Below are 72,089 nucleotides of genomic sequence, written 5' to 3'. Positions count from 1 at the left end.
GGGTTGATTTTCAGACTGGAGGCCTGTGACCAGTGTTGTACCACAAGGATTGGTGCTGGTTCCACTACTTTTCGTCATTTATATGAATGATTTGGATGTGAGCATAAGAGGTATATTAGTAAGTTTGTAGATACAACCAAAATTGGAGGTGTAGTGTACAGCAAGTAAGGTTACCTCAGATCACAACGGGATCTTGATCCGATGGGCCAATGGGCTAAGGAATGGCAGATGGAGTTTAATTTAGATAAATGTGAGGTGCTGCAGTTTTGGAAAAGCCAATCAGGTAAGGTCCGAGGGAGTGTTGCTGAACAAAGAAACCTTGGAGTGCATGTTCGTAGCTCCTTAACAGTAGAGTCGCAGGTAGACAGAACAGTGAGGAAGGCGTTTTGTATGCCTTCCTTTATCGGTCAGAGCATAGAGTACAGAAATTGAGAGGTTATGTTGCAGCTGTACAGAACACTGGTTAGGCCACTTTTGGAATATTGTGTGCAATTCTGGTCTCCTTCCTAACAGGAGGATGCTGTGAAACTTAAAAGGGTTAAGGAAACATTTACAAGGATGTTTCCGGGTTTGGAGGATTTTAGCTATCTGGAGAGGCAGAATACACTGGGGCTGTTTTCCTGAAGCATTAGAGGCTTGGGTGGGTGACCTTCCAGATGTTTAGTCTATCCATAATCCTCATGATTTTATAAACATACAAGGTCTTCTCCCTGGTTTGTAGTGTCCAGAACTAGAGGGCATAGGTTTAGAGTGAGAGGGGAAACACTGTAAAAGGGACCTCAGGGGCAAATGTTTCATGCAGAGGGTGGTGCATAGAAGGAATGAGTGTCAGAGTAAGTGATTAAGGATGGTACAATTACAGCATTTAAAAGGCATCTGGATGGGTATATGAATAAGAAGGTTTTAGAGGGATATTGGCCAAGTCCTGGCAAATGGGACGAGATTTGGGTAGGATAACTGGTCGGCATGGATGGATTGGACTGAAGCGTCTGTTTCTGTGCTGCATGTCTCTACGATTTTACTTCATGACTCTGAAATTGTTCGTGAAAACCACCTCCATGATCTTCCCGGTTTTAACACTACAATACACAGGAGCAGAATGAGGCCATTTGGCCCATTGAGCCTGCTCCACCAGTCGATCATGGCCGATATGTTTCTCAACCCCATTCTGTTGCCTTCTCCTCGGAACCCTTGATCCCCTTATTTATTAAAGACCTATCTATCCCTGTCTTAAATGCCCTCAATGACTTGGCCTCCACAGCCCTCTGCAGCAATGAGTCCACAGATTCACCACGCTCTGGCTGCAGAAATTCCTCCTCCTCTCAGTTCTGAAGAGCATTCTTTCATCCTGAGCCTGTGTCCTCTGGTCCTTGTCTCTCCTACTGGTGGAAACATCTTCCCCCACACCCATTGTATCTAGTCAGAGTCACACAGTAAGGAAAAAGATCCTTCAGTCCAACCAGTGTATGTCGACCATAATCCCAAACTAAACTAGTCCCACCTACCTGTGCTTGTCCCAATATCCCGCGAAACATTTCTTATTCATGTACTTATCCAAATGTTTAAATGCTGTGACTAAATGCATCTTCCACTTCGTCTGGAAATTCATTCCACACATGAATCATTCTGTGTAAAAATGTTGCCCCTTATTTTGTTTTTAAATCTTTCTGTTCTCACCTTAAAAATATGTCTGCTAGTCTTGAAATCCCTCATTCCAGCGAAATGACTCCTGACATTCATCTTCTCTGTATCCATCAGGATTTTATAAATCTCTATGAAGAGTCATGTGAACCTGAGATGTTAGCTTGCTGTCTCTATGTGGACGCTTTCTGACCAGCTGTGATCTCCAGCATTTGTTGTTTTCAGGACGGATTCCAGCATCTGTAGCAATGCCCTCCTAAATGTTGGCTACGTCTTTCCAGATCCTTCGAGACTCGACCTTACTCAACAATCCACTGTGCGATACAGTCAATAAAGTTCCACATTGCATCTCTTTCAGCATACATGGGCAGCACATGGCTCACTGGTTAGCACTGCTGCCTCACAGCACCAGGGACAAGGATTTGACTCCAGCTTCAGGTGACTGTCTGTGTGGAGTTTGCACATTGTCCCCCCCTGTAGCTGTGTAGGTTTCATCCAGGTGCTCCGGTTTCCTCCCAGAGTCCAAAGATGTGCAGGTTAGGGTGAAATGGCCATGCTAAATTGCCCATAGTGTTCAGGGATGTGTGGGTTAGGTATATTAGTCGGAACTAAATGGAGAGTGAAAGGAGTAGGGCAATGGGTGTGGGTGGGTTACTCTTCGGAGTGTTGGTATGTACTTGTTGGGCCTAATGGCCTCTTTCCGCACTGTAGGGATTCTATGTGGCAATCCCCCAGCTCTTTGCATTTCCCGGAGGGGAAGTGGGGACAGGCTGAAAGCTCAGTGAGTGTGAAGCAAAAATTAAACGTAGTGCTTTGCTTGAGCTCAAGCTGAGTGACTTGGTGGTGGGACTGGAAAAGGAAGGTACGGTGTCTCAGTGGTTAGTGCTGCTGCCTCACGGCACCAGGGCCCCAGGTACAATTCCAGCCTCGGGGCCGTGGTCTGTGTGGATATTGCACATTCTCCAACTGTTGCTTGCGGCAGATTTCTTCCAGTGCACCTGTTTCTTCTCACTATCCAAAGATGTGCAGGTTTGGATGAATTAGCCATGTTAAATTGTCCATAGTGTCCAGGATGTGTAGGTTAGATGCATTAATCAGGTGTCAATGTAGAGCAATCGGAGTAGGGTAACGGTGCTTTCAATTTCATGGAATTACAAAAGAAAAGAATGTTCCACATAAAGTAGAATTGCTAGTTCTGAATTTCTACCCTGACTGACAGTGATGACTTTCATAATCTTTTTTTTCCCCAGTGCATTTGAAGATCTGCAGACTGAAGTTTCAAAATCAACAGACGAAGGGCTTATGCCCGAAACAGCTACTCTCCTGCTCCTTGGATGCTGCCTGACCTGCTGTGTATTTTCAGCACCACACATTTTGACTGACTCTCCAGAGTCTGCAGTCCTCATTTTCACGTCAATGACAGACAGTCAATCAATCCATTGGGACAGTAACAATTTTCTGTGAGAAGGAGCAAATCTCTTTGGTTTCTGTTTCAGTACATTTTCAGCATCAGTGAAGCTGGATGAGAGACGCTAATGTGGCAGCGCATTCAGTGTGTATCCTGTAACAATTATACAGCCTGGAAAGAGGGATTCACGGCAGGGAGGGGTTGTGCATGCATTTGTGTGCAACTGAAGCTTTGGCCGTGGAGAAACCAGAGGAATCTCGCCCCATGGAGAAACCGTGGAAGTGTGGTGACTGCAGGAAAGGCTTCAGTGTCCCATCTGCCCTGGAAATTCATCAGCGCAGTCACACCAGGGAGAGACCATTCTCCTGCCCAGAGTGCGGAAACAGCTTCACCCACTCTTCCCACTAACTGGCGCATCAGTATGTCCACACCGGGGAGAGGCCCTTCCCCTGCTCTGATTGTGGGAAGGCCTTCAGCAAATCCTCTGACCTACTGAAGCACCAGTGGGTCCATAAAGGCAAGAAGCCCTTCCCCAACCCCGAATGCAGAAAGGGCTTCAGCAGTTCCTCCTCCCTGCTGGTACACCAGTGGGTTCACACCGGGGAGAAGCCGTTCTCCTGCCCAGAGTGCGAGAAATGCTTTAATCGCTCCGACCACCTACTGACCCACCGGCGGGTCCACACGGGAGAGTGGCCGTTCTACTGCCCTGAGTGCAGGAAGGGCTTCAGCGACTCCTCAAACCTGCTGACCCACCGCCGGGTCCATACAGGGGAGAGGCCATTCAGCTGCCCTGAGTGTGGCAATAGGTTCACATTTTCCAGCAACTTGCGAAGGCACCAGCGGGGGCACCAATGCTCCCAACAATCGGATACCGCCAGTGACGCTACTGTGGACTAAACCTTCTGCCCTGTTCTAACATTGGGTGCAGTGGGAAAGTTGGTGGGCTTTTGAAAAGTAAATTTCTGGACTGCATACCGTCTCGCACCCCCAACTGCAACCCCACAGTGGCTCAGGGCGGCATGGTGGCTCAGTGGTTAGCACAGCTGCCTCATAGAGCCATGGACCGGGTTTGATTCTACTCTTGGTGTGACTGTCTGTGTGGAGTTTGTAAGTTCTCCTGCCGTGTCTGCATAGTTTTCCTCAAGGTGATCTGGTTTGTTCCCATAATACAAAGATGTACAAGTTAGGGTGAGTTCGCCTCGCTAAATTGTCCATAGTGTTCAGGGATGTGTAAGTGTGGTGCATTAGTCAGGGGTAAATGTAGACTGGTCAAGAGTGTGGTGCTGGAAAAGCACAGCAGGTCAGGCAGCATCTGAAGCGCAGGGGAATCGACGTTTTGGGCATAAGTCCTTCCTCAGGAATGATGCCTGAAACATTGATTCTCCTGCTCTTCGGATGCCTCCTGATCTGCTGTGCTTTTCCAGCACCACACTCTCGACTGTGATCTCCAGCATCTGCAGTCCTCACTTTCTCCGAGTAAATGTAAAGTAATCGGGTTAAGAGAATGGGTCTGGGTGGGTAACTCTACGGAGGGTTGGTGTTGCCTTGTTGGGCCAAAGGGCCTGTTTACAATCTGTAGGGATTCTGTGATTCCATAAACTTTGCTTCCAGTGGGCAACGCTACTCGGGGTCCGGGACTACACGTTCCCACTGAAACGATCCGCAGAAAGCAAAGATCACAAGAGCAGACATTAGGCCATTCAGCCCATTGAGACTGCTCTGCCATTTGTTAGAAACAAAAAAACATTGAGGTTTTTGGAATCCAAAGTAGGCAAGCAGGAGGCTGGGAGAACGCAGCAAGCCAGGTAGCATTAAGAGGTGAAGTTAGTGTTTCAGGTATTAACCCTCCTTCAGGACTGAAGAAGGGTTCTTCGCAAAACATTGACTTCTGTATCAGAAACAATTTACCAGGATGTTGCCGGGGGTTGGAGGGTTTGAGCTGCAGGGAGAGGCTATTTGGCTGGGTGAGAGATTTAAAGGGACGTAAGAGGCAATGTTTTCACGCAGAGGATAGTGCGTGTATGGAATGAGTTTCCAGAGAAAGTGGAGGCTGGTACAATTATACCACTTAGAAGGCATCTGGTTTCGGACATGAACAGGAAGGGTTTAGAAAGATAATGGGCCAAATACTAACAAATGGGACCAAATTAATTTAGGATGTCTTGTCAGCATCGATGAGTTAGACCAAAGGTTCTGTTTCTGTGCTGTATATCTCTATGTCGACCGGTCCTGATGTAAGTTTTAAAATGGGTCCAAGTAACTTTGAATAGTTCAGTCTTGTTGAACTCACCTCTTGAAAGGTTTCAAATGAATCCCTCCAAGTGATACTGTTTAAAAATGCCGAGTTGGATAAAATATCCCATTACGTTCGACACAAACCCACAGATGAAGACATCAAAAGTCACACAACAGCATCTTACAGACCAACAGGTTTATTTGAAATTACAAGCTTTAGGAGCATTGCTCCTTCTTCAATGCTGCTGCTTCATCACTTCACCGACAAAGGAGCAGTGCTCTGAAATCTCGTGAGTTCAAATAAACCTGTTGGACTCTAACCTGGTGCCGTGTGACTTCTGACCTTGTCCAGCCCAATCCAACACCAGCACTTCCAAATCAGAGTTGACTAATGAGATCAGATTTTATTCAGGGTGATTAAGTGAGATGCTCATCTGAAAACTCAAAACTGTTGGAGCGACAAAGAGACACGAATCAGTGCTACAGCATGGAAACAGGCCCATCGGCCCAAACTGGTCCATGCCGACCAAAATGTCCATAAACTGTCGCCCCATTTCCTTGCACTTGGCAATTATCCTTCTAAGCCTTACCTCTCCATGTATTTGACCAAATGTATTTTAACTGTTGTTAATGTACCTACCTCAACCACTTCCACTGGCAGCTCAGTCCATACGCAAACCACACTCTGAAAAATTACGTGGGACAAACATTTTACAATCTCTCCCCTCTCCCCATACGAATGTGTCCCCACTCACCATACAAATGTGTATTCAGTCTTGAAATTCCCCCACACTTGGGAAGAGACAACAATCCTTAACCCGATCTATAACTCTCTCGGTTTTATAAACATCGCCTCTCCTCCTCCTCTGCTCCACGGGGAAAACATCCCAGCCTTAATTCCAATTTGTTAATAATGGCGCAGTGATGAGTCCAGCTGTGTGTGTGTCAAGGATCTCTCATTTCTAAGCCAATGCAGTGCCACTTAAATGTACCTGACCTTAAAACGAATGATACCCCTTTCATGGAAAATATCTATGGTTTCTGTACAAAGTCAGTTCTCATTGGAAAACAGCCAATAGTGTCTTAAATCCCATAGGCTGCTTCTGACCAGGTTTGTATGCTCTGTTTGGAGATGTAGGAGTAAAACTTCACAATAAAAGATTAATACAGCCTTTATTCATGACTCATTATTAAACACACTTTCTCCATTTACAGCTGTAATTGAGAGGCTTCTCTGAATTAGTCGACATGTTTGTAACAAGTTGTGAAACATGAAAGCGTTCTAAAAAGACTTACAAATATACTACCAGGGTTGGTGGGTTTGAGCTGCTGCAAGAGGCTGAAATAGACTGGGGCTATTTTCCCTGGAGGGTCAGAGGCTGAGGGGTGACCTTACAGACGGTTTTGCGGTCGAAGCGTTCAAGAAAAAAAATATCTCAACTCTTTGTTGCCTTTGCCAATACCTGTTGGCCATTAGTGAAGTCACTTCGCCCAAACGAATCAGACCCTCTGCCTTTTACAACCCCTCTTGGGAAAAAAAATCAAGAACGACATAATCTTCTTAAAGGAGTAACATCATCACAACAGAGAGCACACAAGCTGAACCATTTCTATTAAAAGTTCGTACAGTTAGCGGGCCAAGATAATGACATTTCAATTTAGACAATTAATTTAAATCAGGTCCTTTGACTACCAGAACCTATTAAATCTAAACCTGACAACAGAGGACCAATCCTATTGTAAAAACTCAATATCGCATCAAGGACAGAGCCCCAGATCTAACTCCCCATTGCTAGAGCTAAGAGTCCTCAGCACTAGAGAGAGACATCAGCTCTGACAGTCATCTGTGAATGAGTCAGCATCATTTACAAAAAAAACCAGAAGGGCAGGAATTGGAGGAGACATTCCTGACAAAAGATTCAATAGAAGGATGCATAGAATATCCTGGAAGACATGTAACCTGGCTGTAATCTGAGAGACTAAATTCTATTTCTTGTTATATTAGTGGGTCTTGTATTTATTGGAACAGCAAGAATCCTGTTTTATGCCAGAATTGTCAGTAGTTCGAAGGGATTTATTTGGTTTGTTAATAGTTTAGTTCAGTTGTTCTCCATTCAAATTGGATACGTAAATTTCTTTTCCTTGATTTTAAAGTGACAGGGATTTATTTTTGTTTTTAAGACGAGAGCAGATGACACCACTTTTCAACACTAATTTTATAGATTATAGGGCAATGCACTCCTCTTTTGGTGTTTCGGTTTGAGATCTCAGAGAGGGGAGGGGATTCAGCATTCGCTTTATAACAGTATTGATGTGCCATCCTGCTGAATGCAAAGGAGTCATTATTAATCCCAGCCTCTCACTCTGGTTGTGGGTGAATCGCTTTAATTTGAATACTGACTCAGAAACTGCACAGACAACCAACTGTTGAAACAATGATTTACACTTTATTGTAGGTAGCAACCAAAAAATAGAATCCCTCAAGTAAGCAAGTTCAGCCTCTCTCTCCCCCCGAACCACACCCGCCCCCCACCCCCCCCCCCCCCCCCCCCCCAGCCCGCCATCTTGGCTATCACCCAAGTGATGGTGGAATTTAACATTGTTTCCACCAACAGTGCCCATCTCTGGAACTTTACAAGTGTTTGATGCCGTGTTGTTCTTCCAAGTACTGCTGCTAAACCATTCTGGCGTTGATTTCTGGTGGAGTACCCTCACTTTCAAATTTGTGGTGTCACGTTTCTTTAGATTCTGACACCACCTCCCCACACTTCTGGAGACCTCAGGTCTGTAGCTTACCTTCTTATCCTTGAGGGGTTTCCACCTGTTTGAAACAGCCTGTCCTGCGATTAACCCGTTTATGCCAAGGCCTTCCTTCTACAGGCAGAATTAATTGTCCTTTTGCCACACAGTTATTAAACACCATTATCTCATCTGTCCAAAGAAACAGCTCATTTATTTTGCCTCCTCCTTCCCAGCGATAGTTAATGTATGTTATTTGTTAACTCCCTTGTAGCAGTTTCTCATTGGCCCTTTCGTTTCTTGGTTCAGAAAGATTTATTGCTGCCTCATGAAGTTATCAAAGTTCCGGAGTTTACATTCCTCTCTGCCTCCTCCAGGAATAATGATTGCTCCTGAGATACTCGCAATTCCTGACATTACATGGTATCCCCAAATACAATCCATATGTCAGGAAATCACTGGTGCTGCCCTGACACGAGACAGTCACTGTTGGAACAGAAGATTATGGGGAGAAAATGCAGAAATCCGAAATGCAGAGACTTGGGAGTTCAAGTCTAGGATTTTCTCAAAGTAAACTTGCAGGTTGAGTTGCACTTTCCCCTGCAACCGCTGAATGTGTGCCACCAGCACATTTACCTGCTCCCTCCTCGCTATCCAAGGGGCCAAACTTACCTTCCAGGTGAAGCGGCACTTTACCTGCACTACCCACAACCTAGTCTACTGCATTTGCTGCTCACAATGTGGCCTCATCTACATTGGGGAAAACGAAGCATAAACTGGGTGACTGCTGCACAGAACATCTACGTTCTGCCGGCAAAAAAGTCCCTGAGCTTCCAGTTGCCTGCCAATTCCACACCCCACCCTGTTCCCTGGCAAACATCTCTGTCTCAGGTTTGCTGTATTGTCCCAGCGAAGCTCAGCACCAGCAGAACGAAGAGCACCGAATATTACACTTGGGGACCATACATCCCTCCGTTACCAATACCGAACTCAGTAATTCTAGGGCCTGAACTCCATAGTATCCCCGTCCCTTCCACACACTCCAAGCCTTGTTATCACATAGTCTGTCATTCCACACTACTTAACCACGAACAGTCTCCATTATTCACCCTCACAGTTATTCACCCTCCCACACAGATCGTTATCAACACCTTTATCTGTCCAACAGTTCTTCCTTCGCTTTGGGCTCTGTCCTGATCTCCGCCTTCCTCCCACAATATCTCCTGAATATAAACCGACATGTTCCCAATCACCATCAATTCTGTGGAAGGGTCACCGGCAACTCCTGTTTTTTGTTCCTGATATACAGCATCCGCAGTTCTTTCAGATTTTTATTGAGAGAGAGTTGGAAATTGTTTCGAGAGACAGAAGGAGAAGGGGGAGAAACAGAACAGACATGAACGTCAAATCATTGTAGTGCGATCACTTCCCTTAAGCATGAATAGAGCGCAGGGGTCATCTGTGAGCTTGTGGCGCAACGGTAGCGCGTCTGACTCCAGATCAGAAGGTTGCGTGTTCAAATCACGTCAGGCTCACTACAATCAACGTCTAACATTTCAAATGAAGAAACGAGTACGTCGGTTATATCGAAAGTTCTTTGCAGAAGCTTTCGATCACGTGTGAATCTTTACTGTCAGTTTGATTTGTGAACACTGTGTCAGGGAGGTGGTGTGCCTATTGTTTGGGGAAATGCTCAGCTCCCCGCAATGTGAGAAGTCGAACACAAACTGTCCATCACGGGATTTAAACACACAGCCGCTTCGTTCAGTTGGTGACAGCGCAGTGTGAATAACATTATACCGATATTTTTACAACATAATCTAGAGATTGCCATCCAGGTTTTAGTCACATCAAACTGCCACGTAATGCTGTTATGGCCTCAGTAAACTATAATAACGTGAAGATCGCTGGGATGATTTTCTACATCCGACTGCAATATAAACACAGATCATTGTTTCCAGTTTTGGTGGAACAAAAGACATCATATTGATGGAAAATTACAGTTAGTGCAAACACAGCTCGCCATCGATAAATATTAATCCTGTTCACTTCAATGGCCAAATTTCAATTCAGAAACCAAGTGCACTCGGCTGCTTGTAACAGAGACAACATGACAAAATGGCTCATAGGAGGAGAAATGGGACATTGAGGAGGAGTGAAATGTTTGCTTTTGGTCACCTCCACAATTGTTAGAAAAACAGGTTGAAAGGATTCTTAAAAGGTGTCTGAAGGAGTGGTGAGGCATAACACTTCAGACAGTGCAAAGGGGAAGACCACTTTCTAGTGGAAGAAAAAGACATTCCTTATTTCTGAAAGAACTGAGAAACAGAAGAGGGGATGAAATCTGACTTGGGAGCTATTTCCTATTTGTTGAGGATGTTGCTTCATCACAGTCTTGGTTTAGAGCATAAGCTCTTCATCAGGAATAAAGGGTGGCCCAAGGGGGCTGAGAGATAAATGGGAAGGAAGTGGGGCTGGAGGGAAGGCAGCTGGGAGTGCAATAGGTAGATGGAGGTAGGAATTGATGGTGATAGGTCAGAGATGAGGGTGGAGTAAATAGGTGAGAAGCAAGGTGGACAGGTATGACAGGTCAAGAGGTTGGTGTCGAATTGGAAGGTTGGATCTGGGACAAGGTGGGGGAGAGGAAATAAGGAAACTGATGAAAACTGCATTGATACCATGTGGTTGGAGGGTCCTAAAGCAGAAGTTGAGGTGTTTTTCCTACAAGTGTCGGGTAGCAAGAGGTTGGCAGTGGAGGAGGCCCAGGACTTGCATGTCCTTGGTGGAATGGGAGGGGGAGTTAAAGTGTTAAAAACAATGACTGCAGACGCTGAAAACCAAATACTGGAAGAGTGGTGCTGGAAGAGCACAGCAGTTCAGGCAGCATCCAACGAGCAGTGAAATCGACGTTTTGGGCAAAAGCCCTTCATCAGGAATAAGGCAGTGAGCCTGAAGCGTGGAGAGATAAGCTAGAGGAGGGTGGGATAAAGTGTTTAGCCACAGGGCGGTGTGTCGGTTAGAATTAGAGTCCAAGAGTTGTTCCCTGAAATATTCGGTTAGTTGGCATCCAGTTTCCCCAATGTGGTTGAGACCATATTGCGAGCAATGGACATAATCTTATTAATACATTGCATAAGTCTTAGCCTGCCAGAATTATTTTCTTTTATTAAATTAAAGAAAATTTTTATTCAATTGGATGACTGCATGAAACGGTTTGTTGGTCAGATTTGAATCATCACTCCCAAATGAGACGATGCCATGAATATCAGTGAACTGCTCTTTTTGTTAAAAACCACATGTTCTTGATTTATTTTCACAACTTACTGGTGTTCACACCTGCACATTCAATGTCAAACTCTGACATCAGAAATTAAATTACAGCATTAATTTTGACTTGAACTATTCGAACAAACAAATTAATAGCACACAGTGAATCGCAAGTCTGATTAATCTGAAATTAAATTTGACCAAAAAAATATAAAATCAAGATGGGAGATAAGAAATGGGGGAAGGGCAGAAGGCGAGAAATGCAGCATCATAGAAAGTGCTCCCCCAGAAAGTGCATTTTACCAACCACCACTGCTAAATATAAACACTCTGATATGATCCTTTGGTTTTAATGTAAACCATAGACCCATACAGTAGGTACCATTTAAATGAGTTAAAAATACAAGCATTGAGCAAATCCAGCTTCCAGCCGTACCCCGCGCTTCTTGGAGCTCGGACCTTCCTCCAGCGCTGGGGGGTTGTTGAACTCCTGGGCTCCAGCGGCCACGCCTCCACTGAAGAAACTTTGGGAAGCAGATGCAAAGGCAAGATGCAGAACAGAGAGCCTTTGTATTTGAAAGTAGCTTACAGAGACATTGAGCAATAGAATCACATGGTTTTTACCCATCGACCTCTGGGTTATCTACCCAGCACACTCACGGAGCAATTCTCTACTTCTGTGCTCCCAGCAGCTGGACCGTGGATCAGTTTAAAGTAGGTCCTATATCTCTGATTACATCAGTACATAAGGCAGTGAAGAAAGGTTTCAGCACACTGGCCTTCATCAGTTAGGGAACTGAGTACAGATGTTGGCAAGTTATGTTGTAGTTATACAGGACGTTGATGAGGCTGCACCTGGAATATTGTGATCAGTTTTGGTCCCCTTGGTGTTCCGACTTCTGACTTCTTCAACTCTGGGTTTGTGTTGAACTTGATGGGATACTTTGTCCAACTCAGCATGTTTAAACAGTATCTCTCAGAGGGATTCATCTGAAACTTTTCAGGAGGTGAGCTCAACAAGATTGAACTATTCAAAGTTACTTGGACTCTATTTTAAACTTACATCAGGACCAGTAGTCAGAGACACGTACAGCATGGAAACAGACTCTTCGGTCCAACTTGTCCATGCTGACCTGATATCCTATATTAATCTACTCCCATTTGACAGCACCTGACCCATATACTCTGGCAGCTCATTTCATATAAGTACCACTCTCTGCATGAAGAAGTTGTCCCTTTAATTTGTTTCGCCTCTTACCCTAAACTTGTGCCCTCTAGTTCTGGACTCCCCTAACCAAGGAAAGGACATTGTCTATTACACTGTCAATGCCCCTCATGATTTTATAACCGGTATTAGGTCCCTTCTCTGCCTCCGATGCTCCAGTGAAAACAACCCCACGCTATTCAGCCGCTCCCTGCAGCTGAAACCCTCCAACCCCCAGCAACATTCATGTAAATCTTTTCTCATAGATAAGTCACTCTTTCAGTCATGAAGAAGGGTTAATACCCAAAACGCTGACTACTCCACATCCTGGTGCTGCCTGGCTTGCTGTATTCTCCCAACCTCCTGCTTGCCAACTTCGGGTTGCAATATGTAGTGGCTCAGTGATTACCACTGCAGCCTCACAGCGCCAGGGACCCAGATTTGATTCCAGCCTTGGGTGGCTGTCTGTGAGGAATTTGCACTTTCCCCCAATGTCTGAGTGAGTTTTCTCTGGGTGGTCCTGTTTTCTTCCATAAATCAAAGATGTGCAGGTCATGTGGATGGGCCATGCTTAATTGCCCATAGAGTTAGGTACATTAGTCAGAGGGAAATGGGTCTGGATGGGTTACTCTTCGGGGGGTTAGTGTGGACTTGTTGGGACAAATGGCCTGTTTCCACACTGTAGCTAATCTCATCCAATACATTTGTTACTAACGAATGGCAGAGTAAGCCAAACTTCTTCTCCGATGTTCTTGCGGTCTTAGGTTTCTCTGGATCATTTCATTGGCAATGTGCAGTCCCGGGCTCAATGAGCAACAGTGTCCACTGAAGGCAAAGCTCATAGAATCATAGAACCCCCACAATGTGGAAACAGGTCCTTCAGCCAAACAGAACTGCACTGATCTTCGGAAAACTAACCCACTCAGATCCATTTTCCTATCCTCCATAACTTGCACACAGACTCCCAAGGGTGGAATTATTCCTGAGTTCCTGGTGCCATGAGGCAGCAGTGCTAACCCTGAGCCACCATGGAGTTGTGATTGTGGGGTGTCGGGAAGGCAATTGCAGTCCAGCAGAAGACTAAAACAGCCCACCGACTCTCCCACTGCACCCACTGTCAGAAATGGCAGGAGGTTCAGACCTGGGAGGTGACTGAAGGCATCATCACTGGTAGGATCTGATTGCTGGGAGCGCTGGTGCCCCCGCTGGTGCTTCCGCAAGTTGTAGGAAAACATGAACCTCTTCCCACACTCGGTCCAGCTGGAGGGCATCTCCCAGGTGTGGGCACATTGGTGCTTCAGTAGGGCAGAGGAATTGCTGAAGGCCTTCCCACACTTAGGGCAGCAGAATGGCCTCCCCTCCTCCGCCACTGTCCCCCCCCCCCCCCCCCCAACACGCCCGTGTGGTCCAGCTGGTGATTCAGCAGTGTGGATGAGCAGGTAAAGACCTTCCCACATTCGGGGCAGGAGAACAGGAGAATGGCTTCTCCCCGGTGTGGATAGACTGGTGCCTCAGCAGGGCCGAGGAATTGCTGAAGGCCTTCCTGCACATAGGGCAACTGAACGACCTCTCTACCATTTGGACACACCAATGGGCCAGTACGTCGGAGGAAAGAGCAGTGCCCCTCCTGCAGTTGGGGCAGAAGAACGGCCTCTCAGTGTGGACCCACTGGTGTCTCAACAGATGGGAAGAACTGCTGAAGGCCATCTCGCACTTGGGGCCGGAGAACAGCCTTCCCCGGTGTGGGCCAACTGGTCCGTCAGCAGGGCAGAGGAATCACTGAAGGCCTTCCCACATTCAGGGCAGTAGAGGGGCCTCTTACTCTCTGTGGACCCATTGGTGCTTCAGAACCCTTTCAAATTTCACAATATCCTTCTGATTGGAGGGACACCAGAATTGCACACAATATTCTAAAAGTGGTCTCACAAATGTCCTGTACAGCCACAACATAACTTCGCAACTCCAATTCAGGCAGCATCCAAGCAGCTTCGAAATCGACGTTTCGGGCAAAAGCCCTTTGTCAGAAATAAAGGCAGTGAGCCTGAAGCATGGACAGATAAGCTTATCTCTCCATGCTTCAGGCTCACTGCCTTTATTCCTGACGAAGGGCTTTTGCCTGAAACGTCGATTTCAAAGCTACTTGGATGCTGCCTGAACTGCTGTGATCTTCCAGCACCACTAATCCAGAATCTGGTTTCCAGCATCTGCAGTCATTGTTTTTACCTTCCTAACTCCAATACTCAGTCAGAAGATTGGGAACGCTTTCAAAACCCACAAAAAACAAACAGGAAAGAATGGAGGGACAAACCGAATTTTTGAGAGTGAGCTTGGAAGCATCACTGGGAAATCGGCGGAATGGGTTTATTGGGGACGCGTTCTCCTTAAATACACTATATACGTTTTTCTCTTGTGGTGTTCGTAGTTTCTCTGTGCTGCAGTGTGTCGTGGCTCGTTGAAATAATGTCCTGATGCAGCTTCGTTTGTGGGTGTTGGGATGATTGCTTCTGTGGTTAAGTATTTGGTTTGTGTGTGTTGTTTTTCTGTAGATGCCAGTTTGAAGTTCCACATTGACTGTTCGCTCTACTGTGACATCGAAGAATGCTGTTTATTGTTGTTCTCCTCTTTTTCAAACTAGGAGCCCCCCTCAGGCCATAATCTCACTACTTGGAACACCAATATACAGACTAGTCAAAGGCCTCCACTGAGGACTAAAACACCAAGTCGAAGATTCATGCCACTCCATTTACTCCATCCAAGAATTCCCAAACACCAAAGACACAAACATAGAAGAGGATGGAATAATGTTGTCCTTTGACATAACAGCCCTGTTCACATCCATTAACATCAACGTGGCCAAAGAAAACTGAAGACACTACTCGAAGAACTAAAGACAAAAACACAGAACCAACTTCAGCAGCAAAGATAACACTGTCAACCTCGTGGAACTGTGCCTTATCACCCACTTCATATTCAGTAACAAGCCCTACAAACAAAACAACGAAACGCCCATGAAACACTTCTGTCATCAAAAAATGAAACAAATTAGAGGAAACCTACAACACCATCAACAATCTCCTTCCTGGCATAAAATTAACAAAAGAGGAGAACAACAACAAAGTGCCATTTCTAGATGTCACAGTAGAGCGAACAGTCAATGATAAATTCAAAACAGCCTCTGCAGGAAAGCAACACACGCGAACCAAGTACTTAGCTACAGAAGTAATCATCCCTACACATAACAAACAAATCTGAACGAGGACACTGTTTCAACGAACCACAACACAGTGCAGCACCCAGTGACGACGAAGACCAATAAGGAACTCTACAGCGAATTTCAGGAGAATGGGCAGCCCACAAAACACACTGCAAATTGCTTCCCTGACCGGGAATCGAACCCGGGCCGCAGCGGTGAAAGCGCCGAATCCTAACCACTAGACCACCAGGGAGACGGCAACAAAGCTTGACAGCTCTACTGAAAATTGCTTCCCTGCCCGAAAATCGAACCCGGGTCACGTTATTTTGAAGGCTTCCACCAAAGTTGTTTCTTGTATCCATTGCTCCCGATGCGGTCTCCTCTACAGTGGGGAGACTGGAGCCCCGTCGCAGAGTCAAGTCACAGCGTTTGAGGGAGCATCTCCAGGACACCCGCAATAATCAACCCCATCGCCCTGTGGCCCAACATTTCAACCTCCCCTCCCACTCTGCCTGGGACATGCAGGACCTGGGCCTCCTCCATCGCCCCTCCCTCCCCACCCGATGTCTGGGGGAAGAACGCCCCAACTTCTGCCTCGGATACATTCAACCCCAGGACATCAATGTGGACTGCACCAGTTTCCTCATTTCCCCTGCCCCCACCTTACCTCAGTTCCAACCTTCCAGCTGAGCGCTGTCCTCAGGACCTGTCAATCTCCCTTCCCACCTATCCGCTCCACCCTCCTCTCTGACCTGTCACCGACGTCCCCAACCCCATTCACCTATTGTACTCTTTGCTACCTTTGGCCCAGCACCCCCCAATTTATCTCGCCACCCCTGGAAGCGTCCTGCCTCTATTCCTGATGAAGGGCTTTTGCCCGAAACGTCGATTTTCCTGCTCCTCGGAAGCTGTCTGACCTGTTGTGCTTTTCCAGCACCACTCTGATCTAAACTCTGGTTTCCAGCATCTGCAGTCCTCACTTTTGCCTACCCAATAAACCCAGTGTGCCGATTTCACATCAACAAACTGACACAAGTAGACACAACGTCTACAGAAAGCCACATTACTTTACATTAAAGACATCTGGGAAATGATGTCCAGACAAGTCAAACCTCTCAGCATCATGGTGGCCCACAAACCTACCAACACACTTAAACAGCGGCTAATGAACCTGAAATACCCGATACAAACAACCAGAAAACGAATGTTATTTACAAAATACCATACAAGGAAATATATACATGAACTCTGCCGCACAGTTCTCTGTGGCAAGAAATGCTGGGATGAGATAAGGAAGATTTTTTTCAGCCAAAACGAATCGGCACTGACTGGACAGCCATTTAAAATCAACGCTGTCAGCCCAGGATGGAAGACCCGAAGGGATGGACAGTTTTCTTATTTCCTGAAGATTTACAAAGCTGAGACTGGGTTTTGGTGTTTGTTCCCTCTCCACTCCCAGGAGCCGCAGTGGTTGGGGCGGTGAGTTGGGAAAAGTGAAATGTTCCCATGAGCAGCGTGTGGGGCTATTTCAGCTTCCCCTCCTCTGACAGCCTGTGACTTGACTCTGATGTTCTCAGGGACATTTACTGACGCGAGACAGTGAAAAGAGTCTCGTTCCTGCAGATCGGGAATTCAAACCTTATGCCGGCTTCAGGACAATGAGAAAGATTATTTGGGGTGTGTGAAGAAGCTGTGAGCTGCATTTCAAACAGGTGGGTGGAGTCAGATGCATCATCCATTGCGCCCCCGGCCCTGTGCGGATCTGACACCGCCATGCTGCAGAGTTCTGACGTTAACACGGACATGCGCAGCAATGGGAACATTCACAAGGTGAACAACCAAAGATAATCACCGTCACTGATTCCCTTCCACAGGCCCAACTTTGTGAAGCAGTATCTTTCACTGGCAAATAAAACACTTTTGTCCTCAGGTGCCTGCTTTATTTCGGTCGCGACTTCACGCCCCACACTGTTCTAGTCTCATTTCCAAACTCTTGACTCAAAGCCTCAATAGCAGCTCTGTGGGTATCTGCTTGTTCCACCCTGACAGGCAGTGGGCTACAGATTCCCGACCAGTCCCAATGTGATTGAAATATTTCAACCCCTCCACTGATTGCATTAAAAAAAAACCGTCGAGCAATCTCCCTTTTCTTTTGATGTCGTTTCTCAACTGTAGTCGGCAGGGATCACACCTGCGTGGGGGAACCGCAATGGATTTCATGTCCATCGCATTCACCACTCGGCCCATCAATACAGAACCACACTGACAGCTTCTTTTCCCAGGTCTGTCTGCCTGTGGAGCTGAGAAAGAGTGAATCATTGCTGAGTTTGTTTGAATCCAATCACTTCACAGATTTCGAAATATCTGCAAATGGCGAGTCTGGGTGTTTCATCCCGAAAGATGAAATGGACGTTCAGTCAAAAACAGAAATTGCAGGAGCACCTCAGCAGGTCAGGCAGCATCTGTGGAAAGAGAATCAGAGACAACATTTCAGAACTCGTTTATTTCCTCATCCAAGTACAGCCAAACCTGCTGAGTTTTTCCAGCAGTTTCTCTTTCTGTCTCGGATTCTCAGCATCCGCAGTCCTTTACGTTAGAAATTCAATAAATTCAGAAACCCCTTTGTCCTGCCTCAGTGGAGAAGATTTCCGTTTGGGAAACATTTTCCTGAAACCATGAAAAACGTGCATCTCCGCAGCCAAGAAAGCGGTAGGAGCGAGAACAAGAAACACTGCGTCCCTGGGTGGTCTCGAACCACCAACCTTTCGGTTAACAGCCGAACGCGCTGACCAATTGCGCCCCAGAGACAGGCCCTAGCGCTACCGGCAAAGTGTCTTTGAGGAACCTACTATTCAATTCATAGTTCAACCTGCCCCGCCCAAAATTACCATTGTCTTCTATCAATTTTACTTTTCCATAATAAAGCCTTGGACATTCATTATGGAGACATGGGGACAGTCTGATCCCACCATCTGCAGGCACATCCATGTCACGAGGAACGAACTCTCCGACACCGGGGCCATCGCCCTCCGAGCCTTTCAGTGTTTTGCCTCTTCCCGAATTTTCTCATTGGCCCCGAGCCGAGAATGGGTTTGAATTCCTGATGAGCAGAGAATTTTTTCAATGTCTCGGGTCAGTTGATGTCCTGAGAATATCAGAGTCAATCAGCCTCTTAAACAAGGGGACGGTGTCTGGACTATCTCTGCTCAGTCCGTCAGTTCATCCTTCATTCTCCTCTAATTCCACTTCCCAAAGAGTTTCTAAAGATTCACAAAGCTGGAGACTGGGATTTGTGTTTTACTTCCTGAACATTTTTCCACCTGCTAACTGACGATATTTTGTCAAAACCTCTTCCCCATTGTAACACATGCATCATGTCCAGGGATGAGCAATTTCCATTTTGTGGAGACATTCCCAAGTTTGAGAATGTTCTCTTTGGAGCAAAGAAGGTTAACTGGAGATTTCCAGGGGTTTTTGTCAATGATGGGAGAAGACGTGGTGTTTTCGCTGCTCGTTGGATGCTGCCTGAACTGCTGTGCTCTTCCAGCACCACTAATCCAGTATTTGGTTTTCAGCATCTGCAGTCATTGTTTTTACCTTGTTGATTTTAACTCTACTGCGAATCCTTTTGCAAGGATGCCTGCCTTGAAGAAGTTTTCTTCCTTTCTCTACAAGAATCTCAGGGAGTCCCTCTCCCACTGCAACTCCCAGGTCATTTCCTCTGCTCTGAAGCTCTTCAACCATGTTGTGAAACAAACTCGGTACCACAGGCACATTTGCCTAGTTTCAAACTTCCAGCTCAGTTACTGTCTCCTTGACTTGTCCGACCTGCCTATCTTCTTTTCCACCTATCCACTCCACCCTCTCCTCCTTGACCTATCACCTTCATCTCCTCCCCCACTCACCCATTGTACTCTATGCTACTCTCTCCTCACCCCCACCCTCCTCTAGCTTATCTCTCCATGCTTCAGGGTCGCTGCCTTTATTCCTGATGAAGGGCTTTTGCCCGAAACGTCGATTTCGCTGCTCGTTGGATGCTGCCTGAACTGCTGTGCTCTTCCAGCACCACTAATCCAGTATTTGGTTTTCAGCATCTGCAGTCATTGTTTTTACCTTAATGATCAGAAGAACCTATTGCCACTGACTCGGGTCAGTTACCAGAGGACAGGGATTGAAGTTCTTTAATGGAAAGCAGCATTTGTGTCGAACAAACACAGCGAATACTGCAGAAAGCCAACGGGTCGAGTAGCATCAGTGGAAAGGTAAACAGAGCCGACGTTTTGAGTGTGCTACGGTTTTTGTTCAGAACTCAGTGTTTTGCCTCTTCCCGAAGTTGGTCCAGGTCTGTGTCTCAATTGACAAACACATGGCAAGTGCAGTGCGGCAATGTGAAGTTATAGCCTTTGCTGTTTAAAAGAAAAGCAGTGCATTGTTGAAATGGTGACATATTGGAATGTGGAGGAAGTGAGGACTGGAGGTGAAAGTCGAAACATGTTGCACTGGAAAAGCACAACAGGTCAGGTAGCATCTGAGGAGAAGGACAGGGAACGTTTCGGGAACAAGCCCTTCATCAGGAATGATGTATGGATGTACTAAGGGGTCTCAGATTCCTTCCACACCAGTCAATGCCAGTTGTCGGGCAGATGCAGCAGGCAATGAGCGAGGCAAGTGGTATATTACGAAGAGAAATTGAGTTCAGAAGTGGGGTCATTGAACATATTTAAGGCTACGTTCATCTGAGTTTTGAACAACAAAGAAGTGGATGCTTATCGGGGGAGGTAAGAAAATGGTTTTAAGACCAGTACAGGTCATTCACAGAGACTGACAGCACTAAACAGACCCTTCATCCAACTAGTCCGTGCTGAGTATGTTCTCAAACTAAACTCGGCCCACCGACCAGTGTTTGGCCCATAAACCTTCGAAACTTTCGTATTCATGTACTTATCCAAATGTCTTTTAAACGTTGTAACTGTACATGTATAAAATCATGAGGGGCATGGATAGGATTAATAGACAAAGTCTTTTCCTGGGGTGGGTGAGTCCAGACCGAGAGGGCATGGGTTTCGTGTTAGAGGGGAAAGATACAAAAGAGACCTAAGAGGCAACTTTTTCACGCAGAGGATGGTACGTTTATTGAATGATCTGCCAGAGGAAGTGGTGAAGGCTAGTACGATTGCAACATTTAAAATGCATTTGGGTAGGTATATGAATAGGAATGGTTTGGAGGGATATGGGGCCGTGTGCTGTCAGGTGGGACTAGATTGGGTTGGGATAGTTAGTCGGCATGGACAAGTTGGACCAAACAGTCTGTTTCTGTGCTGTACATCTCTATCTCAATGTTCAACATACTCAGTGACCTGGCCTCCACAGTTTTCTGTGACAATGAATTCCATAGATTCACCACTCTCTGGCTAAAGAAATTTCTCCTAATCTCCATTCTCCCTTTATGCTAAGGCTATGCCCATGGGTATTAGTCTCTCCTCCCAATGAAAACATCTTCCCAATATCCAATCTGTCCAGGGCGTTCAATGTTCTGCACGTTTCAGTTAGATCCCCCTTGAATGTGGGCCTGTTAATCAGCATGAACCAAACCCTTCAGGATGAGGACATCCGTGATTAGATTCAACAAAGTGAGAATGGAGGGTGAGAGTGTGGGGTGGAGATTTTCAGCTTTTAGGGAAGAAGGTAGGAAAGAAAGTTTAATATAAATTATAATTGATCAGATGAGCCGATGGGCCAAGGAGTAGTGGATGGAGTTTAATTTAGACAAATATGAGCTGTTGCATTTTGATGAGGCAACTCAGGGCAGGACCAATGTGGTTAATGGTAAATTAATGGAATTCTGTGCTCAAGGAAGCAGTAGAGGCAGCTTCATTAAGACACTGTTGGATGGGTTTTTTGCGTGGAAAGGGAATTAAGGGAAGTTGGGATAATGCAATTAGGAGGAGCTGAGACGATTGATCGATCCGCCATGATTTTAATGAATGGCGGAGCAGGGTCGATGGGCCAAATAGCCTACTCCTTCAATTACTTTGAAACGATAACCCTGCGTTTCCCATGGCCAACCCACCTAACCTGCACATCCCTAAACACTGGGCAATTTACCACAGCCAATCCAAATCAAGGCCAGTGAGCAATGGAGTGATGTGGAAACCAAACACCAGAGAATGAGAGAAAGGGACAAGAAGAATAAATGTACTAGCAATCAAAACTGGATTCTAACCATCACAAAAAATAAGACTAAAAGCTCAGTATGTGAATGTGTGCTGCATTGTAACAAAAGCGAATTAATTGACTGCACACATTGTAGAGAATAATTATGATCAGAGACTCCTTACAGAGATATGGCTTCAGAATGACAAGGATTGGATCCGGAATATCGAGGGGATACGTGGCATTCAAGTCGACTGAGAGGCTCAGTAAAGGTGGAGGGTGGGCACTGCTAATCAAAGCACTGATAACATGGTAGTCTCGTGTCAGCTCGGATTTCAGGTCCTGATTTCTCTGTCCTCTGATCTCCCTGTTCCCACAGAGTTAAATGTTGTCTGTTCTCAGCTCTGCTCGATTTCTGTTGAAGCTTTGACCCCCTTTTGCACCTTCTGGAGCAATAAAATATTCTGAGCCTCCTGGGAATGAGACCTTATCTATACCCCTTCTGATTTTAAAAATCTCTATAAGGTTAACTGTCAACTTCCTCGGCTCCATTGGAAAAATGTCCCAGATTCTTCTTAATTCAAACCCTCTATTCCCTGCAACACGCTGGTAATGTCGGGAATAGGGAATTGTATCAAATCACATAAATGTACTGTTTGAAACAATCTAGCTGTGTTCTGGCCTGAGATATTGAGAGTCCCTGGTGTAAGTAATTACGAATGCAATAATTGTGGTCACAGAATTGAACAATAATTTTGCAACAAAGGGATCTACTTTGATAAGGAGGTAGTGGTCATTTCTAGGGTAAGTGAACAGTTTGTAGATCAGGGAGATGAAGTTCCGACACTTGGGAAGGGCAAGAAATGACTGTGATAAATAAGACAAAGACCTGTGGATGCTGGAAATCTGAAACAAAAACTGAGAACACGGGAAAAACTCAGCAGGACTGGAAGTATCTGTGGAGAGAAAGCAGAGTTAAAGTTTCGATTCCAACAACCCCTCTTCAGGATTCTGAAATAGTTTGTGAGAACCCCTTAAGTCACCTGCCCAGCTTTAAGACCACAATACTCAGGAGCAGGATGAGGCCATTTGGCCCATCGAGTCTGCTCCACCAGTCGATCATGGCTGATATGTTTCTCTATCCCATTCTGCTGCCCTCTCCTCATAACCCTTGACCCCTTATTAATCAAGAACCTATCTCTGTTTTAAATGCCCTCAATGACTTGGCATCCTCAACCCTTCTCCGAGTGGAAACATCATCTCCTCGTCCACACTGTCCTGTCATAGAGTAGCACAGCGCTGCCTGACCCACTGTGATCTCCAGCATTTGTTGTTTTCAGGAAGGATTCCAGCATCTCCAACAACGCGCTTCTAAATTTTGTGCCCAGTTGGTTAGCTCTCCCTGGATGCCGTGAGATTTAACCTTACTCAACAATCCACTGTGCGGTACAATTAACAAAGTCCCAGCCCCCACCTCTTTCTGCACACATGGGCAGCACGATGGATCAGTGGTTCGCACTGCTGCCTTACAGCGCCAGGGATCTACTTTCCATTCCAGCCTTGGGGCGACTCTCTGTGTGGAGTTTGCACATTTTCCGTGCTGTGTCTGCTGGGTTTCACCCGGGTGCTCTGGTTTCCGCCCAACATCTAAAGGTGTTCAGTTTCGGGAGAAGTGGCCATACTAGATGGGCCCATAGTGTGCAGTAAGTGTAGTGGAATGGGATAGGGGAATGTGTCCACACGAGTTACGCTTTGGATGGTCGGTGTGGACTTGTTAGGCTGAATGGCGTGTTTCCACATTGCAGGAATTCTACGTGGCATTCCCCCAACTCCAGAGTCTCAGCAGCCTTGGCTTTTCCCATGGACAGTGTGGGGGAGGGAAACAATGTTTTACACGGGAGGAAGGTTCTGTGAGTGTGAAGCTAAAAGGAAACGCAGTGCATTGCTTGAGCTGTTTTCCCCGGTATACCAGAGGCTGAGGGGTGATCTTACAGACGTTTATTGAATCATGAGAGGCATGGATAGGGTAAATAGACAAGGTCATTTCCCTGGGATGGGAGAAGTCCAGAACAGGAGGATAATATGTTTGAGGTGAGGGAGGCAAGTGTAAGGAATGATCTGCCGGAGGAAGTGGTGGATGTAGGTCCAATTATAACATTTAAAAGGCATCTGGACGGGTATATGAATAGGAAGAGTTCAGAGGGATATGGGCCAAGTGCTGGTAAATGTGACGAGATTAATTTAGGCTATGTGGTCGGCACGAATGATTTGGCCTGAAGGACCTGTTTCTGTGCTGTGTATCTCTATGACTCTGGCTTGCCCGTAATGTTTGCCCTGCCTGTGTGTTCAGTTTCTGTCTGGTGTCGGTGTCAATGCCTTGATATCTCATTTCCTCCATCCCCCCACTTCCACCTCCCCAGATGTTAACCATTTCGTGTCTGGTTGTTTCTCAAGAAGCTGCATTGAAGGTTCATCCTGAATTAACACTTTTTTTGCTTCCCAAAATCAGACTTACTCACTCCTAGATGTCGTGAAAGATACTAACTTTCAGGTGGAGGTATCCACAATTCAGAGGTGTCTGTCTTGATGTTTTCACTTTTCGGTCTCTGTAAGATCCTGTATCAGTACCGTCGGGAGGATTAGTTTGAGCGGAATGAGAATAGAGGGGTGAGAGGGGGTGGGATGGTGCTTTCAATTTTGTGGAAAAAGAAAAGAATGTTCTGCAGAAAGTAGAATTGCTTGTTTGGAATTTCTAACCTGGACTGACAGTGATGACTTTTGTAATATCTTTTTACAGATTATTTGAAGATCTGAAGACGGACGTTTCAATATCAATAGATGAAGAGCTTTGCCTGAAACATTGATTCTGCTGCTCCTCAGATGCTGCCTGATCTGCTGTGCTTTGACTCTGACTCTCCAGCATTTGCAGTCCTCAATTTCACGTCAATGTCTGGCAGTCACTGAATCCATCGGGACTATAACAATTTTCGACTGTAATTCTGTGAGAAGGAACCAAGCTTTTTGGTTCCTCTTTCAGTACGTTTTCAGCATCAGTGAGACTGGATGAGAGACCCGACTATTGCAGCACTCTGATTGTGGAGCCAGTAAACGTTATACATTTGGGAAAAGGAATTCACGGCGGGGCGGTACTGTACACGCGTTTGTGTGCAGCTGAAGCTTCGGTCATGGAGAAACCCAAGGAATCCCGTCCCGTGGAGAAACCATGAAAATGTGGCGATTGTGGGAAAGGCATCCGTTTCCCATCTGACCTGGAGACTCATGGGCGCAGTCACACCGGGGTGAGACTGTTCTCCTGCCCTGAGTGCGGGAAGACCTTCAGCAATTCATCTGTACTGCAGAGGCACCAGGGGGTCCACACAGCCGAGAGGCCATTCTCCTGCCCCGAATGCGGGAAGGCCTTCAGCTATTCCTCCGTCCTACTGACCCACCACCGGGTCCACATATTAGAGAATCCTTCAGCTGCTCCAAGTACGGGAAGGCCTTCAATGATACCTCTGCCCTGCCGAGGCACCAGCGGGTCCACACCGGGGAGATCCCGTTCTCCTGCCTCAAGTGTGGGAAAGGATTGACCCAGGCATCCCACCTTCGGGTCCATACGGGGGAGAGGCCCTTCCCCTGCCCAGAGTGCGGGAAGGCCTTCAGCAATTCCTCCCACCTGCTGAGGCACAGGTGGGGCCATACCGGGGAGAGGCTGTTCACCTGCCCCGAGTGGAAGCGGAGGTTCTCATCATTCTGCACCTTGCAGAAGCACCAGCGGGCACACCAGTGCTCCCAACAATCTGATTCTGCTGGTGAAGCTGCTGTGGGCCACTGCGAGGACTGAACCCCTGGACATTCTGACAGTGCTTATAATGGGAGAGTCAGTCGGATTTTCTGTTTTATTCCGTCATGCTCCCCCACCCCTGCAACTTTGCTTCCAGTGGGCGCTGCTGCTTGTTGATACCAGCAGCTGTTCTCTTTAGTTTTTTCTTGTCCAGTTAAATAATTATTGACTCTGTCTGGGAACGAACCCCAGTCTGTAAGAAATACCTGAATACTTCAGGGTGTCCATTCGCATTCAGCAGTGACTTAGAAATTAAATTTACGGTTATGTGCCTGTGAACAACTCATCATCGAAGGATTGCCCAATGGCTTGGCAATCGATTGTTGGAAATGGTTTGCTTGCTCTGATAATTTTAAAAATTCTCTTCCTTAATTTACCCCTTAAGTTTCTGCCTCGGAGATGGTGGAGGACTTGATCAAAGGGATTAAATCATTGCTATTAACTGGATCATCTTGTTTAACTTTGCACGAGTAAATTTGCGGTATTCATAATTGTTTGTTTTTGTTTAAATTATAATTCCGGTGTGCAAGATCTGTTCATCAAGTGTGGTTCACTTCGCGAAACTGCTGTGGGTCACTCTCAGGATTGAGCCCCTGTGTATTTTGACAGTGTGTGTGCAGTGGGAGAGTCAGTGGGCTTTTTTGTTTTATGTTCTTGCCCCGCCCAGCCCCGCCGCCAACTTTGCTTCCATTGGGCATTGTTGCTTGTTGAGCCCAGGAGCTGTTCTCTCTAGATTCTACTGTCCAGTTAAAGAATTGTTGGCTCTTTCTGGGAATGAGTCCCAGCCTGTAAGAAATGGCTGAATACTGGGGTGTCTATTCACATTCAGCAGTGACTTTTAAATTAGATTTACAGTTACGTGTCTGTGAAACAGTCATAGTCCAAAGATTGCACAAAGGCTTGGCAATCCATTGTTGGAAACTGTTTGCTTGAATTGGTAAGTTTAAAAACAATTCTTTTTTAATTTGCCGCTTAAGTTTCTGTCTCTGAGATGGTGGGGGACTTGATCAAAGGTTTTAAATAATTGCTATTAATTAGATTATCTTATTTAACTTTGCCCGAGAAAATTTACTATATTTATAATTGTTGGTTTTTGTTTAAATTATAATGTTGATGTGCAAGATCAGTTCTTCATCAAGTCTGGTTCGGGACAGTTGAGAAATTGAGGGACATTGCGTGTTTTAATTTCACTGTGTTGTGAATCTAGTGACAGTGACATTCATTTGTATTGGGTTGCTTACCCTTAGTTGTCGTGTCTTCCACCCCAACTATTCACTATGGTAGTGAGTTCCGCAGTCTCACCACACTCTGAGGTTTTTCATCAAATCCTTAGTAGAGAATTGTAAGGGAAAATGTTGACGAGGGCAGAATATAGGGTCTTAACTGCAAAAACCAGGAAGACATTCGACAAAGTAAAACCATGACAATGGCGGGATAAATAAGGAACTTTGACAGCAATTAAGAGGTCACACGTCGGAGTTCAAGATAATGGTCGTGACAAAAAGAAAAAGTACTCTGCAGATATTGGATATAGTAATTAAGCAACTTTCTAGATGCTGGAGTTGGTTGAATACGATAACGTAAGAGATGAAATAACCAAAACCACGAATGTAATTTGATGTCGGTAACCATTAAACAAGTGCATACTATTGATTGATATAGGCCAACTGCGTGCAAGTAGGTCATTCAGCCCATCGAGTCAACATTGCCTGACCGTCCCACCCAGACCCAGTTCGTAACCCTGTCCCTATAAACCTGCATCTCCCATGGTCAATCCACCCTCATCTGCACATCCTTTGGACTGTGGGAGGAGGCCACAGCACCAGAGGAAACCCACGCAGACACAAGGGGAGAATGTGCAAACTCCACACAGACAGTCGGCCCGAGGGTGGGATCAAACCCAGGTCACTGATGCCGTGAGGCAGCAGTGCTAACCACCGTGTCACCACCACATGCTGCTATCTTAAAAAGTGAATTTCAAAGACTCGAGAACACTTGAGAGAAAAACAAAACTCTCCTATCTTAAATGAGAGACGAGTCTCTGGCTAGAATTGAGTTAACATTACATTTACATTAAGTCCTCTCCAGATGTTATACAGTTCCATCGGATCATCTGTTTCTTCTAAACTCAATCTGATACAAGCCCAGCCTGACATCCCCTTGTCCCCGATTATAAGTTGAGTAAATGAGCGACCCTCGACCTCACTGGCATGACAAAGGATGCCATCAATCCAGTTGACCTTAACTGTCTAACCTCTTGACCCCCACGCCACAATGTGGTCAGACGCAACTCAGCCCTGAACGTGAGCAGAGGAACTGAATAGACAGCAGTGAGGTGGACATTGCATTCCCAGAGAATATTGTTCACGTGAGAATGTTGTTCAGCTCACATTCGGATCACTGCAGGGACTATGTCTCCTGTCACTTAAATGTCTTTGATCCCAATAACAGTCTAGTTTTGTTGTACATTGGGTGTGTTTTATCTGTGTTTCACTGCATGATTTTCTGTTGCTGTCATTCCCATTAGGATGTGTGAATTCAGTACCAGATAATAGTCTCAGTTCTGAATGTTCCTTGAGGATTGGTGTAGGATGAACTAAGTGTCAGTCTGAATGGAAGAAGCTCTACTGGTTATTTAACCACGCGCTGTCCTTCTCCTGGGACTGTATGAATGGGGAAGTGTAGAGGAAGTTTTACTCTGTATCTAACCCAATGCAGTCTCTGTCTTGGCAGTGTTTGTTGGGGACAGAGTTGAGGTAGCTTCACTTGCAATTTAAGAGTAGAGGAAGCTTTATTCTGATTGTCATCCCATGCTGTCCTTGTCCTGGGAGGTTTAGATGGCATCTATAATTGAAGTGAATGCAGACTTGGCTGTGGGAGTGGAGGGTACTTGTACCTGAGCACACCCATCTTTGAGATTGCTGTGCTGATCAAGACAATCTCAGACACCTTCATGCACTTTTCCAACCAACCACAGGGTGGTTAAGGATGGGTATAAATGCTGGCATTGCCAGCGATGCCCACACCCCATGCATGAATAAATACTTTCTGTTTAAAAGTTATATTCACGTTCCAAACCCTCGAATGTATGATTACTTACATGGAAAATTCCTGTCTGCTGGAATTTCATTTTAAAACATAGGAATGTGTCAATCATGTAGAAATATAACACGAAAAACAAATGGAGAATTTAACAGGTAATGAACAGGACCAGAATGCTGAGTCAGCCTGACCCCCATGGCTGAGAGAGTTCTCCCAGACGTTGAAGTTACACCAGTGCCTTTTACTCTTGCAGCTTCCCCAAAAGTTTGTCCCTGATGTAAGATCATTCAATGACCCAAAGTACGAATTGTTTTTATCTCCATAGCTGGTGCTAGACTTGCTGAGTAATTCCAGCCCTTCTGCTCGACCCTTTTCTGGGATTTGAGCTTCCCTAAGTCAGTGTAATGAAGAACTGCAGATGCTGGATATATGAAACACAAAAATGCGTCAAAAGCTGGAGAAACTCAATAGGACTGGCAGCACATGTGGAGAGAGAAGCAGAGTTAGTATTTCAAGTGCTGTGACCCTTCTTCACAACTGTTCTGGACTCAGGCCTGGATATTGACTCTGTTTCTTTCTCTCTCTCTCCACCGGTGTTGCCAGACTGGCTGAGTTTCTCCAGCAATTTCTGTTATGACACTCTCATAAGGTTGATGTTTGTTATCCATCCCTAAGTGAAAGGTGTCTTGCTTGTGCTAATTCAGAGGGTAGTTTAAGAGTCAACCACATTGCTGTGGGTCTGGAGTCACGTGTTAGACTGATCATGCAAGGATGGCAGTTTCCCTCCTGAAAGGACATTGGTGAACATGGGTTTTTAGGACAATTGACGTCAGTGCCATCGATACCATACTGAGACTTACTTTGTGTTCCCCATTTATGATTTGAATTATTCTCATCTCACCTCTTGCTGTGATGGGATTTGAACTCATGTTCCCTGGATTACTCATCCTGTGACGTTATGACTACACTGTTGTTTCCCATTCGTTGCTATTTTGTGTTTGTTGTTCACGTCTTTGTCTTCTGATGTTTGGGAAATTGAACCTGTTTAAAAGATTGCCCTAAACCTGTCCCTTTGACCAAGTCTTTGGTCACCTGTCCTAATCTGTGCTCCGGTCTTGTGATATTTAAAGGAATTCTCATTATGTTCATGTGAAGCACTTTGAGATAGTTAACTGTACCACAGGTATTATTTGAATGCAGCATGTGTCCCTATCTTAATATCTGAAAGTACAGGGTCATATTTTAAATGTAGAAGACAAAAATGAGGATGATTTCTTTTCTTTCTGAGGGTTGTGTGTCTTCTTCAAAAGGCAGTGGATTCAAAATCTTTAAGGCAGAGGTAGATAGGTTCTTGATAACCAAGTGGATGAAAGATTGTCGGGGACGTGTTGGAATGTAGAGTTGAGGTTGAATTCAGATCAGCCATGATCTTATTGAATGCTGCAACAGGCTCGAAGTGCCGAGTGGCCAACTCCCGCCCATTATATGTTTGTATCAAGCAGTCTGTGTCTCCCCTCTTAAAGCTATGAACTGGGTAATTCCTTTCCAATATTGTCCCTTGTAGACAGTTAATTTAACACCGATGGCCCCCTATTGGGAGCAGGCACATTGTAGCAATTGCAGTATTTCTTGTGTTAATTTTGTTGCTTCTTACTCAGTGTTGCTGAGAATCTTCGAAATAAAAACCAAAACACTTCTATTATTATCGCACGAAAAGAAGTGTTGGTTTGGATGTAACATTGTTGAATTAGCCATTCCCATCTTTTCCAGTATTCTGTGTTTAAAGCCCTCGAGTCTGGTTTCTACCCCTGAAACAGTTCTTATCAAGGTGATATTTGACATCCTTTGTCACGGTGACAGGGATGAACATTCCCTCGTCGACCTGCGGACAGCCTTGATCAGGGTTAATGACAGTCCTGACCCTCTCCAGCATCACTCTATCCTCTGGGAGGGTCTGCTTTTAGCGTCTTCCGTTCTGATTTGTTTTTCAGTAGCTGCTGGTGTTGGCATCTATACTAATGATATCCAACTGTACCTGAACACCACTTCTCTCCCGACTCCTCTGTCATTCATAATTTACCAATAATTTTACCTGAATGCCTGCCCAATTTCCAGCATTGGATAACCATAAACATTCCCTTAGTTAAATGTTGTGAAGTGTGAAGCCATTGTTTTAGTCCCCAAGTTCGACCTGAGCCCCCGTACCGCCCCCCCCACCCCCACCCCAGTAACTCTGTTGACAGCCTTTATGTCACTTTAAAACTAGGATGGATAGATTCGTGAAGAGTCGGGGATGAACAGTTGCAGGAAAAGGGCAGAAAAGTGACTGTGGGGAATGCCAGATCACCCAGAATCCTACTGAATGGAGAAGCAGGCTCAACGGGCTGAATGGCATATTCCTGTTCCGATTTCTTATGGTTCCCGAGCCCTTACCTCTGATACAGGAAACTGACTTCAGTATGTGCCATTACTGAGAGTGCTGATGGTCCCTTGTGTAATATCAACAACTTAACAGTTGCTAAAACCTCTTGCTCCTTTGTTACCTCTGAACACAATAAGCCAATGTGTTCAGGGGAGGCGATGGCCGACTTTATTGTCACCAGACTATTCACCCAGGTAATGTTCTAGGGACTTGTGTTCAAAACCTGCCACGGCAGATGGTGGAATCTGAATTCAATATAAATCCGGAATTAAGAGTCTAATGATGACCTCGTTGTGGTTTGTTGTAAAAATGTATCTGGTTTCCTGCTGTCCGAACCTGGTCTGATCTACATGTGATTCAGATCCACTGTCAGCTGGTTGAATCTTCACTCCACTTTCAATCAAAACCTCCACTTTCACCTCCCTACGTTTCTCCTCCATTTCAAGGTCAATCTCCCTTTTGCCTTCCCTATTAGTCACTGTGTTCCCAGAAGCAGGATTGTGGATCAGTTTAAAGTAGGTCCTATATCTCTGATTACATCGATCCACAAGGCAGTGAAGAAAGGTTTAGGTACACTAACCTTCATCAGTTCGGGAATTGAGTATAGATATAGTTATGTTGTAGTTATACAGGACGTTGATGATGCTGCACCTGGAATATTATGACCAGTTTTGGTCCCCTTGGTGTTCTGACTTCTGACTTCTTCAACTCTGGGTTTGTGTTGAACTTGATGGGATACTTTGTCCAACTCAGCATGTTTAAACAGTATCGCTCAGAGGGATTCATCTGAAACTTTTCAGGAGGTGAGCTCAACAAGATTGAACTATTCAAAGTTACTTGGACTCTATTTTAAACTTACATCAGGACCAGTAGTCAGAGACACACACAGCATGGAAACAGACTCTTTGGTCCAACTTGTCCATGCTGACCTGATATCCTAAACTAATCTAGTCCCATTTGACAACACCTGACCCAAATCCTGTGGCAGCTCATTTCCTATTAGTACCACCCTCTGCATGAAGAAGTTGTCCCTTTAATATATTTCGCCTCTCACACGACACCCATGCCCTCTAGTTCTGGACTCCCCCATCCCAGGGAAAATACCTTGTCTATTAACCTGTCCATGCCCCTCATGATTTTGTAACCTCTATTAGGTCACTCCTCTGCCTCTGATGGTCCAGTGAAAACAGCCCCAGCCTATTCAGCCTCTCACTGTAGCTCAAACCCTCCAACCCCCAGCAACATTCCCGTAAATCGTTTCTCACAGAGAAGTCAACGTTTCAATCATGAAGAAGGGTTAATACCCAAACCACTGACTACTCCACATCCTGGTGCTGCCTGGCTTGCTGCATTCTCCCAACCTCCTGCTTGCCTACTTCGGGTTGCAATATGTAGTGGCTCAGTGTTTACCACTGCAGGCTTACCGTGCCAGGGACGAGGTTTGATTCCAGCCTTGGGTGGCTGTCTGTGAGGAGTTTTCATATTCTCCCAGTGTCTGCGTGGGTTTTCTCTGGGTGGTCCTGTTTTCTTCCATAGTCCAAAGATGTTCAGGTCATGTGGATTGGCCATGCTTAACTGCCCATAGAGTTAGGTACATTAGTCAGAGGGAAATGGGTCTGGGTGGGTTACTCTTCGGAGGGTCGATGTGGACTTGTTGGGACAAATCGCCTGTTTCCACACTGTAGCTAATCTCATCTGCACTACTTTTGTCACTAACGGATTGCTGAGTAGACTCGATGGGCCGAATGGCCTAACTTCTGCTCCGATGGTCTTGCGGTCTTACGTTTCTCTGGATCATTTCATTTGGCAATGTGCAGTCCCTGGCTCAATGAGCAGCAGTTTCCAATGAAAGCAAAGCTCATATGTTGGTTGAACTCCTACAGTGTGGAAACAGGTCCTTCAGCCCAACACATCTGCACAGATTCTCTGAAGAGTAACCCACTCAGATCCATTTTCCTAGCCTCCATCAATTACACACAGACCCCCAAGGGTAGAAGTATTCCTGGGTTCCTGGTGCCATGAGGCAGCAGTGCTAACCCTGAGCCACCATGGGGTTGTAGTTGTGGGGGGTGGGGGAGGCAATTGCAGTCCAGCAGAAGACTAAAACAGCCCACCTACTCTCCCACTGCACCCACTGTCAGAACTCGCAGGAGGTTCAGTCCTTTGGGGTGACTGAAGGCAGCGTTACCGGTGGGATCTGATTGCTGGGAGCGCTGGTGCCCCCGCTGATGCTTCCGCAAGTTGCAGGAAAACATGGACCTCTTCCCACACTCGGGCCAGCTGAAGGGCCTCTCCCCGGTGTGGACACACTGATGCTTCAGGAGGACAGAGGAATTGCTGAAGGACTTCCCGCATTCAGGGCAGCAGAAAGGCCTCCCCCCTCCGCCCCCATCCCCCAATGTGGACCAGCTGGTGCTTCAGCAGTGTGGAGGAGCGGGTAAAGCTCTTCCCACACTCGGGCAGGAGAATGGCATCTCCCCGGTGTGGACGGACTGGTGCATTAGCAGGGCTGAGGAATTGATGAAGGCCTTCCTGCACTTAGGCAACTGAACGGCCTCTCCCCCATGTGGACCCACCAATGGGGCAGCAGGTCGGAGGAAAGTGCAAAGCCCTTCCTGCACTCGGGGCAGAAGAACGGCTTCTCCTCAGTGTGGACCCACTGGTGTCTCAGCAGGTGGGAAGAACTGCTGAAGGCCATCTCGCACTTGGGGCCGGAGAACAGCCTTCCCCGGTGTGGACCAACTGGTGCGTCAGCAGGGCAGAGGAATCACTGAAGGCCTTCCCACACTCAGGGCAGCAGAAGGGCCTCTTCATCTCTGTGGGCCCATTGGTGCTTCAGAACCCTTTCAAATTTCACAATATCCGTCTGATAGGAGGGAGACTAGAATTGTACACAATATTTCAAAAGTGGTCTAAAAATTGTCCTGTACAACCACAACATAACCTCCCAACTCCAATACTCAGTCAGAGGATTGCGAAACCTTTCAAAACCCACAAAAAACAAACAGGAAAGAATGGAGGGTCAAACGAATTTTTGAGAGTCACCTTGAAAGCATCAATGAGAAATCGGCAGAGAGGGTTTATTGGGCACCCGTTCTCCTTAAATACACTATATACGTAATTCTCTTGTGCTCTTCGTGGTTTCTCTGTGCTGCAGTGTGTAGTGGTTCGTTGAAATAATGTCCTGATGCAGCTTCGTTTGTGGGTGTTGGGATGATTGCTTCTGCAGTTAAGTACTTGGTTTGGGTCTGTTGTTTTTCTGTAGCTGCCAGTTTGAAGTTCCGCATTGACTGTTCGCTCTACTGTGACATCAAGGAATGGCACTTTGTTGTTGTTCTCCTCCCCGTCAAACCAGGAGCCCCCCTTAGACCATAGTCTCACTACTTGGAACACCAATATACAGACTAGTCAAAGGCTTCTACTGAAGGCTAAAACACCTACTCGAAGATTCACTCCACTCCATTTACTCCATCCAAGAATTCCTGAACATCAAAGACGCTGAGATAGAAGAGGATGGATTAATGTTGTCCTTTGACATAACAGCCCTGTTCACATCCATTAACATCAACGTGGCCAAAGAAAACTGAAGACACTACTCGAAGAACCAAAGACACAAACACAGCATCAACTTCATCAGCAAAGATAACACTGTCAAGCTCGTGGAACTGTGCCTTACCATCCACTTCATATTCAATAACAAGCCCTGCAAACAAATCAACGAAATACGCACGAAACTTCCAGCATCAGGATTCCTAGCAGAAGCAATAATGCAGAGACTCGAACAGACAGCCCTTCCAACGATCCAACCCAAACTTTGGGTCCGCTACAGCAATGATACTTTTGTCATCAAAAACTGAAACAAATTAGAGGAAACCTACAACACCCTCAACAATAACCTTACTGGCATAAAATTCACAAAAGAGGAGAACAACAACAAAGTGCCATTTCGAGATGTCACAGGAGAGCGAACAGTCAATGGTAAATTCAAAACAGCGTCTACCGGAAAACAATGCACGCGAACCAAGAACTTAACTACAGAAGCAATCACCCCTACACATACAAACATATCTGAATCAGGACACTATTTCAACGAGCCACGACACACTGCAGCACCCAGGAACTTCGAAGATCAATAAATAACTGTACAAAGCATTTACGAAGAACGGGGAGCCTATAAAGCCCCTGAAAACAGTTTCCCTAACCGGGAATCGAACCCGGGCCGCGGCGGTGAGAGCGCCGAATCCTAACCACTCGACCACCAGGGAGATGCAAGTGCAGCCTGATAGCTCTATCGAAAATTACTTCCCTGCCCGGAAATCGAATCCGGGCCGTGGTCAGTCGAAGGTTGTCACCTGTGTATCCAACAATGTCATTTCTTGTATCCATTACTCCTGATGCAGTCTCCTCTACATTGGGGAGACTGGAGACTCTTCGCAGAGTCAAGTCACAGCGCTTGAGGGAACATCTACAGGACACCCGCACCAATCAACCCCATCGCCCTTTGGCCCAACATTTCAAACCCCCTCCCACTCTGCCGAGGACATGCAGGTCCTGGGCCTCCTCCATCGCCGCTCCCTCCCCACTCGATGCCTGGAGGATGAACGTCTCATCTCCCGCTTGGGGTAAATTCAACCCCAGGCCATCAATGTGGACTTCATCAGTTTCCTCATTTCCCCTCCCCCACCTTACCTCAATTCTAGCCTCCCAGCTCAGCGCTGTCCTCATGATCTGTCCTACCTGCCAATCTCCCTCCCCACCTATCCGCTCCACCCTCCTCTCTGATCTGTCACCTCCATCCCCATCCCCATTCACCTATTGTACTTTTTGCTACCTTCGGCCCAGCACACCTCAGCCCCAATTTATCTCTCCACCCTGGAGGGATCCTGCCTCTATTCCTGATGAAGGGCTTTTGCCCGAAACGTCGATTTTCCTGCTCCTCGGAAGCTTTCAGACCTGCTGTGCTTTTCTCGCACCACTCTGATCTAAACTCTGGTTTCCAGCATCTGCAGTCCCCATTTTTGCCTACCCAATAAACTCAGTGTGCCAATTTCACATCAACAAACTGACACAAGTAGACACACGTCTGCAGAAACCCTAGCCACATTACTTTACAATAAAGACATCTGGGAAATGATGTCCAGAAAACTCAATCCTCTCAGCATCATGGTAGCCCACAAACCTACCAACACAACTTAAACAGCGGCTAATGAACCTGAAATACCCGATACAAACAACCAGAAAACGAATGTAATTTACAAAATACCATACAAGGAAATATATACATGAACTCTGCCGCACAGTTCTCTGTGGCAAGAAATGCTGGGATGAGATAAGGAAGATTTTTTCAGCCAAAACGAATCAACACTGACTGGACAGCCATTTAAAATCAACGCTGTCAGCCCACGATGGAAGATCCGAAGGGATGTACCGTTTTCTTATTTCCTGAAGATTTACAAAGCTGAGACCGGGTTTTGGTGTTTGTTCCCTTTCCACTCCCAAGAGCTGCAGTGGTTGGGGCAGTGAGTTGGGGAAAGTGAAATGTGCCCATGAGCAGCATGTGGGTCTCTTTCAGCTTCCCCTCCTCTGACAGCGCTGTTACTTGACTCTGATGTTCTCAGGGACATTTACTGACGCGAGACAGTGAAAAGATTCTCATTCCTGCAGATTAGGCATTGTACCCTTAGGCCGGTTTCATGACAATGAGAAAGATTAATTGGGATGTGTGAAGAAGCTGTGAGCTGCAGTTGAAACAAGTAGGTGGAGTCAGATACGTCATCCATTGCCCCCATGGTGCTGAAGAAATGTTTGCTTTTGTCTGCTTGAGAGACTTTGGACACTGGTGTGGCAGGGAGAATACTGAGATACCGAGTGAGGGAGATTCAGTGCGCTGACTGTGAAAAGTGCTTTAAACCATTTACTCAGATTGGGGAATTAAAATCACACCCCTCGCAGTGGGAAAGACTATGTCCCCGTTCTGTTTTTAATTTCAAACCCAGAGCAACACAAGGAAAGCTCCACCCAATGGGGAAACCGTGGAAATGTGGGGACTGTGGGAAAGGATTCCCTTCCCCATCAGTGCTGGAAACCCACAGACGGATTCAGAATGGGGTGAGGCCGTTCACCTGCTCAGTGTGCAGGAAGGGGTTCAGACACAGAGAAGCCATTCACGTGCCCCATGTGCAGGGGAGCGTTCACTCAGTCAGCTGCACTGCTGACCCACCAGTGGGTCCACACTGGAGAGAGACCATTCACCTGGTGTAAGTTCCAAAAGGGCTTCACCTGCTTCTCCCACGTTCGGAGGTGTCATCGGGTTCACGTGCCAGCACAAGGGGATTGAAGAAGCGATGGCCAAGTGCTCCGATGAACCCAGCACTGGGGCGTCCCAGGTTCGAATCCCACTGCGGTAGATTGCAGAATTGGAGTTCGGTCAGTAATCTGGACTTCAGAATCTAAGGATGAGGCCACTTTTAGGGGGAAAAAAACACCATCTGATTCACTCATGTCCTTTTTCGTGAAGGAAACTGCCTTTGCGGGAAAGGGTTCACTCAGTCATCCCAGCTGCATGTTTTACCCGGCTGTACCAGGGATCCAGTTACAAACGGACAACTCAGCTGACCAACAAAGAAAGTGGGGTGGGGGGACTGGGTGCACTTTGACCTGGAGGTGTTTTCTTTAAAAACTACTTTTTGTATGCCTTTTTTCCTGGGGAAATCTGAAGCTGTAACAAAATAGGGTCGTAGTAAAGGTTACCTGAACTTCCCGCCCGGCTTAGACTCTGTGAGGTCCAACAGGTTTTTGTTTTAAAGCTGCTCATTTCTTTCAGCCTCCAGCACTAATGTCATGTCTCAGAAGGACCAGTGAATGAGTAGCTAATATTGTTACAAATTGTATATTTTTTCAGGACTTCTGGTTCATTGTTTCATTGGAATTGCAAAGTTTACTGGCAACAGTGGGAGGTGTGGGCTGTATTCACTGGAAACAAAGTTTTAAAATCTCACAAACACCAGGGTATATTCTAACAGGTTTATTTGGAAGCACGAGGTTTCGAAGTGCTGCTCCTTCAGGTAGCTGTGGTGTAGAATCACAAGACACAGAATATATCGCAATAACATTAGAGTGTCATTCAACATAAGTGACGTATTGAAGAAACCGAGATTACTGTTAAATCTTTCATCTTTTCGGTTCACTAATATGTACATTCCAGAACTTCTTTTAAGTCACGTTCTCCAGGAAACTTGATGTTTTCTAAAAGGAGGTAACACCTCACATCAAACAAATCATGAAAGCTGTGAGGTGAGAGACTGTCTGTGTCCCAATATTGAGTCAGACTGGTTCTATTTCCAAATACATAATCCTGCAAATGCAAATTCACCCCAAATGTGTGAGTGCATGAATGAGAGAGACAGTGTGTATGTGCGCGTGCAGGCTGGGTAAAGTGTGTGTGTGATGGAGTGTAATCATGTGCGAAGATGTATGCGTGGGTGTGAGTGGGGGGCGTATTAGTGTGTGTCTGAGAGAGAGCATGTCTATCGGAAAGGCTCTGCACGAACGTGTGAGTATGTAAGTGTGTGTGTGTGTGTGTGAGAGTGAGAGAGAGAGAGAGCGTAACAGTAAAGTGGGGTTACCTGTCATGTGACATGAACCCATGGTCGCGATTGAGGCCATCCTCCTGGTTTCCGAACTTGGCTATCAGCCTTTGCTGGCCCACTAAAAATGATTAAGCAGTTACACAACACACATTGGAGAGGGCAGGGTGGGACTTGTCTTTCGTTCTGGGTGCTGGAAACGAAGGAATGCACATACTGGAGGACCTTCGGCACAGAGAGATGGAGCTGGAAGCCAGGCTGCAGACACGTTGGGGGATTCACTATAGAAACAGGCTGTTTGGCCCACCAAGTCCACACTGACCCTCCGAAGAACATACCCCCACCCCCCGACCCACCCGATAACCCCACAGCTAATCCCTGAATTTAGAACGCCCAATCCACTCTAGCCTGCACAACTTTGGAACATGGGAGAAATCCCGAGCACCCAGAGGAAACCGACGCGGACAGAGGGTGGGGGAGTGGTAGGAAAGTGCAAAATCCACACAGTCACTGTGAGCGTGGGATTGAACCCAGGTCCCTGGCGCTGCGAGGAATCCCCTCTCCAGCTCTCGGCAATCAATTGGCTTCTCCCCAATCCTGGTGACACTCCAATCAGTTTGAGGAATTCAATTTGCTTCCATAGAGTTTCCACGGGGCAGGGGTCGTTGTTACACGACAGATTCAACGATCCAATGAAGGGCTCGTCTATAGCGAGAACACTGGTCCACATTTCGCTGAAAAGTTAAAGTTCTCTCCGCAATTAGAATCTTTGAGTACTCCCACGCAGGCTGCGTGTATTCACGGGGATTCTCAATGCATGTTGATATTTGAAATCATTTCCTGCAGACAAACATTTCCCCTCCTGGATTCAAACACTGCTGATATTCAGGCCCTGACTAAATTTCTTGTCCATGCCTGAAAAGCAAATCCTCCTCTGCTAATAACTTGAGAAAACAGATCACTGCTGTCAGTGCAAGATAGAAAATAGGATGAGAAAATTTTGTTTTGCACAGTACAGCCTTCTCTTTCTTCTAACCGAAATCTCTGTCTCTCAATTCCTAAACATTTCAATGTATTCCAACCCAAATTCATCCTTCCATCCTCCTGCCTTTGCCCAGCTCCCCTCTCCTGAAAGTGCTGACCCTCTGTTCAGTTTCTCAGCCACATCTCGCCATCCTTAGTGTATAGCCCACATCTTTATTTAGTTTTTAAAACAGAAAGGCAGTGGTTTGCTGATGCCAGGATGTGAGGGTGACTGCACTCACACAGTGTTCCAGACTCGTCTCTCGTGTCATTCAGAAAAGTCTGCACTGCACATGTGCAGAGAAAGGGATGCTGGGAGTGGGTGGGATGCATTCTCACCTCCCCATCCAATCATCCCCACAGCGTCCCATGTCCATTCCCTCACCGCCACCCATAGCATCCCCTGTCCATTCTCTCTCTCTACCCTAACCTACCAATCCCTTCTCTCTCTCTCCCACACATGCCACTCTCCCCACCCCGTCCATTCTATCTCTGCACCCTCTGCCCTCTGTCCAGTCCCTCATCCACCCTCTGTCCCCATCCATTCCCTTTATCGCTCCACCCTCTGCCTTCCCCAATCCAGTCACTTCCCTCACACTCATTTTCTCTCACCTCCCACACTCTGCCCCCATCCATTCCTTCTCTCCCCCAACTTCTCCTGCCATTCATTGTTGCTCTCTTTCTCCACCCTCTACCCCGTCCATTCTCAGCCCAACCTTTGCTCCGTCCATTCTCTCCCCACCCATTGACCCCATCCATTCTCTCCCCACCTACTGCCCCGTCCATTCTCTCCCCACCCACTGCCCCGTCCATTCTCTCCCTACCCACTGCCCCGTGTCCATTCTGTCCTGATTCACTGCTCCCCGTCCAATCTCTCCCTATCCACTTCCCCGTGAATTCTCTCCCCACCCATTTCCCCCGTCCATTCTCTCCCCACCCACTGCCCTGTCCATTCTCTCTCCCCACACTCTGCAACCAATTTGTTTTCACTTCACACTTTGCAACTCTGCATTCTCTCTCTCCTCCCCAATCCTCTTCACCACATTCTCTCTGTCTGCTCCCACCCTGTGTACCCCCATGCATTCTCTACCCCCGATGCTCTGTTCTCCTACCCCTTTTCTCTCTTTCTCTTCACCCAGTCTCTGCGCCCCCGGTCAAATCTCACTCTGAGTACCCTCCCCCCCGTCCTTTCTCATGTCTCGAGCCCTCTTTGATCGCTGTATCAAACCCTTCTAATGATAGAGAGAGAATGGATGGTGATGGCGACCTGGGGTGGGGGTGGAGAAGGGAAGCGTGAGAAATGGCTGACCTTTAACATTGAGAATAGCTAAAATGATGTATTCAGAAACATCAGTAATGTCTGAAAGCACATTCAAATGTTTAGAAAAAAAGCTGCAGACATGTTTCTGCAACTTGCATTGAAATCTGCGCAGTTAGGCCACAATTGAGGACAGCTGGTAAACTTGGAATGGCCTATTCCTAGTCTTGTGAAATTGGTTCAGAATATGTAGAAATACCGTCATAGAGTTGCAGAGAACAGAAACAAACCTTTCGGTCCACGCCGACAACATTTCCTAAATTAACCTCGTGATCCATTTGCCAGCATTTGGCCCATATCTCTCTCAGCCCTTCCTATTCATACCTCCATCCAGATGCCTTTTAAGTGTTATAATTCTTCCAGCCTCGACCACTGCCTCTGGCAGCTTATTCCAAACACATGCCACGCTCTGTGTGAAAAGGTTACCCCGTTCAGTCCCTTTTAAATCTTTTCCCTCTCAGCCTAAACACCTCTAGTTTTGGACTTCCTCCACCCTGGGGAATAGATATACAAACGTTGAGCTGCCAGACAAAATCATAGAGTCACAGAGATGTCCAGCATGGAAACAGACCATTTAGTCCAACCCATCCATGCCGACCAGATATCACAACCCAATCTAGTCCCACCTGCCAGCACCCAGCCCATATCCTTCCAAACCCTTCCTATTCATATAGCCATTCAAAAGCCTCTTAAATGTGGCAATTGTACCAGCCTCTACCGTTTCCTCTGGCAGCTCATTCCATACATGTACCACCCTCTGCGTGATTCAGTTGCTCCTTCGCTCTCATTTCTATCTTTCCCCTCTCACACTAAACCTATGCCCTCTAGTTCTGGACTCCCCGATCCCAGAGAAAAACCTTTGCCTATTTATTCTGTCCATGCCCCTCATAATTTTGTAAGCCTCTATAAGGTCACCACTCAGCCTCTGATGCGCCAGGGAAAACAGCTCCAGTCTGTTCAGCCTCTCCCTCCAACCCTGGTAATATCCTTGTAAATCTTTCTGAACCCTTTCAAGTTTCACAACATCTTTCCGATAGGAAGGAGACCAGAACTGCACGCAATATTCCAACAGTGGCCTAACCAATGTCCTGTACAGCCGCAACATGACCGCCCAAATGCTTTACTCAATACACTGACCAATAAAGTAAAGCATACCAAACGCCTTCTTCACTATCCTGTCTACCTGCGACTCCAATTTTAAGGAGCTATGAACCTGCACTCCAAGGTCTCTTTGTTCAGCAACACTCCCTAGGACCTTACGATTAATTGTATAAGTCCTGCTAAGATTTGCTTTCCCAAAATGCAGCACCTCACATTTATCTGAATTAAACTCCATCTGCCACTTCTTAGCTCCTTGGCCCATCTGGTCCAGATCCTGTTGTAATCTGAGGTAACCCTCTTTGCTGTCCACGACACCTCCAATTTTGGTATCATCTGAAAACTTACTAACTTACCTTTTATACTCGCATCCAAATCATTTATGTAAATGACAAAAAGCAGAGGGCCCAGCACTGATCTTTGTGGCACCCCACTGCTCACAGGCCTCCAGCCGGAAAAACAGCCCTCCACCACCACCCTCTGCCTTCTACCTTTGAGCCAGTTCTGTATCCAAATGGCTAGTTCTCCCTGAGATCTAACCTTGCTAATCAATCTCCCATGGGGAACCTTGTCGAATGCCTTACTGAAGTCCATATAGATCACATCTACTGCTCTGCCCTCATCAGTCTTCTTTGTCACTTCTTCAAAAAACTCAGTCAAGTTTCTGAGACATGAATTCCTATGCACAAAGCCATGTTGACTATCCCGAATCAGTCCTTGAATTTCCAAATACCTGTACATCCTGCCCCTCAGGATTCCCTCCAACAACTTGGCCACCAGCGTGGTCAGGCTCACCGGTCTATAGTTCCCTGGACTGTCTTTACCACCCTTCTTAAACAGTGGCACCACATTTGCCAACCTCCAGTCTTCCGGCACCTCACCTATGACTATCGATGATACAAATAAGTCAGCAAGAGGCCCAGCAATCACTTCTCTAGCTTCCCACAGAGTTCTTGGTTACACCTGATCAGGTCCTGGGGATTTATCCATCTTTAACCGTTTCAAGACATCCAGCACTTCTTCCTCTGTAATCTGGACATTTTGCAAGTTGTCACCATCTCTTTCCCTTCACTCTATATCTTCGATATCCTTTTCCACAGTAAATACTGATGCAAAATATTCATTTAGTATCTCCCCCATTTTCTGTGGCTCCTCACAAAGGCCGCCTTTCTGATCTTTGAGGGGCCCTATTCTCTGAGGAGAAAGTGAGGATTGCAGATGCACAGTTGGGCCACAATCAAGGATAGGCTGTAAGAGTGAATGAGTGAATAAAAGACAAATCCCACCTCGCCCATGAGGAGAAAGTGAGAACTGCAGATGATGGAGATCAGAGTCGAGAGTGTGGTGTTGAAAAAGCACAGCAGGTCAGGCAGCATCCAAGGATCAGGAGAATCAACGTTTCAGACATAAGCCTTCACCTTGCCCTCTCCAGTGTGTGTTGTGAAACTGCTTAACTGCTTAATCATATCTAGTGGCAGAGCAGAGGCTGATAACAAGTTTGGAACACACGAGAATGAATTCAGCTGAAACCTTGGATTCATGTCTCACTACAGGAGACCCAGCTACACAATACACACAAACCCTATCTCTCTCTCTGTCTCACACACACACACACACACACACACACAGAGGCACACACACACAGACGTACTCACACGGTCGTGCAGACCCTCTCTGATCGACAGGCTCTCTCTCAGAAACACATTGATAAACCCCTCACACTAACATTCATGCACACACCTTCTCACACAATTATACTCCATCACACGCAACTTTACCCAGCATGCACACACACACACACACACACAGACGCTCTGTCTCATGAATGCACTCACACATAGAAGCCTTTAGGGTGAATTGCATTTGCAGGATTATATGTTTGGAAATAGAAAAAGTCTGACTCAAGACTGGGATACAGAACGACTCTAACCTCACAGCTCTCATGCGTTATCTGAACTCAGGTGTCACCTCCCTTTATAACACATTAAGTTCCCTGGAGAATGTTCCGAAAAGAAGTTCTGGGATTTACAGATTAATGAACTGAAATCTGCAACCCATTTTAAAAGATGAAAGACTTAACAGGTTTCTTCAATGTATCATTTATGTTGCATGACACTATAATCTTTTACTATATATTCTGTGTCTTACCATTCTACTCAACAGCTACCTGATGAAGGAACAGCGCTCCAAAACCTAGTGCTTCCAAATAAACCTGTTGGACTATACCCTGGTGTTTGTGTCATTTTAAAACTTTGTTTCAAGTGAATACAGCCCGCACCTCCCACTGTTGCCAGTAAACCATGCAATGTCAATGAAACAATAAAGCTGCAGTGCTAAAAAATTTACAATTTCGAACAATGCCATCTACTCATTCACTGTTCCTTCTGAGACACGACATTGGAAACTCGGTCCTGGTGGCTGAAAGAAATGAGAAGCTGTTGGATTTCCCAGCTTTCAATGAGAGTTTAAGCCTGACGGTAAGTTCAGGTAACCTTTACTGCGACCCAACTTTGTTGCAGCTTCAGATCTCCACGTCACAAGGCGTACAAATAGTAGCTTTTCTTAAAAAACGCACCTGAAGCTCAAAGTGCACACCCTCAGCCCCACTCCTCCCACCACACTTTCTTTATTATTGGTCAGTTGAATTGTCGATTTGTAACTGGATCCTTCGTACAGCCGGGTAAAGCATGCAGCTGGGACGACTGAGTGAATCCCTTCTGGCAACGGTAATTTCCATCACTGAAAAGGACATGAGTGAATCAGGTGGGTTTTTGCCCTCTGAAAACGGTTTCATCCTTAGATTCTGAAGTCCAGATTACTGACCGAATCCCAATTCTGCCATCTGCCGCGACGGGATTCGAACTTGAGAGTCCCCAGAGCTGGGTTGTTCGCAGCGCTCGGCCATCGCTCCTTCCATCCCCCCTGCGATGGCACGTGAACGCGCTGGTGCCTCTGCAGGTGGGAGGAGGAGCAGGTGAAGCCCTTCCGGCACTGACAGCAGGTGAGCGGCCTCTCTCCGGTGTGGACCCACTGGTGGGTCAGCAGTGCAGCTGACTGAGTGAACCCCTTCCCGTACATGGGGCACGTGAATGGCTTCTCTCACTTGTGGACCCACTCGTGCGTCTCCAGATGGCTGATCCCACTGAAGCCCTTCCTGCAAACCGAACAGGTGAATGGCCTCTCCCCGCTGTGAATACGTCTGTGGGTTTCCAACACGGATGGGGAAGGGAATCCTTTCCCTCAGTCCCCACATTTCCACAGTTTCCCCATTGGGAGAGCTTTCCTTGTGTTGGTCTGGGTTTGATATTACAATCAGAACGGGGACATAGTCTATCCCCACCGTCAGGGATGAGACTTTGATTCCCCCAAGCTGAGTAAATGGTGTGAAGCACTTTTCACAGTCAGCGCACTGAATCTCCCTCACTCGGTGTCTCAGTATTCTTCCTGCCGCACCAGTGTCCAAAATCTCTCAAGCAAACAAAAGCAACAATGTCTTCTTGATTGGAATGGCTGCTGATATTCAAGTCCCAATGAATCAAGTGGCTCTGTCAGAAGTTGATGTCTCATTTGTTTTCAGATTTCTTTCGGCACGTCTTCCTGCAAAAAAAATCACAAAATAAGTGATCATTGGCAGTACACTAAAACGAACATAACATCGGTGGCAGTTCCTGTAGTTTGCCAGATGCCTGCTGATCACATAATACCCAGCACACAGAAACCTGAAATCCCTCATTCAGCCAGATAGGCTTAGGTGTGTTTAGAGGAAAACTTCATTCAAATATAATCTAATCTAAAACTAAATACGTGTACATATATATATCAATATGCCATTCCTTTCAATGCGGCTCAATTCCATGAGAAACTACACTTTTAATTATGAACATGAGGAAAAAAGCAATCATTTTCCAGGGTGCAAACTGCATGCGTGACAATCTGAGGGAATACACAAGGAAAATACCTAAAAGAGAGATAGAAAGTATTTGAGCACCTTTGCAGAATCTGCACCATCTCTGGATTCTCTCCAGTTGCTGCAAGTTAGCCTCCCTGGGGGTCACGCAGCCCTGCATCGGGAAGCACTGGGATGGTCAACTACGACCAGTTTACATGGAGAACACATCTCCACATTGAACAGCCTCGAGGCAAACTTCCCTTCCTTCCAGTTAAAGTTCAAAACCACTCAAAGCGAAATTCCCCAGTTAAGTTTGGAAGAATTTCTTCCAGGTGCTCACTAATCATTTCTATGAGCACTTTGTTCAAGTTTGAATATTGCGAGTTTTGAAAATTAGCGATTCTGGGCGAAATCACAGTTCGAAAAACAGAATGTGGGAATTTAGACAGAGTTTATATTTGCACATCGACGATGTGTCTGCACAACAGCAAATGACATGACAGCAGAGAAGATCTTTTGAAGTCATTCTCAAACGTGCCTGCCACACGCCAGATGAAAAGCTGAATACTTCTCTGGAAATACAGCCGAGCAATGCAGGAGAATGGCACAACGCGTGCTTATTGGGATCATAACCCAAAAGAGAGACCATTCTCTCCTATTCATTCAACGTCGTCTTTAGCAGCTTTCCCGTATAACGGCGCTCTGTTCTGCACCTTGCCTTCTCATCTGCTTCCCAAAAAAGCTTCGACATAAATATTTCACAATGATATACTGGCCCAATGTGCACAGTTGAGGTGACAACCTCTGAGGGGTCTCCTGTTCTCTGTATCCTATGTTGAGGAGGGCAATGCTTGTCACTGGCCACTCGGGTGTCAGAGAAAAGTTTCGAAACAGTGGAGGGAGCCCGGTTCCTGAGGACGGGACAAACAGCAGCAGGGAGACAGAATGAGAAGCAGCTGTTCTGGAAACTCTTCGTCACTTGCAATTCTTAGAGCAATGTCAAATGTATTTCACACTAAGCAAGTCTCAGATGGCTCAAGAGGTTTGTGGTGGGGAAATAGCCGCTCTTTGGCTTGTTGGTCTAGGGGCATGATTCTCAGGGAGAGTCTTTAACTGTACAGACTTGTGCGCGGTCCTAGATTCAACTCCCAAAACAGGCTGCGTCTCTTAACTTGATTTGTGCAAAAATGCCCCATTAATTTTCTCAAAAAGCACCTTCGTAAAACGGGGTTGGGCTCCCTGGAGGACCAATGGGACAGAAAGCAGCGAAGTGAAATGATTGGAGATAGCGTTGAATAAGTTGACGTGAGTGGTGCGGTGTTTGAGGGATGTCAGCGATGAGGGTCGATTGGAAATTTGGGACAGCTCTCTTAGGAGTACAGAAGTTTGAATCTGACACGATTGAAGCTTTTCAAGTCATGCAAAGTCTAGACAGAGTAAGTAATGTAGTCAAAATGTTCCCACGCCTGAGAGGATCGACAACGATTCGGCAGAGTTTTAAAGTCATGAGGAAAAGAACCAAAAGTGACATTAGGAAGAATGCTTTCATACAGGGAGTGGTTGGGGTCAGTAAACCCCTAACTGACACTGACAAAGAGGCAGATTTATTAGACGCAAACGGGAATCCGGTGGTCATGTTTAAAGTAACAATGTGCAGAATTACATGGAGAAGGCAAGAGAGACGAATACGAATAGAGACCCACGTTTACTTTCGGTGTCGACCCAGCAGAGCGAAGGTGGGCCGCATGGCGTCTATTCAGAGTGAAATCAAAGGAGAATGAGGGTAGTTAGAAATAGTTTATATTGACACAGTCTCCATATGTCTGCGGAACACCATATAAGATGACAGCAGTGGAGATCTTTGACATCAGTCTCCAACGTGCATACCACGCGCCTGACGAAAGGCTGAAAGGACCCGTGGCAAAGGCTTCCGTGTGTAGGGGCAGAGTGGCGCAGCGGGGGCGTGCTGGGCCCATCACCTAGAGGTCGATGGATCCGTAACCATCCTTTCTTATCGTTCAGTGCCTCCTTGAGCGACTTTCATTGGTGGTGGCACTCTGTTCAGCATCTTGCCTTTCAAACGACTTCCGGAGTGTCTAAATATCTTTTACGGCGCTTTGTTCTTTTCCTTGCCATGTCGTTTGCTTCCCAAAACTTCGGGTATCTGAGCTCAATATCGATACACAGGTCAAATTTACACAGTTGCGCTGGCAGCCTTGTGGAGATCTGAGATGTCTTGTCCTGTTCTCCGTCGCTGTGGCCTGATCTCGTATGAAAACTCTTATCTCAGATGGCAATGAACCGGTGAAGTCGAAACACATGACTTGCTGTTTTAGTCCATTTCCTGCAGTAAAGAAACGAACGTCCGTGTAATAAATGACTTTCTACAGGATTGCTGTGTGAGGACAAATTCTGAACACCAAGCAGGCTGCACAAAAATGCACTCATATCAATTTACCTGAGGGAAGAGTCTCCGGTGTCCATTTCTCTCTGTCCCGACAGCACAACATCTTTCTGTCTCTCCGTTAACAGGACCTTTGGATCAAGTTCAAAGTTGCCCATTTCCTCCGCATGACTGTAACTGACTTAACCTGCCTCACGTAACAGTGTGAGAGAGCAGAAGAGTGAATGGGCTCTGCCTTCCACCAGCACAGCATGTAAGTAGAAACGAAATGGTTCAATTATCCAACAGTGGAGAGAGCCCGGTTCCTGGGGACAGTACAAACAGCAGCGTCCTGGGAGCAGGGAGACAGATCGAGAAGCAGATGTTCTTGAAACTCTTCCCTGCTTGCAATTCTGGGAGCAATGTACAATGAATTTCGTACTGAGCAAGTCTCAGCTGCTTCAGGAGGTGACTGCACCCATGGCTGGTGGCTCGTTAGTCTGGGATGTGATTCTTGCTTTGGGTCTTCGAGCATATGCAGCCGTGTGAGAGTTCCCGGGTTCCAATCCCAGGCGAACCATCATTCCTTAAATTGATATGACCAAAAATGCCCGATCAATTTTGTCAATTAAAGCCGCTTCGTTAATTTAGATCGGACTGCCTGAATTTGGGACGGCGCAGAGCTGCTATTGCAGTGAACACGGCGAAGGGAAACACGTGGTGAAAGTGAGAACAAGTATTGCAGATTTTTCGCCCGCGCAATGCGAGTCTGAATGAATCCTCCACCTGTATTATGCTCAATTCTGAGGGTGATACTTCAGGAAGCGGGGAAGTGAAGTGATTGCAGACGGCGCTGAACAGGTTAACGTGAATGGTACCGTCCTGAGGAATGTCAGCAATGAAGGGAGATTGGAAAGTTTGGGGCAGCTCTCTTTGGAGAACAGAGGGCTGAAACCTGGTCTGATTGAAGTTTTCCACGTCATGAGGGTTTTAGACAGAGGAAATAATGCAGTGAAAATGCTCCCAGGCCTGAAAGGATCGAGAACGATTTGGCAGAGATTTAAGGTCATCAGGAAAATAAGTAAAAGTGACATTAGGAAGACCGTTTTCGCACAGGGAGTGGGGTCAGTAAGTCACTGTCTGACAGTGACAAAAAGGCAGATTCAATGGACACAAAAGGGAATTCGGTGGGCATGTTCAATGTAACAATGTGCAGATTTACAGGGAGAAGGCGACAGAATGAGACACTTATTTACATATTGTGTTGAACCAGCAGAGCTAAGGTGGGCTGCATGGCCTCAGTCTGCGCTGTCACACATTTCGTGATTCTGAGTGAAATCGGAGTTGGACCAACAGAATGTAGGAAATTTGACAACGGATATATTCTGCCCAACAGGATTATCCATCACAGCAATGAAGGTGTTTTGACATCATTCTCGAAGGTACATGACACAATGCAGATTCAAAACCGAGTATTCCTTTGAATTACTGAGTAATTTGTTTACAGTTATTCAGTTGAGGTGAGCGGAGTTGCGCATTGGGAGCCACTCCAGTTGATAGGTCGAAGCCGTTTTCTCCTGTGTGACAGTCCCACCAACACTCCAATTTGCTGTGCTTCCAGTCAGTAGATGCAGATTACTATCCCATACTGATACACAGGCCACGATGACCCAGCTGTGGTGTCAAGCTTGTGAAGGTCTGAGTGCTCTTCTCCTGTTTTCTGTCTGGCTGCTATGGTCCTAATCATCAAATCTCTCTTCTCCGAGATAGGAATAAACTGGTGAAGGTGAAACACATCAGTTGAGGTCTGTTCCATGCGCAGGAGGCCCTGCAGTAATTCCCCACGCTGTTTCACACAGCAGCATCCTCTCGGTGAATTACACTTGGCAAAAAAAATCGATTGAACCAAATCAGTGTCCGCCACTGGATTTTACTGACACCGTTTATAAAATTCAGGCTCACCGTTAATGTGGAGAGGGGCCGTCAGACTGTAGTTTCCGCACCCTCTGTTGAATAAAGATAATTTTAACTGTGTCCAGTGAGAGGAAAGGATTTGCTGTTGGTGGGAAACATTTCTATCTGAACTCGCTGTCACTCTCCTGATAGATTGAAACATAAAGACGGGAGACTCTGGATTATGTTGTAAAAATATCGGTAATATGCTATTCACACCGCGCTCTCACCAACTGAACGAAGCGGCTGCCCAGAGGGAGACGGCTGTGTTTAAACCCCGTGATGAACTGGGGGAGAGGAGCATTTAGCCCAACAACGACGTCAGTGAATCTGACGTGATTCAAACACGCCACCTTCCAAGCTGGAGTCAGACACGCTACCTTTCCGCGACACGGTCACGGATGGCTCCTTCCCTCTATTCATACTTCAGGGAAGTGATCGCACTGCAATGATTTTACATTATGAGTAACCACGGAGATCAATAGTTCATGTCTGTTCTGTCTCTCCCCCCTCTCCTTCTGTCTCGCGAAACAATTGCCAACTCTACCTCAATAAAAAGGTGAAAGAACTGTGGATGGTGTATATCAGAAACAAAAACACAGTAGTTGCCGGTGACACTTCCACAGAACAGATGGTGATTGGGAAAACGTTGGTTTATATGCAGGAGATATTGTGGGAGGAAGGCAGATGCAGGAAATGACAGATCAGGACAGAGCCCAAAGCGAGGGAAGAATTGTTGGACAGGAAAGGGAGTTGATAACGATCCGTGTGGGAGGGTGAATGGAGACTGTTCGTGGCTCAGAATACATCGTGTGCAATGACAGACTGCGTGATAACAAGTCTTGGTGTGTATGGTCGGGACGAGGATACTATGGATTTCAGGCCCTAGAATTATTGAATTCGATATTGGGACCGGACAGATGTATGGTCCCGAAGTGAAATATTCGGTGTTCTTCGTTCTGCTGGTGCTGAGCTTCACTGGAACACTACTGCAAACCTGAGACAGAGATGTTGGCCAGGGAACAGGATGGGGTGTGGAATTGGCAGGCAACTGGAAGCTCAGGGTCTTTTTGCGGGCAGAACGTAGATGTTCTGTGCAGCAGTTACCCAGTTTATGTTTCGTTTTCACCAATGCAGAAGAGGCCACATTGTGAGCAGCAAATGCAGTAGACTGGGTTGTGGGAAGAGCAGGTAAAGTACCGCTTCACCTGGAAGGTAAGTTTGGCCCTTGGATAGTGAGGAGGGAGCAGGTAAATGGGCTAGTGTCTCACATTCAGCAGTTGCAAGGTAAAGTGCCGTTGGACTGTTGGGGTGGGAATGGGGTTAGGGTTGATGGGAATGAAGGAAGAGTTGACCCAAGCGAAAACTTCTGCCCATTTACTTATCCGCCAAATAGAGAAATTTTTTAAGTGTGCACAAGGAAATTTTCTAATTCACAACGAGGATGTACATACTGGCGAGGGTGCAAAACCTAAGGGCCAGCAACCATAATTCTATTAACATTACAATCGTGATTCAAAATAATATATCAGATCTAAAAGTTGAAGTTCTAAATTGGAGGAAGACTCAGGTATTAGGCAAGGTCTTTCAAAAGCTGATTGGGGGCAGTTGTTTGCAGGTTAAAGGACTGCTGGAAAATGGGAAGCCTTCAAATATGAGATATCAAGAATCCACACACAGTATATTCCTGTTAGGGTGAAAGGAAAGGCTGGTCGGTGTAGGGCATGCTGGATGACCAGAGAAATTGAGATTTTGGTAAAGATAACGAAGGATTCATACGTCAGGTATCGACAGAGAGATCGAATGAATCCTGAGAGAATAAAGACAGTACAGCATACTTAAGAGAGAAATCATGAGGGCTAAAAGGGGACATGAGATAGCTTTGGCAAATAGAGTTAAGGATAACCCAAAGGATATTTTATAAATACGTTCAGGCCAAAAGTATAACAAGGGAGAGAATAGCGCCCCTCAAAGATCACCAAGGCAGCCTTTGTGTGGAGCTGCAGTCGATCGGATTGGGCGGGGAGGGGGGTGGGGGGATACTCAACGGATTTTGTGCATCAGTGTTTACTGTGGAGAAAGGCATGGAAGATATAGAATGTGAGAAAGTAGATGGTGACATGTTGAAAAAATTCCCATATTACAGATGAGAAATTGCTGGATATCTTGAAATGCATAGAAGTGGATAAATCCCAAGGACCTGATCAGGAGTACCCTAGAACTCTGTGGGAAACTGGGGAAGTGATTGCTGGGCCTCTCACTGAGATATTTGTGTCATCAATAGTCACAGGTGAGGTTCCGGAAGGCTAGAGGGTGACTAACGTGGTGCCACTATTTAAGAAATGTGGTAAGGAAAAGCCAGGGAACTATAGACCGGTGAGGCAGACATCCGTGACGGGCAAGTTTTTGGAGAGAATCCTGAGAGATAGGATTTACATGTATTTGGAAAGGCAAGAATTGATTAAGGATAGTCAACATGACTTTATGCTTGGGAAATCATGTCTCACGAACATGATTGAGTTTTTTGAAGAAGTACAAAGTGGATTGATGAGGGCAGAGCGATGGACGTGATTTATATGGACTTCAGGAAGGCATTCATCAAAGTTCCTCATGGGAGACTGGTGAGCGAGGTTTAATCTCATGGCATGCAGGGACAACTCGCCATTTGGATACAGAACTGGCTCGAAGGCAGAAGACAGAGGGTGGTGATGGAGGGTTGCTTTTCAGACTGAAGCCCTGTGACCAATGGTGTACCACAAGGATCGATGCTGGGTCCGCTAGTTTTTGTCATTTATATAAATGATTTGTATGTAAACGGAGGAGGTATAGTTAGTCAGTTTGTAGATGACACCAAAATTGGAGGTGTTGTGGACAGCAAAGAAGGTTACCTCAGATTACAATGGGACCTTGATCAGATGGGCCAATGGGCTGAGAAGTGGCAGATGGAGGTTAATATAGATAAATATGAGGTGCTGCATTTTGGAAAAACAAATCAGAGCAGGACTTTTACACTTAATGGGAAGTTCCTTGGAAGTGTTGCTGAACAAAGAGACCTTGGAATTCAGGTTGATCGTTCCTTAAAAGTAAAGACGCAGGCAGATTGGGTAGTAAAGAAGGTGTTTGGTATGCTTTCCTTTGTTGGTCAGAGCATCGAGGATAGATGTTGGGACCTCATGTTGCCACTGTACAGAACATTGGTCAGGCCACGTTTGGAATATTGCATGTAGTTTTGATCTGCTTCCTATCGGAACGATGTTGTGAAACTAGAAAAGGTGCAGAAAAGATTTACAAGGGTGTTGCCAGGGTTGGATGGTTGAGCTATAGGGCGAGGCTGAATCCACTGTTTTCTCTGGAGCGTCGGAGGCTAAGGGGTGACCTTATAGAGGTTTATAAAATCATGAGGGATATGGATAGGGCAAATAGACAAGTTCTTTTCCCTGTGATGGGGGAGTCCAGAACTAGAGGGAATAGTTTTAGGAAGGGGAGGGGAAATATATAGAATGCACTTAAGAGGCAACCTTTTCACGCAGAGGGTGATGCATGTACGGCATGAGCTGCTGGAGTAAGTGGTGGAGCCTGTATATTTACAGCATTAATAATGCATCTGGATGTGTATAAAAATAGGAAATATTTATGGGGATTTGGGCCAAGTGTTGGCAAATCGGACTTGATTAGGTTAGGATATCTGGGCTGCATGGACGAGTTGGACCGAAGGGTCTGTTTCCATGCTGTACATCTGTGTCACTCTGTGAGACTCCATGGGATTATTCAGGAGAAAGTGAGGACTTCAGATGCTGGAAATCAGAGCTGAAAATGTGTTGCTGGAAAAGCGCAGCAGGTCAGGCATCATCCAAGGAGCAGAAGAATCGACGTTTCGGGCATGAGCCCTTCTTCAGGAAGTTTTAGCTATAAACATTCCCTTAGTTAAACATTGTGAAGTGTGAAGCCATTGTTTTAGTCCCGAAGTTCGACCTGAGCTCCCCCCTCCCCCATCCCAGTAACTCTGTTGACAGCCTTCGTGTCACATTTAAAACTAGGATCAATAAATTCGTGATCAGTTGGGGGATGAACAGTTATAGGAAAAGGGCAGGAAAGTGCAAGTGGAGAATGTCAGATCAGCCACAATCCTATTGAATGGAGAAGCAGGCTCAAGGGGTTGAATGGCATTTTCCTGTTCCTATTTCTTATGGTTCCCGAGCCCTTACCTCTGAAACAGGGTCCTGGCTTCAGTGTGTGCCATTACTGAGAGTGCTGATGTTCCCTTGTGTAATATCAACAACTTAGCAGCTGCTGAAACCTCTTGCTCCTTTGTTACCTCTAAACACAATATGCCAATGTGTCCAGGGGAGGTGATGGCCGAATTTATTGTCACCAGACTATTCACCCAGGTAATGTCCTGCGGACCTGGGTTCAAAACCTACCACGGCAGATGGTGGAATCTGAATTCAATATAAAACTGGAATTAAGAGTCTAATGATGAAACTGTTGTGGTTTGTTGTAAAAACCTATCTGGTTTCCTTCTCTCCGAACCTGATCTGATCTGATCTACATGTGATTTCAGATCCACTGTCAGCTGGTTGAATCTTCACTGCCCTTTCAGTCAATTCTTAAAGCTCACCTTTTTTAACTATGATGTTGCCAGAATGATTTATAGACGGCATAGGCTGGGACTTTCTTTCACTGGAGTGGAGGAGGTTGAGGGTGGAGGTTATGGAGGTTTATGAAGTCATGAGGGACAAAGATAAGGTGAATAACCAGCGTCTTTTCCTGAAGGGTAGGGAGTTCAAAGTCTGGGAGTATATTTTTAAGATGAGAGGGAGAAGATTTAAAAAGGACGGAGGGGGGCAACGTTTTTTACATTGAAGGTAGTTCGTGTGTGGAATGAACTGTCAGAGAACGTGGTGGATGCAGGTCATGTTACAATGTTTAAAATTATTTGGATAAGTACATATGAGCCACACACAGGCAGGTGGGTCTAATCTTCCCCCAGATATTCAAAGGGACAGCCAGTCAGAGGGGGGCAGGGCCACGCCTATCGTTGTTGTGTGGCATGTGTGACAGCTGCAACAAGACGTCCCAAATCCTGTGCTCAATGCTCTGACCAATGAAAGCAAGCATGCCAAAAGCCCTCTTCACCCTGTCTACCCACGACTCCATTTTCTAGGTGCTAATAACCCGCAACCCTAGATCTCTCTCCGTTTTGGTCCCCTTAGTGTTCTGACTTCTGACTTCTTCAACTCTGGGTTTGTGTTGAACTTGAAGGGATACTTTGTCCAACTCAGCATGTTTAAACAGTATCTCTCAGAGGGATTCATCTGAAACTTTTCAGGAGGTGAGCTCAACAAGATTGAACTATTCAAAGTTACTTGGACTCTATTTTAAAGTTACATTATTACCAGTCGTCAGAGAGACATACAGCATGGAAACAGATCCTTCGGTCCAACTTGTCCATGCTGACCTGATATCCTAAATTAATCTAGTCCCATTTGACAGCACCTGACCCATATACTCTGGCAGCTCATTTCATATATATACCACTCGCTGCATGAAGAAGTTGCCCATTTAATATATTTGTCTCTTACCCTAAACCTCTGCCCTCTAGTTCTGGACTCCCCCATCCCAGGGAAAAGACCTTGTCTATTACCCTGTCCATGCCCGTCATGATTTTGTAACCTCTATTAGGTCACTTCTCTGCCTCCGATGATCCAGTGAAAACAGTCCCAGCCTATTCAGCCTCTCCCTGTAGCTCAAGTCCTCCAAACCCCTGCAACATTCCCGTAAATCGTTTCTCACAGAGAAGTCAACGTTTCAGTCCGAAAGAAGGGTTAATACCCAAAACCCTGACTACTCCATATCCTGGTGCTGCCTGGTTTGCTGTATTCTCCCAACCTCCTCCTTGCCTATGGCGGCGTGCAGTTTGTAGTGGCTCAGTGGTTACCACTGCAGCCTCATAGTGCCAGGGACCCAGATTTGATTCCAGCCTTGGGTGACTGTCTGTGAGGAATTTGCACATTCGCCCAGTGTCTGCTTGGGTTTTCTCTGGGTGATTCTGTTTTCTTTAATAAACCAAAGATGTGCAGGTCTTGTGGACTTGCCATGCTTTCTTGCCCGTAGAGATAGGTACATTAGTCAGATGGAAATGAGTCTGGATGGGTTACTCTTCCGAGGGTCGGTGTGGACTTGTTGGGACAAATGGCCTGTTTCACACTGAAGCTAATCTCATCTGCGCTACATTTGTCACTAACGAATTACAGAGTAGACTCGCCAGGCCGAATGGCCTAACTTCTGCTCCGATGGTCTTACGGTCTTAGGTTTCTCTGGATCATTTCATTTGGCAATGTGCAGTCCCGGGCTCAATGAGCAGCAGTGTCCACTGAAAGCAAAGCTCATAGGATGGTTGAACTCCTACAATGTGGAAACAGGTCCTTCAGCCCAACACATCTGCACTGATCTTTCGAATAGTAATCCAGTCAGATCCATTTTCCTACCCTCCCTAAATTGCACACAGACCCCGACGGGTGGAATTATTCCTGGGTTCTTGGTGCCATGAGGCAGCAGTGCAATCCATGAGCCACCATGGGGTTGTGGTTGTGGGTGTAGGGCAGGCAATTGAAGTCCAGCAGAAAACTAAAACAGCCCACCTCCTCTCCCACTGCACCCACTGTCAGGACTGGCAGGATGTTCAGTCCTGGGGGGTGACCCAAGGCAGCGTCGCGGGTGTGTTCTGATTGCTGGGAGCTTTGGTGCCCCTGCTGGTGCTTCCGCAAGTTGCAGGAAAATATGAACCTCTTTGCACACTCGGGAGAGCTGAAGGGCCTCACCCCAGTGTGGACACACTGGTGCTTCAGCAGAGCGGAGGAATTCAGGGCGCACTCAGGGCAGCAAAACGGCCTCCCTCCTCCGCCACCACCTCCCGCCTCCACCACCCTGGGTGGATCAGCTGGTGCTTCAGCAGTGTGGAGGAGTGGGTAAAACCCTTCCCACACTCGGGGCAGGAGAACGGCTTCTCCCCGGTGTGGATGGACTAGTGTCTCAGCAGGGTTGAGGAACTGCTGAAGGCCTTCCTGCACTTAGGGCAACTGAACGACATCTCCCCGATGTGGACCCACTAGTGGGCCAGCAGGTCGGAAGAAAGATCAAAGCCCTCCCTGCACTCGGGGCAGAAGAACTGCCTCTCCTCATTGTGGACCCACTGGTATCTCAGCAGGTGGGAAGAACTGCTGAAGGCCATCTCGCACTTGGGGCAGGAGAACAGCCTTCTCCGGTGTGGACCAACTGGTGCGTCAGCAGGGCAGAGGAATCACTGAAGGCCTTCCCACACTCAGGGCAGCAGAAGGGCCTCTTCCCCTCTGTGGACCCATTGGTGCTTCAGAACCCTTTCAAATTTCACAATATTCTTCTGATAGGAGGGAGACCAGAATTACATACAATATCCCAAAAGTGGTCTAACCAATGTCCTGTACAGCCACAACATAACTTTCCAACTCCAACACTCAGTTAGAGGATTACGAAAGCTTTCAAAACCCACAAAAAACAAACAGGAAAGAATGGAGGGAAAAATCGAATTTTTGAGAGTCAGCTTGGAAGCATCAATGAGAAATCGGCAGACCTGGTTTATTGGGTACCTGTTCTCCTTAAATATACTATATACGTATTTCTCTTGTGCTCTTCGTAATTTCTCTGTGCTGCAGTGTGTAGCGGCTCGTTGAAATAATGTCCTGTTGAATCTTCGTTTGTGGGTGTTGGGATGATTGCTTCTGTGGTTTAGTATTTGGTTTGTGTGTGTTGTTTTTCTGTCGACGCTTGTTTGAAGTTCCCCATTGACTGTTCGCTCTAATGTGACATCTAGAAATGGCACTGTGTTGATGTTCTCCTCCCCTTCAAAACAGGAGCCCCCCTCAGGCCCAAAGTCTCACCACTTGGTACACCAATATACAGACTCGTCAAAGGCCTCCACTGAAGACTAAAACATCAAGTCGAAGATTCACACCACTCCATTTCCTCCATCCAAGAATTCCTGAAAACCAAAGACACTAAGATTGAAGAGGATGTAATAATGATGTCCTTTGACATAACAGCCCTGTTCAATCTATTAACATCTGCGTGGCCAAAGAAAACTGAAGACACTACTCGAACAAGCAAAGACACAAACACAGCACCAACTTCATCAGCAAACATAGCACTGTCAACCTCGTGGAACTGTGCCTTACCACCCACTTCATATTCAGTAACAAGCCCTACAAACAAATCAACGAAACATCCATGAAACCACCAGCATCAGGATTCCTAGCAGAAGCAATAATGCAGAGACTCGAACAAACAGCCCTTTCGACAATCCAACCCAAAATTTGAGTCCGCTACAGCGATGACACTTTTGTCATCAGAAAATAAAACAAATTAAAGGAAACCTACAACACCATCAACAATCTCCTTACTGGCATAAAATTCACAAAAGAGGCGAACAACAACAAAGTGCCATTTCTAGATGTCACAGTAGAGCGAACAGTCAATGGTAAATTCAAAACAGCGTCTACAGGAAAACAACGCACGCGAACCAAGAACTTAACTACAGAAGTAATCATCCCTACACATAAAAACAAAACTGAAGCAGGTCAATATTTCAACGAGCCACTACACACTGCAGCACCCAGGAATTCCGAAGATCAATAAATCACTGTGCGGCTCATTTAAGAAGACCGGGCAACCTTCCAACGCCCTGAAAATTTGCTTCCCTGACCGGGAATCGAACCCGGGCCGCAGCGGTGAGAGCGCCGAATCCTAACCACTAGACCACCAGGGAGATGCGCCAAGACGCTGACAGCTCTACTGAAAATTTCTTTCCTGCCCGGAAATCGAATCCGGGCCGTGGTCGGTCGAAGGCTTTCACCTGTGTATCCAACAATGTCATTTCTTGTATCAATTGCTCCCGATGCGGTCTCATCTACATTGGGGAGACTGGAGACTCCTCGCAGAGTCAAGTCACAGCGCTTGAAGGAACACCTTCAGGACACCCGCACCAATCAACCCCATCGCCCTATGGCCCAACATTTCAACACCCCCTCCCACTCTGCCGAGGACATGCAGGTCCTGGCCCTCCTCCATCGCCGTTCCCTCCACACCCGATGCCTGGAGGATGAACGTCTTACCTTCCGCCTCAGATAAATTCAACCACAGGCCATCAATGCGGACTTCGCCAGTTTCCTCATTTCCCCTCTTCCCACCTTACCTCGGTTCCAACCTTCCAACTCAGCGCTGTCCTCATGACCTGTCCGACCCGCCAATCTCTCTTCCCACCGACCCGCTCCACCCTCCTCTCTGACCTGTCACTTCCGTCCCCTCCGCCATTCACCTACTGTACTATTTGATACCTTCGGCCCAGCACACCCCACCCTCCAATTTATCTTTCTACCCTGGAGGCGTCATGCCTTTATTCCTGATGAAGGGCTTTTGCCCGAAACGTCGATTTTCCTGCTCCTCGGAAGCTATCTGACCTGCTGTGCTTTTCCAGCACCACTCTGATTTACTGATGCTCTGGTTTACAGCATCTGCAGTCCTCACTTTTGCCTACCCAATAAACTCAGTGTGCCAATTACACATCAACAAACTTACACAAGCAGACACAACGTCTGCAGAAGCCCTAGCCACATTACTTTACATTAAAGACATCTGGGAAATGATGTCCAGACAACTCAACCCTCTCAGCATCATGGTAGCCCACAAACCTACCAACAGACTGAAACAGCGGCTAATGAACCTGAAATACCCGATACAAACAACCAGCAAACGAATGTTATTTACAAAATACCATACAAGGAAATATATACATGAACTCTGCCGCACAGTTCTCTTTGGCAAGAAATGCTGGGATGAGAGAAGGAAGATTTTTTTCAGCCAAAACGAATCGGCACTGACTGGACAGCCATTTAAAATCAAGGCTGTCAGCCCAGGATGGAAGATCCGAAGGGATGCACCGTTTTCTTATTTCCTGAAGATTTACAAAGCTGAGACTGGGTTTTGGTGTTTGTTCGCTTTCCACTCCCGGGAGCCGCAGTGGTTGGGGTGGTGTGTTGCGGTAAGTGCAATGTGCCGGTGAGCAGCGTGAGGGGCTATTTCAGCTTCCCTCCTCTGACAGCGCTGTGACTTGACTCTGATGTTATCAGGGACACTGACTGGCGCGAGACAGTGAAAGGAGTCTTGTTCCTGCAGATCGGGAATTCGAACCGTATGCCGGCTTCAGGACAATGAGAAAGATTAATTGGGGTGTGTGAAGAAGCTGTGAGCTGCATTTCAAACAGGTAGGTGGAGTCAGATGCGTCATCCATTGCGCCCCGGGCCTGTGCGTTCCTGACGCCGCCATGCTGCAGAGTTCTGACGTTAACACGGACATGCGCAGCAATGGGAACATTCACAATGTGAACAACCAAAGATAATCACCGTCACTGATTCCCTTCCACAGGCCCAACTTTGTGAAGCAGTATCTTTCACTGGCAAATAAAACACATTAATCCTCAGGTACCTGCTTCATTTCGATCACGGCTTCACGCCCCTCACTGTTCTAGTCTCATTTCCAAACTCTTGGCTCATCGCCTCAAAAGCAGCTCTGTGGGTATCTGCTTGTTCCACCCTGACATGCAGTGGGCTACAGGTTCCCGACCAGTCCCAATGTGATTGAAATACTTCAACCGCTCCACTGATTTGCATTTTTAAAAAACCGTGGAGCAATCTCCCTTTCTTTTTGACGACAGTTCTCAACTGTAGTCGGCAGGGTTCACACCTGCGTGGGGGAACCGCAATGGATTTCATGTCCATCGCATTCACCACTCGGCCCACCAATACAGAACCACACTGACAGCTTCATTTCCCAGGTCTCTCTGCTTGTGGAGCTGAGAAAGAGTGATTCATTGCAGAGTTTGTTTGAATCCAATCACTTCACAGGTTTCAAAAGGGTTAAATATCTGCAAATGGCGAGTCTGGATATTTCATCCCAAAAGATGAAATGGACGTTCAGTTGAAAACAAGAACAGAAATTGCAGGAGCAACTCAGCAGGTCAGGCAGCATCCGTGAAAAGAGAATCAGAGACAACATTTCAGAATTCTTTTTTCCCTCATCCAGGTACAGCCAAACCTGCTGAGTTTTTCCAGCAGTTTCGCTTTCTGTCTCGCATTCTCAGCACCCGCAGTCCTTCACGTTAGAAATTCAATCAATTCAGAAACCTCTTTGTGTTTCCTCAGTGGAAAAGATTTCCGTTTGGGAAGCATTTTCCTGACACCATTAAAAACGTGCACTTTCGCAGCCAAGAAAGCGGTAGGAGCGAGAATAAGAAACACTCCGTCCCTGGGTGGTTTCGAACCACCAACCTTTCGGTTAACAGCCGAACGCGCTGACCAATTGCGCCACAGAGACAGGTCGGAGCTCCAGCCGCACAGTGTCTTTGCGGAAGCTACTATTCAATTCATAATTCAACCCGCCCCGCCCAAAATTGCCATTGTCTTCTATCAGTGTTACTTTTCCATAATAAAGCCTTGGACATTCAGTATGGAGACAGGGGAACAGCCTGATCCCACCATCTGCAGGCACATCCATGTCACGAGGAACGAGCTCTCCTACACCGGGACCGTCGCCCTCCGAGCCTTTCAGTGTTTTGCCTCTTCCCGAATTTTCTCATTGGCCCCGAGCCGAGAAGGGGTTTGAATTCCTGATGTGAGAGAATTCTTTCAATGCCTCGGGTCAGTTCATGTCCCGAGAATATCAGAGTCAATCAGCCTCTTAAACAAAGGGACGGTGTCTGGACTATCTCTGCTCAGTCCGTCAGTTCATCCTTCATTCTCCTCTAATTCTACTTCCCAAAGAGTTTCTAAAGATTCACAAAGCTGGAGACTGGGATTTGTGTTTTACTTCCTGAACATTTTTCCACCTGCTAACTGACAATATTTTGCCAAAACCTCTTTCCTATTGTAACACATGCATCATGTCCAGGGATGAGCAATTTTCATTTTGTGGAGACATTCCCAAGTTTGGGAATGCTCTCTTTGGAGCAAAGAAGGTTAACTGGAGATTTCCAGGGGTTTTTGTCAATGATGGGAGAAGACGTGGTGTTTTCGCTGCTCGTTGGATGCTGCCTGAACTGCTGTGCTCTTCCAGCACCACTAATCCAGTATTTGGTTTTCAGCATCTGCAGTCATTGTTTTTACCTTGTTGATTTTAACCCTACTGCGAATCCTCTTGCAAGGATGCCTGCCTTGAAGAAGTTTTCCTCCTCTCTCTACAAGAATCTCAGGGAGTCCCTCTCCCACTGCAACTCCCAGGTCATTTCCTCTGCTCTGAAGCTCTTCAACCATGTTGTGAAACAAACTCGGTACCACAGCCACATTTGCCTAGTTTCAAACTTCCAGCTCAGTTACTGTCTCCTTGACTTGTCCGACCTGCCTATCTTCTTTTCCACCTATCCACTCCACCCTCTCCTCCTTGACCTATCCCCTTCATCTCCTCCCCCACTCACCCATTGCACTCTATGCTACTCTCTCCCCACCCCCACCCTCCTCTAGCTTATCTCTCCATGCTTCAGGCTCACTGCCTTTATTCCTGATGAAGGGCTTTTGCCCGAAACGTCGATTTCGCTGCTTGTTGGATGCTGCCTGAACTGCTGTGCTCTTTCAGCACCACTAATCCAGTATTTGGTTTTCAGCATCTGCAGTCATTGTTTTTACCTTAATGATCAGAAGAACCTATTGCCACTGACTAGGGTCAGTTACCAGAGGACAGGGATTGCAGTTCTTTAATGGAAAGCAGCATTTGTGTAGAACAAACACAGCGAATACTGCAGAAAGCCAACCGGTCGAGTAGCATCAGTGGAAAGGTGAACAGAGCCAACGTTTTGAGTGTGCTACGGTTTTTGTTCAGAACTCAGTGTTTTGCCTCTTCCCGAAGTTGGTCCAGGTCTGTGTCTCAATTGGCAAACACATGGCAAGTGCAGTGCTGCAATGTGAAGTTATAGCCTTTGCTGTTTAAAAGAAAAGCAGTGCATTGTTGAAATGGTGACATATTGGAATGTGGAGAAAGTGAGGACTGGAGTTGAAAGTCGAAAAATGTGGCACTGGAAAAGCACAACAGGTCAGGTAGCATCTGAGGAAAAGGACAGGGAACGTTTCGGGAACAAGCCCTTCATCAGGAATGATGTATGGATGTACTAAGGGGTCTCAGAGTCCCTCCACACCAGTCAATGCCAGTTGTCGGGCAGATGCAGCAGGCAATGAGCGAGGCAAGTGGTATATTATGAAGAGGAATTGAGTTCAGAAGTGGGGTCATTGAACATATTCAAGGCTATGTTCATCTGAGTTTTGAACAACAAACAAGTGGATGCTTATCGGGGGAGGTAAGAAAATGGTTTTAAGACCAGTACAGGTCATTCACAGAGTCTGACAGCACTGAACAGACCCTTCATCCAACTAGTCCGTGCTGAGTATGTTCTCAAACTAAACTCGGCCCACCTACCAGTGTTTGGCCCATAAACCTTCGAAACTTTCGTATTCATGTACTTATCCAAATGTCTTTTAAACGTTGTAACTGTACATGTATAAAATCATGAGGGGCATGGATAGGATTAATAGACAAAGTCTTTTCCTGGGGTGGGTGAGTCCAGACCGAGAGGGCATGGGTTTCGTGTTAGAGGGGAAAGATACAAAAGAGACCTAAGAGGCAACTCTTTCACGCAGAGGATGGTACGTTTATTGAATGATCTGACAGAGGAAGTGGTGAAGGCTAGTACGATTGCAACATTTAAAATGCATTTGGGTAGGTGTATGAATAGGAATGGTTTGGAGGGATATGGGGCCGTGTGCTGTCAGGTGGGCCTAGATTGGGTTGGGATAGTTGGTCGGCATGGACAAGTTGGACCAAACAGTCTTTTTCTGTGCTGTACATCTCTATCTCAGTGTTCAACATACTCAGTGACCTGGCCTCCACAGTTTTCTGTGACAATGAATTCCATAGATTCACCACTCTCTGGCTAAAGAAATTGCTCCTAATCTCCATTCTCCCTTTATGCTAAGGCTATGCCCATGGGTATTAGTCTGTCCTCCCAATGAAATATCTTCCCAATGTCCACTCTGTCCAGGCCGTTCAATGCTCTGTACGTTTCAGTTAGATCTCCCTTGAATGTGGGCCTGTTAATCAGCATGAACCAAACCCTTCAGGATGAGGACATCCGTGATTAGATTCAACAAAGTGAGAATGGAGGGTGAGAGTGTGGGATGGAGATTTTCAGCTTTTAGGGAATAAGGTAGGAAAGAAAGTTTAATATAAATTATAATTGATCAGATGAGCTTATGGGCCAAGGAGTAGTGGATGGAGTTTAATTTTGACAAATATGAGCTGTTGCATTTTGATGAGGCAACTCAGGGCAGGACCTGTGTGGTTAATGGTCAATTAATGGAATTCTGTGCTCAAGGAAGCAGTAGAGGCAGCTTCATTAAGACACTGTTGGATGGGTTTTCTGCGTGGTAAGGGAATTAAGGGAAGTTGGGATAATGCAATTAGGAGGAGCTGAGACGATTGATCGATCCGCCATGATTTTAATGAATGGCGGAGCAGGGTCGATGGTCCAAATGGCCTACTCCCTCTATTACTTTGAAACTATAACCCTGCGTTTCCCATGGCCAACCCACCTAACCTGCACATCCCTGGACACTGGGCAATTTAGCACAGCCAATCTAAATCAAGGCCAGTGAGCAATGTAGTGATTTGGAAACCAAATACCAGAGAATGATAGAAAGGGACAAGAAGAAGAAATGTACGAGCAATCAAAACTGGATTCCAACCATCACAAAAAATAAAACTAAAAGCTCAGTATGTGAATGTGTACTGCATTGTAACAAAAGCGAATTAATTGACAGCACACATTGAAGAGAATAATTATGATCTGAGACTCCTTACAGAGATGTGGCTTCAGAATGACAAGGATTGGATCCGGAATATCGAAGGGATACGTGGCATTCAAGTCGAGTGAGGAGCTCAGTAACGGTAGAGGGTGGGCACTGCTAATCAAAGCACTGATAGCATGGTAGTCTGGTGTCAGCTCGGATTTCATGTCCTGATTTCTCTATCCTCTGATCTCCCTCTTCCCCCAGAGTTAAATGTTGTCTGTTCTCAGCTCTGCTCGATTTCTGCTGAAGCTTTGATCGCCTTTTACACATTCTGGAGCAATGAAATATTCTGAGCCTCCTGGAAATGACACATTTATCTATACCCCTCCTGATTTTAAAAATCTCTATAAAGTTATCTGTCAACTTGCTCGGCTCCATTGGAAAAATGTCCCAGCTTCTTCTTAATTCAAACCCTCCATTCCCTGCAACACGCTGGCAAAGTAAGGAATAGGGAATTGCATCAAATCACATAAATGTACTGTCTGAAACAATCTAGCTGTGTTCTGGCCTGAGATATTGAGAGTCCCTGGTGGAAGTAATTACGAATACAATAATTTTTGTCACAGAATTGAACAATCACTTTGCAATAAAGGGGTCTACTTTGATAAGGAGGTAGTGGTCATTTCTAGGGTAAGTGAACAGTTTGTAGATCAGGGAGATGAAGTTCCAGACACTTGGGAAGGGCAAGAAATGAATTTGATAAATAAGACAAAGAACTGTGGATGCTGGAAATCTGAAACAAAATCTGAGAACATGGGAAAATCTCAGCAGGACTGGAAGCATCTGTGGAGAGAAAGCAGAGTTAAAGTTTCGAGTCCAACAACTCCTCTTCGGGATTCTGAAATAGTTTGTGAGAACCCCTTAAGTCATCTGCCCAGCTTTAAGACCATAATACACAGGAGCAGGATGAGGCCATTTGGCCCATCGAGTCTGCTCCACCAGTCGATCATGGCTGATATGTTTCTCTATCCCATTCTGCTGCCCTCTCCTCATAACCCTTGACCCCTTATTAATCAAGAACCTATCTCTGTCTTAAATGCCCTCAATGACTTGGCATCCTCAACCCTTCTCCTCGTGGAAACATCATCTCCACGTCCACACTGTCCAGCCATAGAGGAGCACAGCGCTGCCTGACCCACTGTGATCTCCAGCATTTGTTGTTTTCAGGAAGGATTCCAGCATCTCCAACAACACGCTTCTAAATTTTGTACCCAGTTGGTTAGCTCTCCCTGGATCCCGTGAGATTTAACCTTACTCAACAATCCACTGTTTGGTACAATTAACAAAGTTCCCAGCCCCCACCTCTTTCTGCACACATGGGCCGCACGATAGATCAGTGGTTCGCACTGCTGCCTTACAGCGCCAGGGATCCGCTTTCGATTCCAGCCTTGGGGCGACTGTCTGTGTGGAGTTTGCACATTCTCCCTGCCGTGTCTGCTGGGTTTCACCCGGGTGCTCTGGTTTCCTCCCAACATCTAAAGGTGTGCAGTTTCGGGAGAAGTGGCCATACTAAATGGGTCCATAGTGTGCAGTAAGTGTAGTGGAATGGGCTAGGGGAATGTGTCCACATGGGTTCCGCTTTGGATGGTCGGTGTGGACTTGGGCTGAATGGCGTGTTTCCACATTCCCCCAACTCCAGAGTCTCAGCACTCTTGGTTTTTCCCATGGACAGTGTCGGGGAGGAAAAAATGTTTTACACGGGAGTCAGGTTCAGTGAGTGTGAAGCTAAAAGTAAACGCAGTGCTTGAGCTGTTTTCCCCGGTTTACCAAAGGTTGAGGGGTGATCTTACAGACGTTTATAGAATCATGAGAGGCATGGATAGGGTAAATAGACAAGGTCATTTCCCTGGGATGGGAGATGTCCAGAACAGGAGGATAATATGTTTGGGGTGAGGGAGGCAAGTGTAAGGAATGATCTGCCGGAGGAAGTGATGGATATAGGTCCAATTATAACATTTAAAAGGCATCTGGATGGGTATAAGAATAGGAAGAGTTCAGAGGGATAAGGCCAAATGCTGGTAAGTGAGACGAGATTAATTTAGGCTATCTGGTCGGCACGGATGAGTTGGACTGAAGGACCTGTCTCTGTGCTGTGTATCTCTGTGACTCTGGCTTGCCCGCGATGTGTTCAGTTTCAGTCTGGTGTCGGTGTCAATGCCTTGATATCTCATTTCCTCCATCTCCCCACTTCCACCTCCCCAGATGTTAACCATTTTGTGTCTGGTTGTTTCTCAAGAAGCTGCATTGAAGATTCATCCTGAATTGACACTTTTTGTTTGCTTCCCAAAATCAGACTTACTCACTCCTACATATCGTGAAAGATACTAACTTTCAGGTGGAGGTATCCAAAATTCAGAGGTGTCTCTCTTGATGTTTTCACTTTTCAGTCTCTGTAAGATCCTGTATCAGTACCGTCGGGAGGATTAGTTTGAGCGGAATGAGAATAGATGAGTGGGGAGGGCGGGGGGCGGGCGATGGTGCTTTCAATTTTGTAGAAAAAGAAAAGAATGTTCTGCAGAAAGTAGAATTGCTTGTTTGGAATTTCTAACCTGGACTGACAGTAATGACTTTGTATTCTCTTTATACAGATTATTTGATGATCTGAAGACGTACGTTTCAATATCAATAGATGAAGAGTTTTGTCTGAAACATTGACTCTGCTGCTTCTCAGATGTTGCCTGATCTGCTGTGCTTTGACTCTGACTCTCGAGCATTTGCAGTCCTCAATTTCACGTCAATGTCTGGCAGCAACTGAATCCATCGGGAGTATAACAATTTTCGACTATTATTCTGTGGGAAGGAACCAAGCTTTTTGGTTCCTCTTTCATTACGTTTTCAGCATCAGTGAGACTGGAAGAGAGACCCGACTGTTGCAGCACTCTGATTGTGGAGCCAGTAAAAGTTATACAGACTGGGAAGAGGAATTCACGGCAAGGAGGTGCTGTACACGCGTTTTTGTGCAGCTGATGCTTCGGTCATGGAGAAACCCAAGGAATCCCGTCCGTGGAGAAACCATGAAAATGTGGCAACTGTGGGAAAGTCTTCCGTTTCCCATCTGACCTGGAGACTCATGGGCGCAGTCACACCGGGGTGAGACTGTTCTCCTGCTCTGAGTGCGGGAAGACCTTCAGCAATTCCTCTGTACTGTAGAGGCACCAGGGGGTCCACACAGGCGAGAGGTCATTCTCCTGCCCCGAATGCGGGAAGGCCTTCAGCTATTCCTCCGTCCTACTGACCCACCGCCGGGTCCACATATTAGAGAAGCTCTTCAGCTGCTCCAAGTACGGGAAGTCCTTCAATGATACCTCTGCCCTGCTGAGGCACCAGCGGGTCCAGACCGGGGAGAGCCCGTTCTCCTGCCTCAAGTGCGGGAAGGGCTTTACCCAGGCATCCCACCTTCGGGTCCATAGGGGGGAGAGGCCCTTCTCCAGCCAGAGTGGGGGACGGCCTTCAGCAATTCCTCCCACCTGCTGAGGCACAGGTGGGGCCATACCGGGGAGAGGCTGTTCACCTGCCCCGAGTGGAAGCGGAGGTTCTCATCATTCTGCACCTTGCAGAAGCGCCAGCGGGCACACCAGTGCTCCCAACAATCTGATTCTGCTGGTGAAGCTGTTGTGGGCCTCTGCAAGGACTGAACCCCTGCACATTCTGACAGTGCTTATTATGGGAGAGTCGGTCGAATTTTTTTGTTTTATGCCGTCGTGCTCCCCCACCCCTGCAACTTACTTCCAGTGGGTGCTGCTGCTCGTATTGACTCTGTCTGGGAACGACCTCCAGTCTGTAAGAAATAGCTGAATACTTCAGGGTGTCCATTCGCATTCAGCAGTGACTTAGAAATTAAATTTACGGTTATGTGCCTGTGAACAACTCAACATCGAAGGATTGCCCAACGGCTTGGCAATCCATTGTTGGAAACGGTTTGCTTGAATTGATAATTTTAAAAATTCTCTTCCTTAATTTACCCCTTAAGTTTCTGTCTCTGAGATGGTGGAGGACTTGATCAAAGGGATTAAATTATTGCTATTAACTGGATCATCTTGTTTAACTTTGCACGAGTAAATTTGCGGTATTCATAATTGTTTGTTTTTGTTTAAGTTATAATTCTGGTGTGCAAGACCTGTTCATCAAGTGTGGTTCACTTCACGAAACTGCTGTGGGTCACTCCCAGAATTGAGACCCTGTGTATTCTGACAGTGTGTGTGCAGTGGGAGAGTCAGTGGGCTTTTTTGTTTTATGCTCATGCCCCGCCCAACCCCGCCGCCAAGTTTGCTTCCATTGGGCGTTGCTGCTTGTTGAGCCCACGAGCTGTTCTCTCTAGATTCTACTGTCCAGTTAAAGAATTGTTGGCTCATTCTGGGAATGAGTCCCAGCCTGTAAAAAATGGCTGAATACTTTGGGGTGTCTATTCACATTCAGCAGTGACTTTTAAATTAGATTTACAGTTGTGTGTCTGTGAAACAGTCATAGTCCAAGGATTGCACAAAGGCTTGGTAATCCATTGTTGGAAACTGTTTGCTTGAATTGGTAAGTTTAAAAAAAAATTCTTTCTCAATTTGCCGCTTAAGTTTCTCTCTCTGAGATGGTGGGGGACTTGATCAAAGGTTTTAAATATTTGCTATTAATTAGATTATCTTCTTTAACTTTGCCCTAGAAAATTTGCGATATTTATAATTGTTGGTTTTTGTTTAAATAATAATGTTGATGTGCAAGATCTGTTCTTCATCAAGTCTGGTTCGGAACAGTTGAGAAATTGAGGGACATTGCATGTTTAAATTTCACTGTGTTGTGAATCTGGTGACAGTGACATTCATTTGTATTGGGTTGATTACCCTTAGTTGTTGTGTCTTCCACCCCAACTATTCACTATGGTTGTGAGTTCCACAGTCTCACCACACTCTGAGGTTTTTCAAGAAATCCTTAGTAGAGAATTGTAAGGGGAAATGTTGACAAGGGCAGAATATAGGGTCTTAACTGCAAAAGCCAGGAAGACATTCGACAAAGTAAAACCATGACAATGTCGGGAAAAATAAGGAACTTTGACAGCAATGAAGAGGTCACACGTCAGAAATCAAGATAATGGTCGTGACAAAAAGAAAAAGTACTCTGCAGGTATTGGATATAGTAATTAAGCAAGTTTCTAGATGCTGTAGTTGGTTGAATACGATAATAAGAGATGAAATGACCAAAACCACTCATGTAATTTGATGTCTGTAACAATAAAGCAAGTGCATACTATTGATTGATATAGGCCAATTGCATGCAAGTAGGTCGTTCAGGCCATCGAGTCAACATTGACTGACCGTCCCACCCAGACCCAGATCGTTATACGATCCCTGTAACCCTGCATCTCCCATGGTCAATCCACCCTCACCTGCACATCCTTTGGACTGTGGGAGGAGGCCAGAGCACGAGAGGAAACCCACGCAGACACAAGGGGAGAAGGTGCAACCTCTACACAGACATTCGACCCGAAGGTGGGATCAAACCCAGGTCACTGATGCCGTGAGGCAGCAGTGCGAACCACCCTGCCACCACCACATGCTGCTATCTTAAAAAGTGAAGTTCAAAGACTCGAGAACACTTGAGAGAAAAACAAAACTCTCCTATCTTAAAGGAGAGACTAGTCTCTGGCTAGAATTGAGTGGACATTACATTTACATTAAGTCCTCTCCAAATGTTATACAGCTCCATCGGATCATCTGTTTCTTCTAAACTCAAATTGATACAAGCCCAGACTGACATCCCCTTGTCCCCGATTATAAGTTGAGTAAATGAGCGACCCTCGACCTCACTAGCATGACAAAGGATGCCCTCAATCCAAGTTGACCTTAAATGTCTAACCTCTTGACCCCCACGCCACAATGTGCTCAGCCGCAACTCAGCCCTGAACGAGAGCAGAGGAACTGACCAGACAGCAGTGAGGTGGACGTTGCATTCCCAGAGAATATTGTTCACGTTGTTCAGCTCACATTCGGATCATTGCAGGGACTATGTCTCCTGTCATTTAAATGTCTTTGATCCCAAGAAAAGTCTAGTTTTGTTGTACATTGTGTGTGTTTTATCCGTGTTTCACTGTATGATTTTCTGTTGCTGTCATTCCCATTAGGATGTGTGAATTCAGTACCAGATAATACTTCAGTTCTGAATTTTCCTTGAGGATTGGTATAGGACGTACGAAGTGTCAGTCAGAATGGAAGAAGCTCTACTGTTTATTTAACCCTTTGCTGTCATTGTCCTGGGACTGTATGAATGGGGAAGTGTAGAGGAAGTTTTACTCTGTATCTAACCCAATGCAGTCTCTGTCTTGGCAGTGTTTGTTGGGGACAGTGCTGAGGTAGCTTCACTTGCAATTGAAGAGTAGAGGAAGCTTTGTTCTGATTGTCATCCCATGCTGTCCTTGTCCTGGGAGGTTGAGATGGCATCTATAATTGAAGTGAATGCAGACTTGGCTGTGGAGTGGAGGGTACTTCTACCTGAGCACACCCACCTTTGAGATTGCTGTGCTGATCAAGACAATCTCACATACCTTCATGCACTTTTCCAACCAACCACAGGGTGGTTAAGGATGGGTATAAATGCTGGCATTGCCAGCGATGTCCACACCCCATGCATTAATAAATACTTTATGTTTAAAAGTTACATTCACGTTCCAAACCCTCTAATATATGATTACTTATATGGAAAATTCCTGTCTGCTGGAATTTCATTTTAAAACATAGGAATGTGTCAACCATGAAGAAATATAACAAGAACAACAAATGGAGAATTT

At 46.2% G+C, this 72,089-nt stretch overlaps 6 non-coding genes across 6 annotated transcripts; 1 reads left to right on the top strand and 5 right to left on the bottom strand.

Moving 5' to 3' along the window:
- The first annotated feature begins 9,486 nt into the window (after nucleotides 1-9,486).
- On the top strand, nucleotides 9,487-9,558 carry trnaw-cca (transfer RNA tryptophan (anticodon CCA)). The gene has a single exon. It is a non-coding gene; the product is annotated as a tRNA-Trp (tRNA).
- Nucleotides 9,559-15,868: 6,310 nt separating this feature from the next.
- trnae-uuc (transfer RNA glutamic acid (anticodon UUC)) lies at nucleotides 15,869-15,940 on the bottom strand. The gene has a single exon. It is a non-coding gene; the product is annotated as a tRNA-Glu (tRNA).
- Nucleotides 15,941-18,421: 2,481 nt separating this feature from the next.
- Nucleotides 18,422-18,495, bottom strand: trnan-guu (transfer RNA asparagine (anticodon GUU)). The gene has a single exon. It is a non-coding gene; the product is annotated as a tRNA-Asn (tRNA).
- A 16,846-nt stretch (nucleotides 18,496-35,341) lies between these two features.
- Nucleotides 35,342-35,413, bottom strand: trnae-cuc (transfer RNA glutamic acid (anticodon CUC)). Its single transcript has one exon. It is a non-coding gene; the product is annotated as a tRNA-Glu (tRNA).
- Nucleotides 35,414-59,126: 23,713 nt separating this feature from the next.
- On the bottom strand, nucleotides 59,127-59,198 carry trnae-cuc (transfer RNA glutamic acid (anticodon CUC)). Its single transcript has one exon. It is a non-coding gene; the product is annotated as a tRNA-Glu (tRNA).
- A 2,530-nt stretch (nucleotides 59,199-61,728) lies between these two features.
- Nucleotides 61,729-61,802, bottom strand: trnan-guu (transfer RNA asparagine (anticodon GUU)). Its single transcript has one exon. It is a non-coding gene; the product is annotated as a tRNA-Asn (tRNA).
- Nucleotides 61,803-72,089: the final 10,287 nt, after the last annotated feature.

Source organism: Chiloscyllium punctatum, chromosome 36 (assembly GCF_047496795.1).
Source record: "Chiloscyllium punctatum isolate Juve2018m chromosome 36, sChiPun1.3, whole genome shotgun sequence".
NCBI lineage: Eukaryota > Metazoa > Chordata > Chondrichthyes > Orectolobiformes > Hemiscylliidae > Chiloscyllium > Chiloscyllium punctatum.
The sequence above is the reverse complement of the archived record's forward strand: the minus strand, read 5'-3'. Positions and strand labels throughout refer to the sequence as shown.